Here is a 72,089-nt window from a genome sequence, read left to right on the forward strand (position 1 = left end):
TGAGCTAGTATTAATTTCCATTACAAATTTTTCGAAATGTGGTTAAGAAGAATATAGTTACAAACTTGGAAATAAAAAAGTACACTGAATAAATAACCAAAGAAAAAGTCCTCATTTATCCTCAAAATCTCCCTGACTCATACAACTCATAGATAATTGTTATCAATTTGATGTATAGCATTTTCTTTTTAGAAAGTGAATAACATAAATATAAACTCTTATCTAAATACACATGCAAAAAAAAAATAAATAAAATAAAAAAATAAATACACATGCACCCATCACACACACACGCTACCTTATGTCATGCCAGAGAATTAGCCTACCATTGGGGATTTTGGGTCACGTACATCATCTTGCCATCAAGAAGGTCTGCAGACTGAGGTTAGCCACTTTGGTGTTCAGTCATCTGCATGTGACTAAGGATCAGTAAAATCTCTAGACAACAAAGGCACAACTGAGCTTCTCTGATGGACAATACTGCAAATGTTTTGACATACATCACTGTTAGGGGTTAATACTCTTCACAGTTTCACTGGAAATGGACAACTGGAAGCTCTGCATAAGAAAATTTCTAAATTCTGCTCCATATATCAATCTCCTTGGCAACTTTTAATCTGTATCTGTTTGCTATAATAAACTGTAACTCTGAACATAACATCTTACGTTTTCTGTATTTCTAATAAATTACAAAAATTGAGGGTGGTCTTGAGGACCCCAAAACTTGGAGTAGTGTCAGAAGTGAGGGTAATCTTGTGGACTAAATTCCCTGACTCTGCAACTATATACATATATATTCTGATACATATCAGAGTGTACATGATATACTCTTAAATATAACATACAATCTCTTAAATATAGCATACGCTATTAAAGTGCCTCACTAATCTTAATGGAAATAAGATTAGGAAATCTTATTTCCTAATTTTCTTATTAGGAAATCTCATAGGAAATCTCTCTATAGATATTCTGAAATATATTTAACCATTCTCTTATAATAGATGTGTCATCCGAAATAAAAAGACACAACATAAGAGCTTCAAGTTTCAGTTTTATTTGAGGTCTTACTGAGGTCTATAGCCCAGGAAACAGCCTCTCAGCTCTGAGAAAATGCTCCAAAGAGGTAGGGAGGAGAGACCAGTATATATGTAATTTTGGCCAGGGAATACATGCAGTTAAGGTAAAGAATCTCCCTGCAGTGCAGGAGACACGGGTTCGATCCCTGGGTTGGGAAGATACCCTGGAGAAGGAAATGGCAACCCACTCCAGTATCCTTGCCTGGAAAATCTCATGGACAGAGGAGCCTGGTGGGCTGCAGTCCATGGGGTCGCAAAGAGTTGGGCACGACTGAGTGACTAACACTTACTTACTTAACTTACGCATATATCTCAGTTAAAGCTTACTGTGAGTCATGAGGATCAGATATCTCAGTTAATGATATTACTGATTTTCTAATTGCAAGAAGATACAAGACTCCAGGTTCATAAAAAAATTTCTCCTGAAATATTTCTAACTATCTAAGGGCTTATTTTGCCTCCTGCCTCATGCTGCTCTTTACCATGAATTCCTTTCAGGATGTATTGTAGGAGAGAGACTGCAGTGGCTAATGACTCAATCCTTTGAGATCCAGATGGCAAGTGGCGTTCTTTAGTTTACAGATGTTACCAGTGTTTTATTATCAAGAAAATAAGGTGACACAATGGCAATAACAAAAAATTTGTTACTCTCACATCTCAGTTATTCCCATGTTATAGTTTTCATATATATATATATATACATATATATAATTGTGTATAATCCAAGATTCATGGCTTCAACCATTTGGAGGGATTTGCTCTACATTCAGAGGAAAGTGAGAGAGTTATTCTCATATACATTAGAATAATGAAGTCACATAATTCAAAATGAAAAGAAGATAATTACTTTGAATGCCTCTCTTCTCTCTTGGCAATTATATCGGCAATCTGTGATCCTGAAGGTGTTTCAAGTGAGTTCATTAGGATGTTTCTCTCTGCCAATCTGTCTCTGCCTCTGCCTCTATCTGTCTCTATCTGTGTGAGATGATGTTTTAACTTTGTCTTATATGTTACTTTTTGATATAGGTCATAAACTATGATGAGAATGGAAAGTGGAGGATATGATTTTCTCTTATTTGCCAACCAGCTCTATCCTAGCTATATAGTGTTGGTTTTCATTTCTATTAGGGAACATTTATGCTCATGCTCATCTCATTTGTGTTTATTAAATAAGTTTTTTCTTGTTCTCAGACAATTATTCTTCTATATTATATTTAGAATAGACTATCACGATTTCTTAAATACACTTTGAGTGTTTGAATGGGATCTTTTGAACATATAGTCTACTCACAGAAAAGAGTTTGACGATTTGAGTCATGATGTCTCAGAACATGACGGAGATATAAATTTATTTAGGTATCTTATAAAGACCTTTGAAAAGTTCATTAGGTTCTGTATATGATTTCTATTCACTTCTTGGTAGAATTTTTCAGAATTTCTTTAGAATTTCTATTTTTATTATTAGTGATCCATTTTGTTTATTATACACTTGTAATTATTACTGTTATTTAGGAGCATATAGTTTATTAAAGCTAATCTTGTATGGGACTCTCATATTTTACTGTTATTAGTATTTTTTGTGTGCTTGAATGTCTTTTTATACATGTTTTTGACAGCAAAAGTTGTCTTTCAAGAAAAAAAGTTAGTTCAAGGTTCATGTCTGATAAAGAATTAGGATCTTATGAGTACAAGTGTGCATCCATGTTCAGTTTCTCAATCGTGTCCAGATCTTTGCAACCCCATGGTCTATAGCTTGCCAGGGTCCTCTGTCCATGGGATTTTCCAGGCAAGAATACTGGAGCAGGTTGTCATTTCCCATGATGGGATTTTCCCAATCTGGTGATTGAACCCATGTCTCATGAATTGGCAGACAAGATTATTTAGCACTGAGCCACCTAGGAAGCCCCATTGATACAAATACCAATCACAACTGCAGAGACCCACAGAGGTATATGCCACCCTTATGGCAGAAAGTGAAGAACTAAAGAGCCTCTTGGTGAAAGTGAAAGAGGAGAGTGAAAAAGTTGGCTTAAAGCTCAACATTGAGAAAACTAAGATCATGGCATCCGGTCCCATCACTTCAAGGCAAATAGATGGGGAAAGGGAAACAGTAGCTGACTATTTTTTTGGGCTCCAAAATCACTGCAGATGGTGACTGCAGCCATGAAATTAAAAGACACTTACTCCTTGGAAAGACAGTTATGACCAACCTAGACAGTATATTAAAAAGCAGAGACATTAGTTTGCCAACAAAGGTCCATCTAGTCAAAGCTATGGTTTTTCCAGTGGTGATGTATGGATGCGAGAGTTTGACTGTAAAGAGGGCTGAGTGCAGAAGAATTGATGCTTTTGAACTGTGGTATTGGAGAAGACTCTTGGGAGTCCCTTGGACTGCAAGGAGATCCAACCAGTTCATCCTAAGGGAAATCGGTCCTGAGTGTTCATTGGAAGGACTGATGTTAAAGTTGAAATTCCAGTATTCTGGCCACCTGATGCGAACAGCTGACTCATTTGAAAAGACCCCGATGTTGAGAAAGATTGAAGGCAGGAGGAGAAGGGGACGACAGAGGATGAGATGGTTAGATGGCATCACTGACTCAATGGACATGAGTTTGGGTAAACTCTGGGAGTTGGTGATATACAGAGAGGCCTGGTGTGCTGCAGTTCATGGGGTTGCAAAGAGTTGGACACGACTGAGCGACTGAACTGGACTAAACAGAGGTATATGATTTAGAGAGCCCATGTTCTTGATCCAGTCGGTCTGCTATAAACAAAACTGACAAAAATGACTAAATATAATAAACTGAAATGCTCTTAAGGTTGCTACCATACAGCAAGAAAGTTGGTATTATTTTTTGGAATACGCAAAACATAGGCTGTGAACCTCCATTCACATTGTGGACATTACTGATATTTAAGATCAGGGAGAATAAAAGAAGAATCAACCTAATTTGTTAGCTAAGAATGCTATTTATTATAAATCAATGCTATATTATGAAGTTCCAATCAAAGTTCACTGTATATTGATACCAATGGCTGACATTCTATGATTATAATCTTATAGAATATGCATACAGACTTCAATCATATCCATGATGCAGAGTTCAAGAGTAACTAAATTTGTTATCAATTAAACACCCTTAAAATGGAAATGCAATATTTTATGTAAACTAAGCCAAAAAAATTCTGCAACATATTTAACTGAATGCTATTCCAAGATTCCTGTGGTCTCATCAATCTTTGATTCTGCCTAGAATTTACATCTATAATATCCACAGTAAGTTGCTTTCCTATATTTATTTAAAATATTCAATTTATGAGTAAATGGTTGTTTTCATAGGCAGTTGCAAATTTACTACTAGCTAATTTCATTGATAAAAATCTTGTTCTGAAAGAAACAAGGTCTGATGCTATGACATAACTATAAAATTATCCTAAAATTTAGTTGCCTGTAGCCACACACTGTACTTTTCAGGTGGCTCAGTGGTAAAGAATCCACCTGCTAATGCAGGAGATAGTGGTTTGATCCAGGGATCAGGAAAACCCCTTGAAGAGGGAAATGGCAACTTACTCCAATATTCTTGCCTGGAAAATCCCACAGACAGAGGATCCTGGTGGGCTACAGCCAATGGAGTTGCAAAAGAGTCTGAAACGATTTAGTAACTAAATAGCAAATCAACAAGCCACATGATATACTTCTATGTGGCAGCAGGCCATTATATATAAGAAAATATTATTTGAAGATCTGTGCTTTAGTCAGTTTGAGCTGCAGTAACAAAATCCACACATCGCATGGCTTATGCAATGAATTAGAGAGAGACACATTTAATTCATAATAATATGACATGACTTTAATTCATACATTTTGTTTAAACTTATCGTTTAAAATGTCACTATCATTGTATTTAGAAACCTGGAAAAACACGGCTGATTTGTCCATGTACCTCTAAAAGTGTCATGCTTACAATTTGAATAGGTTTTCAGTGTTCAAAGCTTTTTTGAAATCAATTAAATTATTTCTTCTGAAAATCTGAGCATTGTGTTGCATAGCTTTTTGATGTTTACATATTTCCTTTAGTTTACTTTAAATTGTGGCCAAAATGAATTCCCCCAACTGTTGTTCAACTGCTGCCAAACTAGCTTAGTTTTCTTTAAGCAATTTATTGAGAAAAAAATAGAAAGAGCAGAAGAGCTACTTCTTTCTACTTATTCTTTAAATGATCCTGACTTGCCCTATAAATTTGCATTGAGAATTCAATTATAACCATGGCAGATGTCTGCCCTATGCATCTGAATTTATCTCTGCCACCTCCTGCCTACCTTCCTGTCCCTTTTTTAAAATTCATTTGCTCCTAACTTAAGTAAAATAGTTTCCCCCCCAAACCTATCTTAAAGTCTTAATGACTTCATGACTTTAGTTTTGTGACAAATCCATGTAAGTTTGATCTTCAGTCTTCTTAGCTGATTACTTTATTAAATAACACAGATTTTTCCCCCACAATCAAAATAATCAGATAATTTCAATCCATTTGATAATTTCAAAACTCTTGAATGAAAGAAGATATTATGGATAATCACCAGAGGGCAATAGCATAAACTGGAACTGTCTTTCATAAACCAGCTGGTATGGTCACACTTCAAAAGCCTAACCTCTCTTGATGATATAAAAAATGAAAGGTTATTCTAGATTTTCCACTATAAAGATACATATTTGTAATAAAAAATAAGAAGATTCATTTCTGTGATGAGAGTAAACATTCTTGTTCCTAATATGTTGATTCTAATGTGAAACATTATTTGATCATCACTAATGTTTACTTTTATATTTTATGTACTTTTATATTTATGTATGTTTTATTTATCTTCTAAAAATGTTAGCTTAATTTTGCCTATAATTTTACTACATCAAGATAATCGTTGTTTAGAAACACATTTAAAACTTAATAAAACTTACACTTAATCCTGAAAGACTAATTAGAGGACACTCATTTTATTCATACAAACTGTAATTTGATAGTTTAGGTGTTTGATATAAGCTTTGACACATCAAAATATTTTTACTTCTCAGTTCTATTATTATAAGATGTTCCTCTTCCCTGTTTTTTGTTTTTTTTCTAATGATTTATATACGCACTCTTCTGCAGTCAAGCAGCAGAGAAACACAGTATTTTAGTACAAGTGTAATAACACTCCTATGATTCTTCAGGAGGAAATATAATCAACAAAACTACATGATAGATAAGATATGAAGTTTATTATCTAGATGGCTGCAACTAATTACTACCCTTGTTATTGACAACTATTTTTCACCCAGTTTAGAGTGAACTCTTCTGTAACAATTGAAAATGGTACATAATCCCTTTAATATAGGTAAAGAATTCAAAAAATTATGTGAAGTGAAGTAGCCATAATCTTACATGGGCAGAAGGGCCAACTTCTCTGCTGTTAGACCCTAGGAGAGCATCTGGTTCTCAGTGAAAACACCTAAAAACTTCTGTTGAGAGTAATATTGTGCCCACTCTTCACATCTTCATGTTTGAAGTATAAAGTATAGAAACAACAAAATTATGTTTAACACATTTTAAGAGATGCTTGTTAGCATTAAACTGGAATCAAATCACTACAGACATAACTATATGGCTTTATTCTGAATAATGAAATATTAGGTAACTTTGGGTTTAGAGAGAAGTTCTAACAATTATATAATTTGATATACATTTTTATTATCTAAGTAGCTTATTTACATCATTTTTATTTAACTTAGAAGTGAGAAGATATAGCTTTTTTCCCTATTTTTAAGATTTTATATATATATTTCAATTCCTATGTAAACTCTTCCATTTCAAATAATCCCAAAACAAAAAACAAACAAAAAACAAAGTAAAATAAAACACATGAAAAGACAAAACTTCGATTAAATTCTTATTATACCTGTCAAAAATAAAAGGCACAATTTAGAAGAATTCAAGAAAGGAAAATATAAAATAAACTCCAAGTATAACCATTAATTACCTTCCTTGTAGTCCATGGATAAAAGAGCCTGGCAAGCTACAGCCCATGGGGTTGCAAAGAGTCGAACACAATTGATGGCTAAGCATAGCACAGCACAGCATAGTCTAGACATTTATTTTATTTATTTTATTGTTTTAATTAATTTGTTTATTTTAATTGGTGGCTAATTACTTTACAATATTGTAGTGGTTTTTGCCATACATTGACATGAGTCAGCCATGGGTGTACATGTGTTCCCCATCCTGAGCCCCCCTCCCACCTCCTCCCCCCATCCCATCCCTCAGGGTCATCCCAGTGCACCAGCCCTGAGCACCCTGTCTCATTCATTGAATCTGGACTAACGATGAGTTTCACATATGATAATATACATGTTTCAATGCTATTCTTTCAAATCATCCCACCCTCGCCTTTTACCACAGAGTCCAAAAGATTGTTCTTTATATCTGTGTCTCTTTTGCTGTCTCGCATATAAGGTCATCATTACCATCTTTCTAAATTCCATATATATGTGTTAATATGCTGTATTGGTGTTTTACTTTCTGACTTACTTCACTCTGTATGATAGGTTTCAGTTTCATCCACCTCATTAGAACCGATTCAAATGTATTCTTTTTAATGGCTGAGTAATATTCCATTGTGTATATGTACCACTGCTTTCTTATCCATTCGTCTGCCGGTGGACATCTAGGTTGCTTCCATGTCCTGGCTATTGTAAATAGTGCTGCAATGAACATTGGAGTACACGTGTCTCTTTCAATTCTGGTTTCCTGGGTGTGTATGCCCAGCAGTGGGATTTCTGGGTCATATGGCAGTTCTATTTCCAGTTTTTTAAGGAATCTCCACACTGTTCTCCATAGTGGCTGTACTAGTTTGCATTCACACCAACAGTGGCATGCTGCAGTTCATGGGGTCGCAAAGAGTCGGCCACGACTGAGCGACTGAACTGAACTGAAGGTCCCATTCGTTTACTTTTGCTTTTATTTCCGTTACTCTAGGAGGTGTGTCATAGAGGATCCTGCTGTGATTTATGTCATAGAGTTGACACTTATTTTAAAATAACATTTCTCTTAATTCACTTAGAATTTGGAATCAACTGAGCCCATGGACGGAGGAGCCTGGTAGGCTGTAGCCCATGGGGTCGCGAAGAGTCAGACACGACTGAGCGACTTCACTTTCACTTTTCACTCTCATGCACTGGAGAAGGAAATGGCAACCCACTCCAATATGCTTGCCTGGAGAATCCCAGAGACGAAGGAGCCTGGTGGGCTGCCGTCTATGGGGTCGCACAGAGTCGGACACGACTGAAGCGACTTAGCAGCAGCAGAGCCATTTGGTGATAACTAAAGGTACTTGACAAAGTGGGTAAATGCTAAAGATATACAGTGCTGTCTAGTCTACTGCCCCTAACATCAATGTTTTGATGTCATAATCACAGACTTGGCCATGACTTAGCAACTGAACAACAACAACAACAACAATCACTGAGGAACCAATGAATACTCATTATAAACCATAACAAGGCAGAGGAGATAAATTTGATTTGGTCATATAGAACATTCTTTTTTTTTTTTTCCCTAAGCTAAGAGAATAAAGGTCCAATGAAGCCCAATGCCAACAGGAATATATTCATAGAGGCAGTATATTTGACTAGACACCTTCCATGCACTCTCTAGAACAGTGCTGTACAAGTAAAATAAAAAATGAGCCCCATTTGGTAAAAAATAAAATGACACAGTGTTAATTTTGATAATTTATTTGTCTAACCCACTATATTCCAAATAATATAGTTTCAATAAAAGTTGTTTATTAATGTACTATTTTGCATCTTTTCCATGTTGTCTTTAAAATTCTACATGTATTTCAAACAACACATATCAATAGACTCATTTCAAGTGTCAGTGGCCACAAAGGACTAATGACTAAATTACTGAATGACTCAAGTTTAAAACTAGCTTCATTTGGCCTAGAGTGTGTGACAGTATACCTAAGCTCAGCTACTGCTATATGAGAGAAGAGAGGGTAATTAATGAGCTAAAGAGCTGTTTTTCATCTTACATTGGCGCATAGTCCTTGGTGGTGGTTTAGTCGCTCAGTCGTGTTCAACTCTTGTGATCCCATGGACTTTTGCAAGCCAGGCTCCTCTGTCCATGGAATTTTTGAGGCAAGAATACTGCAGTTGATTGTCATTTCCTTTCCAAGGGATCTTCCCAACCCAGGGATCGAACCTGGGTCTCATGTCTCCTGCATTGCAGGCGAATTCTTTACCGACTGAGCCACGAGGGAAGTCCAAAAATGCCACAGCTAGAAGAGCATAGTCCTTAGTACTTTAGTAATATGGAAGGGTGACAGTGGAAAATAATTATAAAAACAATAATTGGTCAATTTATCACTAATTCTGACAGATTTGAAAGGGCTAAAGGGGGTGGTGGTTGTGGAGAGACATGGCAGGGTTTTTACTCATGCAAAGATGGAGTCTGACTATTTCACTTCTGCAATAAGAAAGGTGAAAAAAAGTCATAAACGTGAATGACTTTTTAGTTGGCATGTTCTTGTTGTTTAGTTGCTAAGTTATGTCTAGCTCTTTTGGGCTTCCCAGGTGGCACTTGTGGTAAAGAACCTACCTGCCAATGCAGCAGACTAAGAGACACAGGTTCAGTCCCTGGGTTGGGAAGATCCCCTGGAGGTGGGCATGGCAACCTACTCCAGTATTCTTGCCTGAAGAATCCCATGGACAGAGGAGCCTAGCAGACTATGGTCCATAGGGTCGCAGAATCAGAAACAACTGAAGCAACTTAGCACACACGTCCAACTCTTTTGCCACCCCATGGAGTGTAGCCCATCAGGTTCTTCTGTCCATGTGATTTCCCAAGCAAGAATACTGGAGTAGGTTGTCATTTCCTTTTCTAGGGGATCTTCCTGAACCTATATTGAATTTGGCTCCCTTTCTCTTTTGGGTCAGTCTTATTTAGAAGACTGTCATATTTTTGCATATCAGACAGGAAGGACGATGACTTGCTTCTTGTAAGTCTCTATTTTTAAGAATGTTTGTACAGCAAACTGCCTTATATGATAGCAAAATATGTCCTGAAACAGAAGGCAGGATGTCTTGCACCCTTGGATGACAAAATTGGCAATTTTTCCTGGAGTTAGGCCAGACAAGATTATTGCCCATTATATTAATAAAAGTTTTAGATACCTTAAATTCAAGATTCTTCTCCTGTAATACAAGCTTTGTATGTGCAAGCATCACCTAGACTTCTTTGTGTATTTTTGTGTGATTTGGGGAAAGGTGAATGAATAAAATCATGATGCTACTCCTTCTGGTCGTTCTATATTAAAGCCTTGTGTTTTCTGCCAGCATTCATGAATGGTGTCAAGTTTTAACTTGCTAGCAGACCAGTACAGCAAAATTCCATATCCTTTATATTTCTTGACATCATTGACTATTTTCTCCATAAAAGTTTCTCATTATGAAAAAAGCAGAAAAGTTGAGCAATGAGTTTTATATGTGTAGAATATTTAAGTGCTTAATTAGATTATAGACAATGAGTCAATAAAATATTTATCTAGATTCTACTATATTCTTAGCAGTTTTAAAGCATTATTGTTGTTGTTTAGACACTAAGTCATTTCTAGTTCATTGCAACCCCATGGACTGTAGCCTGCCAGGCTCCTCTGTCCATGGGATTTTCCAAGCAAGAATACTGGAGTGGATTCCCATTAAATGAAAAAATATGTCTATGCAAAATACGGTACAATGTGGCATGATATTGGAGAAGGCAATGGCACCTCACTCCAGTACTCTTGCCTGGAAAATCCCATGGACAGAGAAGCCTGGTGGGCTGCAGTCCATGGGGTCGCGAAGATTCGGACACGACTGAGCGACTTCACTTTCACTTTTCACTTTCATGCATTGGAGAAGGAAATGGCAACCCACTCCAGTGTTCTTGCCTGGAGAATCCCAGGGACGGGGGTGCCTGGTGGGCTGTCGTCTATGGGGTCGCACAGAGTTGGACACGACTGAAGTGACTCAGCAGCAGCAGCAGCAGTGGCATGATATACAAAAAATATAGCAGTCATGGCCTCTTGATGAGAATCTAATTGCTAAATTAATATGTATATTTCTTAAGAAAACTTAGTAAATGAATAATAAATACATATGAATGGGAGAGCAAATTAGAAGGCAAATTATCACTTCAAATTCTGTAAATGTAGAAATAAAGCTTCTGTTCAAACTTAAAACTTGACTAGATTCTTAAGGGAAAATGATAGGAAAGTGTAAGAAGAGGATAGAGCTACATATCCAAGAGAAAGCATGGGAACAATCTTAAAGTAAGAATTGTTATGTGGATGGAAAACAATCCATATTGAGGGGCAGGGGCAGACAGAGATGAAATAAATGACACAGATTACAAACCACCTTTAATCTTAGTCTAAAGAGTTTTCTCTTCATTTTGTAGTTAATAGGATGTCATTGAAACTTTTAAAAATTATGAGTAAATGTAGTTTTAAAGAACTGAATACCAAATATTACATAATAAAACAGTGTGATTTTTAATCCTAAAATATACCTGTAAACTTGAGGTTAACATATATGGTATTTTTATAATATTAATTTTAATAATCTCCCCTCCGCCCCCCCCCCCCACATGGCTCAAATGGTAAAGAATCTGCCTGCAATGTGGGAAATCTGGGTTCCATCCCTAGATTGGGAAGATCCCCTGGAGAAGGGAACAGCTAGACAGTCCAGTATTCCTGCCTTGATAATTCCATGGACAGAGGAGCCTGGAGGACTACCGTTCATGAGGTCGCAAAGAATCAGACATGACTGAGCGACTTTCACTTATACTGATAGATTTTTGAATTATGCTCACACTATAAAAGCCACCACTTTGCCCTATTGATTTATCATTGACAGTATATTTTTAAAACTCATTGACAAAATAATAAAAAATGAAAGCAAAGTTATAAAAGGAGTGCTTTTAGCTCAATGAAGAATGTGGTAAATCCTTGGCTAGTAAATCAAAGCATGGATGGTGAGGAGATTTTTTTTTTTTTATTGGAGTATAGTTGCTTTACAATGTTGTGTCAGTTTCTGCTGTACAACAAAGTGGATTGGCTATATGTATACATATATCCCTTCCCTCTTGAGGCTCCTTTCTGTCCACCTATCTCACCCCTCTAGGTCATCACAGAGGATGAGCTGAGTTCCTTGTACAGCAACTTCTCACTAGTATTTTAAAAAACTATGTATTTTACAAATGTTAGTGTGTTTAGTTCGTCGTACAGAGTGAAGTCAGAAAGAGAAAAACAAATATCATATTTAATGTTTAAATATAGAATCTAGAAAGATGGTACTGATGAAGCTAGTTGCAGGACAGGAATAGAATTGCAGACATAAAGAACACACTTGTGGACACAGTGGGGAAGGGAGAGAATGGCAAGAAATGAAACAGGAGCATTCAAGTTTTTATTTTCTCATAATATTCAATGTATCAGTGCAGAAGATGAAGGAATAAGGAGTAAAAATAGTTTGAAAAAGGAAAGGAAAATTTAAAAAATGTGGTAAATTAAAAAAACAACTGTATTTGATTTTGTAAAATTTAATGGTATGTTCTAGAAAAATATTCTTTCTTTGCTTTAATTCTCAAAATGGAGTTTAAAGATTATCACTAAATTTCAGTTATGAGAAGAGGCAGAGGGTTTTCAGGCCATTGTTACTTCATAAGCAAAATGTTTGATGATACTTAAAGTGTGGACCTGTAGGTAATGATCTTTTACATACGTCCATTTCACTGAGTCTTAGCATCTAAGGATTATAGTTATAAAACTTTGTAGGCTTAAGTAAAGGAATATTTTGTCTCATGTTATCAATGTGAATAACAATTTCACTTAAAACATATAGAGTATATCATTTTTGATTGACTTTAGTATAAATGTATTTGATAGCATAAATACATAAAAAGATGAAAAATATAAGTATAAATTCAAATTAAGAATAAATTGTATTTGTAAATGATTCAACCAGGAGAAAAAATTAAGCTGTGTGGTGTTTTGATCTCTGTAACACAGTAGCTAATTATTATTGGACTAAAAACAATAATTAGAATATTTTGCATTTTCTGCATAACCACCTATCTCTGTGATAATTGCCATTGATGGAATAAATGGTTCACTAAGTACTGAATTCAGCATCTCAATACCACAGAGAACTATTCTTTCTAATTGAAATGTGATGCATTAACTGCTTGGTAAAAGAAAGACATTATTTTTCTATAATAAATGATGAATATGCTTAAATGTTATGCTGATTTTCCTTTAGGATCATGGAAGAATTGACATTGGAAGAATTAACATTAGGTCAATAAAATATATAATTACAGGTGTATGTGTGTGTTTGATATGAAATATTTTATATATAATGTAATTATATATATTGCATATATCTATAACTCAGTTCAGTTCAGTTCAGTCTCTCAGTTGTGTCCGACTCTTTGTGAACCCATGAACGGCAGCATGCCAGGCCTCCCTGTCCATAACCAACTCCTGGAGTCCACCCAAACTCATGTCCATCAAGTCGGTGATGTCATCCAACCATGTCATCCTCTGTCGTCCCCTTCTCCTCTTGCTCTCAATCTTTCCCAGCATCAGGGTCTTTTCCAATGAGTCAGCTCTTCACATCAGGTGGCCAAAGTATTGCAGTTTCAGCTTCAACATCAGTCCTTCCAATGAACACCCAGGACTGATCTCCTTTAGGATGGACTGATTGGATCTCCTTGCAGTCCAAGGGAGTCTCAAGAGTCTTCTCCAACACCACAGTTCAAAAGCATCAATTCTTTGGAGCTCACCTTTCTTTATAGTCCAGCTCTCACATCCATACATGACCACTGGAAAAACCATAGCCTTGACTAGACAGACATTTGTTGGCAAAGTAATGTCTCTGCTTTTTAATATGCTGTCTAGGTTGGTCATAACCTTCCTTCCAAGGAGTAAGTGTCTTTTAATTTCATGGCTGCAATCACCATCAGCAGAGATTTTGGAGCCCAGAAAAATAAAATCAGCCACTGTTTCCCATCTATTTGCCTTGAAGTGATGGGACCGGATGCCATGATCTTAGTTTTCTGAATGTTGAGCTTTAAGCCAACTTTTTCACTCTCCTCTTTCACTTTCATCAAGAGGCTCTTTAGTTCTTCTTCACTTTCTGCCATAAAGGTGGTGTCATCTGCATATCCGAGGTTATTTATATTACTCCCGGCAATCTTGATTCCAGCTTATGTTTCCTCCAGCCCAGCATTTCTCATGATGTACTCTGCATATAAGTTAAATAAGCAGGGTGACAATATACAGCCTTGATGTACTCCTTTCCCTATTTGGAACCAGTCTGTTGTTCCATGTCCAATTCTAACTGTTGCTTCCTGACCTGAATACACATTTCTCAAGAGACAGGTCAGATGGTCTGGTATGCCCATCTCTTTCAGAATTTTCCACAGCTGATTGTGATCCACACAGTCAAAGGCTTTGGTATAGTTAAGAAAGCAGAAATAGATGTTTTCCTGGAGCTCTCTTGCTTTTTCGATGGTCCAGCGGATATTGGCAATTTGATCTCTGGTTCCTCTGCCTTTTCTAAAACCAGCTTGAACATCTGGAAGTTCATGGTTCACGTATTGCTGAAGCCTGGCTTGGAGAATTTTGAGCATTACTTTACTAGTGCGTGAGATGAGTGCAATTGTGCGGTAGTTTGAGCATTCTTTGGTATTGCCTTTCTTTGGGATTGGAATGAAAACTAACCTTTTCTAGTCCTGTGGCCACTGCTGAGTTTTCCATATTTGCTGGCATATTGAGTGCAGCACTTTCACAGCATCATCTTTCAGAATTTGAAATAGCTCAACTGGAATTCCATCACCTCCACTCACTTTGTTCATAGTGATGCTTCCTAAGTCCCTACTTGTAGCTACATATAAATATTTGTATAGAATATTTACATAAATGTATACATATATTTTCTCATATGTGTGTGTGTGTGTGTGTGTGTGTGTATGTGCTTAGTGGTGTCTGACTCTGCCACCCCATGGACTATAGCCAGCCAGGCTCTTCTGTCCGTGGAATACTCCAGGCAAGAATACTGGAGAAGGTAGTCATTCTCTGCTCCAGGGAATCTTTCGGACCCAGTGATAGAATCCAGGTCTCTTGTGTTGGTGTTGGATTCTTTACTATCTGAGCCACCAGGAAAGCCCACATTTATTCATATAGATATTTATTTATGGACACGGATAAGGATGTAATCAAATAAGCAAGAACACATAGGAAATAAAACAGATGATCTCATTTCCATTGTAGTGGCAATGACACTGTCCAGAGACCTCAACAAGCTGACTCATGCTCTGGGTCCTACACCTAAGGGGACCTCCCCTGTGCAGTGTCTTTTATAAAGTGTTCTAGCTAACACTCTGACACCTGGACTTATCTGATTAGTAGAGATAACCCATGCATAACAAGGTGTAGATTTGGTCTCCAGAAGCTCCTTCACTGGCTCAATGGTAAAGAATCCGCCTGTCAATACAGGAAATTTGGGAGCTGTGGATTCAATCTCTGGGTCAGGAAGATCCCCTAGAGTAGGAAATGGCAACCCACTCCAGTATTCTTGCCTGGAAACTTCCATGGAGTGAGGAGCCTAGAGGGCTAACAGTCAGACATGACTGAGCATGCACACAGTATCTTTTCCAAAATTGCCTATCATCCTTCTCAAGTGGCTGGGAGCGAACAATGGTGCATTTATGTAGGATAATCTGAGTAGAAATGGACCCACATGATGCTACAGCTCTGTTTCTCTATTCAGAGTGCTCTACAAACCTCAACTTCCATGTCTGTGGTAAACTAGATGACTCAAGGAGTACAGACTTAATGTCTATGTGGTCTTCTAGGAGTGTGGCTGGGTGAACTAGTCACACCTACTGGCCAGCCTGGTATTTCTTTCCCAGGTTTAGAGGACAGGTAGCACTAGTGGTTAAAAAAAAAAAAAAAAAATCCTGCCTGCCAAAACAGGAGAAGTAAGAGACTTGGGTTTGATCTCTGGGTCAAAGGGCATGGCAACCCACTCCAGTATACTTTCCTGGAGAACCCCATGGACAGAAGAATCTGGTGGGCTACAGTCCACAGGGTTGCAAAGATTTGGACACAACTGAGCAACCAACACACAAACAGAATGGTGCAAGGATGCTGATTTTGATTGACTCTCTGGTTGGAAGCTGGGCAGGGATTAAGTACAACCATGTGTCCACAGATTATGCTGCTAAGTCGCTTCAGTCGTGTCCGATTCTGTGCGACCCCTTAGATGGCAGCCCACCAGGCTCTGCCGTCCCTGGGATTCTCCAGGCAAGAATACTGGACTGGGTTGCCATTTCCTTCTCCAGTGTATGAAAGGGAAAAGTGAAAGTGAAGTTGCTCAGTCACAGATTATACTTGGTCACCAATTCTGGTCACCTATATTCTCTCTGAGGTGAAAGCTAGGTTTCTTCAGTGATCAACTGTACATAGCACAGTAGTAATTCCACAGCAGCAATATTTATCAGAGACAACAATGTGACAGCAAGATAAATTCTTTAGGACTTTCTCAGAATTATATGGTGACATTGGTTTAGGACCAGCGAGGGGAAAAAGAGGCTGATTTCTGGAAAGAACACAATCTATAAGGACCATAGAAATTAAATACTAGTGTCAACTTTGTTTGTGGTTCTAGGTTAATATGGTCAAAATATAGTTATAAATGTATGTTAGGGCAAAGGGCAAGAAAAAGGTCTAAGAAATAAAGGAAGGGTGGCTGTAATGGGTGCCCTTGTTTAATATATAACCATGAACAAGACGGTGAAGCTAAAAAAGACAAAGCTATAACATTTAAAGAACTTAGTTTGCATCCTATTTCTGACTGATTTCTTATTAAAATCTTCTAATCCCTCAAAGATTTAGTGAACATCTATATCCCCTTATATATGTTTTTAGGAGTGCTGCTTGAAAAGACAACCAGAAAAATGTACCATTCCATTTGTATCAAAATCAAATTTTATTAGGAAAACCCAGATAAAACATTTCCTTCCCATCTTTGTAAACTTCTTCTAAAGCTTTATCAGTGGATTTTGGTGAAATAAAGGAGAGGAATACTCTTCCAATTACTTTAATACTCTTTAGTTAGGTCATTTTTTTTTTAACCAATATACAAAATGTTTATTTGAAAGCTATGTATGAATCCTAAAGGAAACCAACCCTGAATATTCATTGGAAGGATTGATGATGAAGCTGAAGTTGCAATACTTTGGCTAACTGATGTGAAGAGCTGACTCATTGGAAAAGACCCTGATGCTGGGAAAGACTGAAGGCAAAAGCATAAGGAGGTGATAGAGGATAAGATGGTTAGATAGCATCACCAACACAATGGACGAGAATTTTAGCAAACTCCAGGAGATAGTGAAGGACAGTGAATCCTAGCATGCTGCAGTCCATGGGGTTGCAAAAATCTTGGACATGACTTAGTAACTGAACAATGATGTATAAATCATTAAAATCTTGGAATGATAAGACAGGTAATATACAAACAGAACACTTTCTTTCTGCAGACTCTTCCCAAGTCTTCCAAAGAGCAGTCATCTGATTTCACTCCGTAGGGTGTCTTCTGTGGGGCTAATTCTCCCACCAATCCAAATGTGATTTACAAATATTTTCTGCCCACTCCTCCCCTCAGATCCTTATTTTCAGGCTGGCACCTGGGGAACAGGAAGCAAAGGGAACACACACATGAATTCCTGATATTTGCAGTTACCATGCTGGGTGATTGAACTTAATCTCATTAAGCTTAATCCACTGGTATTTGAGGGAACAGGTATAGAACTGCAATTGTGAATAGAGATGGATAATAGTGACTTCAATGACCTAATTCATTTTCCAATGAGGAGCTTAAGCAAATACCCAACATTTCTATTCTGGTTTACAGCCCTATGTGTGGTTGATATAATAGGGTCATTGCCTTGTTTAGATTTCTTTTCTGGAATGTATTTACTTGCTAAAAATTCAACAGGCTGCAATCTGTCTCCTCTGATTCTACTCAGCCAGAGAGAAGAGAATGAAGAAAGTGTTTTTTAAACAGATGGCAAAATAAAAGATACTGATCTTGGAGACTGAATATAGATTCTGTGACCTCACAGAGGAGCTCAGTAGCAAACTTGATATAATTTAAAACAGGACTTTTTTTTTTTCAAGAAAGTATTATTTCCCACAAATGTGCAAATCTATGTACACACACACACACACACACACACACACACACATATTATATATACATATATATTTATAAGGAAATGTATTCTATAATCCTCATTTTATTAAACATCCCATTGGCAAAGAAGGTCACTACATTTTCTCTCTTACACTGTCTCTCTCTCTCTCTTACACACACATACATTCAACAAAAGGGTATTTTAGTTCTTACTGAAGTAGGAGATAGATGGGTCCCAGGGTGAGCAGTCAGAGTTTGTCCCCTGTGGATAGATAATCTCAAGATGAAGATAGAGGAGGCTGAGCCCTGCCCAGATAAAAGACAGAGACCACGTGTTTTCATTCCCAATGTCAAGGAGACCTTGCCAACTATAAATGCACAGGAAGCCTCCTTGAAGTTTGAAAAGGGAGTGATGTCAACCTACCCATAGGTCTCTTCACTGAAATCCATCTTGGGTAAGAGATGCACACACATACATGGGAACATCCTGAGATATACCATATAGGGACTCACATTCAGGCAAAGCAACTTGATTGGCCAAAGGAAACCTGGAAGAAATGTCCTATGTAAGTGATTTAAACTACCACAATGCTGCAAGTCTCTCTCTGAAACCATAAGTGTGTCTATCCATGTGTATGCTTTTCCTCCTAATAAACACATTACTTATTTCACTACTTTCCATCTCTCTGTGGAAATTTATTTCTATACAGCTATGGGTCAGGGCCTTGTCACTGGCTACTAGTGTCTAGGATTCAGTGCTTTCACTGCCAAGGTCTGACTTCAATCTCTGGTTGGGAACCAAAATCCTGCATCAAGCCTTGAGTCCACCTGAGATCACTATTGCTACTCTTAAATCCTGAAACATGGGAAGATACATGTGTAAAACAAACAAAAAGTTAAGATATGAGAGATAAATGAATACAAAAGAAGATCAAATGTAATCTCTTTTAATTCAGTCTATCCTATGTTGCACATAAATACAGCATTTCACATTGATACTTAGGAATGAAAACAGGGTGAACCCCACACTGTGCTTGCTATTATGTAAGAGAATATATGAAAAGGCTTAATACAACATAGCCAGGAGATCTGAGGACAATTTTCAGTAAAAATGCAGATTTCTTAAACTTTACATTGTAATCTACAATGATTTTAGTTATCTGGCCAAAATTTTTAGGGTAAATTTTCATACATTTTATAGATGCATTGATTTTAGAGGGTAGGAAAGAAACTCCAAATATGGAAATTGCCTACCATTATGACTTCCCTGGTGGCTCAGAAGGTAAAGAATCTGCCCACACTGAGGGAGACCCGAGTTCAGTCCCTGGGTCAGAAAGATTCCCTGGGGAAGGAAATGGTGATCTACTCCAATATTCTTGTCTAGAGGATTTCATGAGCAGAGGAGACTGGTGGGATATGGTTCATAGGGTCACAAAGTGTCATATACATCTGAGCAACTAACAGTGCTAAGGGAGGACACATCAATCTTTGCAACTTTTCTAAACTTAAATTTTATTTTTAATTATGATGTAGGAAAAATGGAGAGCAAGAGGATTGGCATGTCCCAGGTCTCCTGTGAGTCCCTGAGACTGGCTGGCAAGTGAGGGTCCTTGACAATTATCACATAGGTAGTGATGGTGGTTTAGTCACTAAGTCATGTCCAATCACAGAGGTAGGGAGGTATGCAAACAATACGAGAATTGAGCCATAGTAAAGTGAAAACAGTTGATTTAGAGATATGCATATTCCATAGACAGAGTGTGGGCTGTCTTAGAGAGCAAGAGTTGGGGTCCTCCATGTCTTGGAGTCCTCTGGAAAAGAGAGGCAAGGGCTGAGAGGTGCCAGAGTCCAGCTCCAGCTGGTCCAGGGGTTCCCTCAGGAAGGACGGCATCGGCGATGCGAAATGAGAAGATACAGCGAATCTTGGTGTTTCCAAGTGTCTCTCAACTTTATTGTTTTTAAGACAGCTTTTATAATTTTAGTGGTACATAGAAACAAATGTAAAGTATAGAGTCATGCCAAATCAGTTTAATGGGTCAACAATTTTGACCTTTATCGAAACCAGGATACTATTTGCATATCTTAATTACCAAAGTTTCAAGTTATCTACATCATCTTCCAGCCTGGAGGCCTGCTAACATCTTGTGACTCTATTGATAAGGATTGATCAGCCAGAACACTTTTGTATCAGGCACAGTAGATTATGACAAAGAAAGAATTCATTAACAGAAAGTTTCAAAGTACAAAGTAAAACCTGTCTTCGGTAATCTATCCTACACCTTGAGCTTAACAGAAAAGAATGTGGTCCCATAAAGTCATAGAACAGCAAGCTGAAGGTCAGCTCTAAGTAAGAATCATCAGTTAAATCAACAATTGTCTTATTATTTGTATTAAAGCTAAACTTCTATTTATAAATCTCTAACTATTATGCTTTTATTATATAGGCTAAATACGTTAAGAGCAAAAACATAGTGAGTAAATATAAACTAAGTCACAGTTTCATGAAGCAATATTTCTTATATTTCCTAATAAGCCTTTTTTCCTACGAAGGATTCTGTGCCCATTGGGGCTTTCTGTGCGGAGGCTCTCAATACTGTTTTATTGTTAAGGAGCAGTCATGTACATTAGATCCAAAGACACAGGTATATTTATTAAACAAACCAATATGCCAGCAAGAGGAATTTGAATTAGTATACTCTATATCCTAGATAATTTTATTAGGGTGTTACTGTTCAGGAGCCTTGTCAATTGAGGTTTCAGATTGATCTATTTTAGAAGAGAATCAGGAAAAGCCTTTTGTCTAAGTCACAGAAAATAAGAAGAGGTTTATTGTAGCAAACATCAGAAAGACAGATATCATCTTTAAGGTGAGCGCTGAGGCAGCCTTCCGAGAATCCCTGAGGCCTGAGAAGCCGTGCTTGATCAGTCCTCCTTCTCATGACTCTGTCATGGGTGGGATCTCGTGAGCTGGCTCCTGGCAGAGAGGGTAGTTAGTTTTACTGGGAATTTTAATAGGCTAATGAAAGAGGGAAGAATATTCTATCTTGGAGAAGGAGTGGGGATTTCCAGGAATGGGGACACTGCCCACTCTTTGTAGCCACCTACAGGTGGACAGGGTTTAATATTGAACAGAAGCATTTTGGTTTAATATTCAGGCAGAGGGACAGGGTTCCCTGAGGGAGGCAATTATGTAAAACTGAGTCCTTTTAGTTAACAAAAGTAATGGGAAGAAAAGGTTAAAGAAACAGATTTAACTTGGAATCATAATTGGCTCTTCCCAGTAACAAATTCAGAAACTAAGTATGTTTTATTGTACCATTCATTCTGCAATGCTGTCAAATAGAGTTTAACTTTTCTTAACTGTCAGCAAGACCTTGGAGACATATTCAAGGAAGAAATGAAAATTAACAAAAATCTCTCCTCCATAGAGGAGGGCATTCACTAATTTCCTGTGTGAATTGGAGAAATACAATTGAACAAATACATATATTTACGCAGCATTCTAAAAATTAATATGAGTTCAGAAAAGTTTTTTTGACAGATTAAACATCTTTCCACTAAATAATGAAAAACCAATTGAGGCAGATATCCCCTACAGATTTTTCAAAGAACAAAGAAAGTGACTCTTACGTTTTTGACAGTGTGAAAAAGAATCAAAGTTTAGAGGGACAAGGTGGTAATTTCCATTGAATCTTATTCTTGACCTACCTCTCTTTCTCTCCCCCTCTCTTTTTGTTAACTCAGTATTTCTTTAAGATTTTAATAGGGAAGAGAATCTGACTCCACACTGAATCTGTTTCTTTAATTTAACCTTGTATTCTATTGCTTTTGCTGCAAGTTAATCACTAAAGGGATATTGCCAATAGCTTGGTGGTGGTTGGTCGTGTCCTGACTCGTGCAACCCCATGGACCTTAGCCCACTGGGTTCCTCTGTCCATGGGATTCTTTAGGCAAGAATACTGGAATGGGTTCCCATTTCTTTCTCAAGGAGATCTTTCCCACCCAGGAATGGAACCCCGGTCTCCTTCAATGCAGGCAGCTTCTTTCCTTCTGAGCTACGAGGGAATCCCAAACGCTTAAAGTATACATAATGACCCATCTCCCAGCCCCTCACACCTTAAGGTAAAACTTAAATATCTATGTTCACCCCTCAGGAAATATCCTGACCTAGCCCACCTGTGAATGACTGCAGGAAAGAAATTAATACATCCCCTCCTGAAGTCTGACCTAAAGGAGATATTTGCCACAGTTTATGATCATTTTGTTTGTTTGTTTGTTTTTTAATTTTACCTCCCCATCTTCCGGCCCTAAAAATGACTCTCTAGAGAAACACATTATTTATCTGGGTAATGAGAAGACTGAAAAACTTTCCATTCATAGAGAAAGGTTAGTGGTGAAAAGTCTGAAAGGCATTAAAGGTAAACGTGATCACCCATATCGATCATGTGAGTCCTGATTTGACAAGGTAATCAAATGTAATTCATTTAAGGAAAAATACAATGCTATTTTATCAATATACACTAATAGAGGCACTTTTCTCACTTTGATCATTGATAATAATGGTTTATTAAAAAATATCAAGCAGACTGGATTGGTTTGCTTCTCAAACTGTTAGGGGAAATACACTGACTGAAACCGCCCACCCTGGCCAGACACCATAATAACTATTTGTGTGAGTTATTTTACCATAAGAGGTCCTGGTAAGGAGCACAGAACTAACAAGCCACTACCAACTGGAAGAGTTCAGGAAAGGTCAAAAAGAGACACCGCATGGTGATGTCCCACCACTTCCCAGAATCCTCCTCACTGGCATCCATCCTGGCTCAGCAATGGGTGCACCACCCAGAAGGACCCTTAGTCAGAATAATTGGCCAAAGATAATCTCAAAACTAATCCAATCACTAATTCCCTGAAACTGTGAGACTGAGTCACATGGCAGAGCAGTTCTCATGGGTTTCCTTACCCTCCTGTTTCCCACCCTATAAAGTCTCTTGCTTTGTTAGCATCTGTGTCTCCTCACAAAATTTGTTCCTGAATGTTAGACAAGATCCCTCTTTCAGGCCCTGAAAGGGGTTATCCTGGCAACCAAGTTGTTTAATCAGCCATCTCATAATGACATGTCCACTAATTTTAGTTGAGAAAATCACATTCATTAAATATTGAATATATCCAATGTTATGATACACTGAAAGATACACACAGATAAATAAGTTACTATGAAGAACTGAAAAATATGTACAGAAAATAGAATAAAAACTAAGATTTACATGGAAAAGTATATTATCCTAAAATTGTCAGTGACTACTCAGTGAAGGTTGTCACTGACATAGGTATTTAAAGGTGAAAGCTGAAGAAGATGAGATGGGAAGTTTATGCTGCTATAGAGGATAGATGAAGTAAAGGATGGTTCTAATAAATGAACAACTATGGAGTAGTAAGAGGCAGTAAAGATAAAAAGATCTTGGGCTTATAATTTTCTTGTGGTAAATGTCTTCTTTTAATATTCTTAACATTTCACAGACTGCTAAATTGTCAAATATATAATTAATGAATAAGTGGATTGTTGTTCAGTTGCTAAGTCATGTCTGACTCTTTGAGACTTCATAGACTGCAGCACATCTGGCTTCCCTGTCCTTCACTATCTTCTGAAGTTTGCTGAAACTCATGTCCATTGAGTTTGGTGATGCCACCCAACCATCTCATCCTCTGACGCCTTTGCCTCCTGCTTTCAATCTTTCCCAGCATCAGGGCCTTTTCCAGTGACTTGGCTCTTTTCATCAGGTGGTCAAAATATTGGAGCTTCAGCATCAGGATAAGTGGATAGTGAATTATTAATACTTGCAAGAGGGAACAACATATAATGAAAAGTATATTTATGAAAAATACAAAGTGGACCAAAGTAAACTATAGTGAGAATAAACAGTTTGGAAGCACTAAAACGAGAATGCTGTGATCTTCATAATTAAATAAAAATGAAATGATAAGTTTAAGAGGCATTATGAAATAAGCTAACCAGATTTGAATATTAATTGGATGTATTGGATGAAGAGAGAGGAGGAAACTTAATTAACTGCAAAGCTCAAAGCCAAAATTAATGAGACAATGGTTTTACTATTCAAACACATCCATATTAAAAAGAGCTAACTTATTTAGATGAAAATGAAGAGTGGAGATTTATACATGCTGAAAAGATAACAGAACATGGAAGCTAGGTTACCATTTTTTTCATTCTGGAAATCTAAACAAGATAAAGGAATTTTCCCCATACCTATATGTTTAGTTTTTGAATGTCCAGAACTCAGAAGAAGAAGAGTTCATCTAAAAATTTACCAATGAAAATACAGATGGCTTAATTACCAAATTAATTTCAAATGTGTCTGTCATTCCAAAAAAAAAAAAAAAAAAGATGGATAGAGTACAACAAAAAGAAAATCATTAAAATTAGCTTCTATCTCAATGAGGGGCAAAGATTCCTATTAAAGAATTCAAAAGAACAACAGTGATGTTTTCTTCAGACACGCCTGAGAACTTCTTAAATACAAATTATAATGTACATTCCTGTCTTAGACATTTAATTTCTTGACTATAATACTATAAGCTGGATCTTCCATATTTTAGAAAGTACCATGTAAGAAGACATGATTACTTTTCAATTCTTAAAGTCAGACGAGATATTTGGGTGCATCTTTCTCTGCAAAGGTCTATGATTCAAAGAATCACTTAGCAATTTGAGTGTTTGTTGGTCATTTACCAAATCCGAATAAATCTACCCATGCCGAAAATTTATCAAAAAGGATTTTTAATGTTAAAGTAGTTATCAAGTATGTTATCAAATTTAATTTATATTAATGATATGTATATGTATGTATATACATATATATATATATATACTCGATGGACATGGGTTTGGGTAAACTCCGGGAGTTGGTGATGGACAGGGAGGCCTGGTGTGCTACGATTCATGGGGTCACAAAGAGTCAGACATGACTGAGCGACTGAACTGAACTGAACTGCAGCATGTCAGGCCTCCCTGTCTATCACCAACCCCCAGATTTCACCCGAACTCATGTCCATTGAGTCAGTGATGCCATCCAACCATCTCATCCTCTGTCGTCCCCTTCTCCTCCTGCCCTCAATCTTTCCCAGCATCAGGGTCTTTTCCAATGAGTCAGCTCTTCACATCAGGTGGCCAGAGTATTGGAGTTTCAGCTTCAACATCAGTCCTTCCAATGAACACCCAGGACTGATCTCCTTTAGGATGGACTGGTTGGATCTCTTTGCAGTCCAAGGGGCTCTCAAGAGTCTTCTCCAACACCACAATTCAAAAGCATCAATTCTCGGTGCTCAGCTTTCTTTATAGTGCAAGTCTCACATCCATACATGACCACTGGAAAAACCATAGTCTTGACTAGACGGAACTTTGTTGGCAAAGTAATGTCTCTGCTTTTTAATATGCTGTCTAGGTTGGTCATAACTTTCCTTCTAAGGAGTAAGCATCTTTTAATTTCATGGCTGCAATCACCATCTGCAGTGATCTTGGAGCCCCCCAAAATAAAGCCAGCCACTGTTTGCACTGTTTCTCCATCTATTTGCCATGAAGTGATAGAACCGGATGCCATGATCTTAGTTTTCTGAATGTTGAACTTAAAGCCAACTTTTTCACCCTCCTCTTTCACTTTCATCAAGAGGCTCTTTAGTTCTTCTTCCCTTTCTGCCATAAGGGTGGTGTCATCTGCATATCTGAGGCTATTGATAATTCTCCCGGCAATCTTGATTCCAGCTTGTGCTTCTTCCAGCCCAGCATTTCACATGATGTACTCTGCATATAAGTTAAATAAGCAGGATGACAATATACAGCCTTGATGTACTCCTTTTCTTATTTGGAACTGTGGGTTGTTCCATGTCCAGTTCTAACTGTTGCTTCCTGACCTGCATACAGGTTTCTCAAGAGGCAGATCAGGTGGTCTAGTATTCCCTTCTCTTTCACAGTTTTCACAGTTAATTGTGATCCACACAATCAAAGCTTTGGCATAGTCAATAAAACAGAAATAGATGTTTTTCTGGAGCTCTCTCACTTTTTTGATGATCCAGCAGATGGATGAGAGACTCTTAACATATCCTAATCATAATGAAAGAGACAAATGTAAAAAATGAGAAGAATAAAGCATGCATTTCTGGATATCTAGATTTTTTTTTTAATTTACCTCTGAATAAATTAAAAATTTTATTTGAGCACAGCGGCTGTGGTGGCACACTGAAACCAGCTGAGAGGAGCTACCCTGGGCCGGAGGTCAGGGGCAGCGGCTGAACTTTGTTGCAGCAGCCATGAAGAGAGACCCTGTGTCCAAGGTAAGAGAAACCCAGGTAAGATGGTGGGCACTGAGAGAAGGGATCAGGGGGCACACAGGCTAAAACTACAGTCAGGGACAACTAGCCAATCTGATCACATGGACCACAGCCTTGTCTAACACAATGAAACTAAGTCATGCTATGTGGGGCCACCCAGGACGGACAGGTTATGTTGGAGAGGTCTGACAGAATGTGGTCCACTGGAGAAGGGAATGGCAAACCACTTCAGTATTCTTGCCTTGAGAACCCCATGAACAGTATGAAAAGGCAAAAGCTGGAACACTGAAAGATGAACTCCCCAGGTCAGTAGGTGCCCAATATGCTACTGGAGATCAGTGGAGAAATAACTCCAGAAAGAATTATGGGATGGAGCCAAAGCAAAAACAATACTCAGCTGTGGATGTGACTGGTGATAGAAGCAAAGTCTGATGCTGTAAAGAGCAATATTGCATAGGAACCTGGAATGTTAGGTCCGTGAATCAAGGCAAATTGGAAGTGGTCAAACAGGAGATGGCAAGAGTGAATGCCAACATTCTAGAAATCAGCGAACTAAGATGGACTGGAATGGGTGAATTTAACTCAGATGACCATTATATCTACTACTGTGGGCAGGAATCCCTTAGAAGAAATGGAGTAGCCATCATAGTCAACAAAAGAGTCCAAAATGCAGTACTTGGATACAATCTCAAAAACGGCAGAATAATCTCTGTTCGTTTCCAAGGCAAACCATTCAATATCACGGTGATCCAAGTCTATGCCTTGACCAGTAATGCTGAAGAAGGTGAGGTTGAATGATTCTATGAAGACCTACAAGACATTCTAGAACTAATACCCCCAAAAAGATGTCCTTTTCTTTATATGGGACTGTAATGCAAAAGTAGAAAGTCAAGAAACACCTGGAATAATAGGCAAATTTGGCCTTGGAGTACAGAATGAAGCAGGGCAAAAGCTAATAGAGTTCTGCCAAGAGATGCATTGGTCATAGCAAACACCCACCTCCAACAACACAAGAAAAGACTCTACACATGGACATCACCAGATGTTCAACACCGAAATCAGATTGATTATATTCTTTGGAGTGAAAGATGGAGAAGCTCTATAAAGTCACCAAAAACAAGATTGGGAGATGACTGTGGATCAGATCGTGAACTCCTTATTGCCAAATTCAGACTGAAATAGAAGAAAGTGGACAAAACCACTGGACCATTCAGGTATGACCTTAATCAAATCCCTTATGATTATACAGTAGAAGTGAGAAATAGATTTAATGGACTAGATCTGATAGACAGAATGCCTGATGAACTATGGATGGAAGTTTGTGACATTGTACAGGAGAGAAGAATCAAGACCATCGCCAAGAAAAAGAAATGCAAAAAAGCAAAATGGCTGTCTGAGGAGGCCTTACAAATAGCTGGGAAAAGACGGGAAGCAAAAAGCAAAGGAGAAAAAGAAAGATATACCGGTTAGCATGCAGAGTTCCAAAGAATAGCAAGGAGAGATAAGAAAGCCTTCCTAAGGAATCACTGCAAAGAAATAGAGGAAAACAACAGAATGGGAAAGACTAGAGATCTTTTAAAGAAAATTAGAGATACCAAGGGAACATTTCATGCAAAGATGGGCTCGATAAAGGACAGAAATGGTATGGACCTAACAGAAGCAGAAGATATTAAGAAAAGGTGGCAACAATATATAGAAGGACTGTTCAAAAAATTTCTTCACAACCCAGACAATCACAATGGTGTGATCACTCACACTCACCTAGAGCCAGACATCCTGGGATGTGAAGTCAAGTGGGCCTTAGGAAACATTACTACGAACAAAGCTAGTGGAGGTGATGGAATTCCAGTTGAGCTATTTCAAATACTGAAAGATGAAGCTGTGAAAGTGCTGCACTCGATATGCCAGCAAGTGTGGAAAACTCAGCAGTGGCCACAGGACTGGAAAAGGTCAGTTTTCATTCCAATCCCAAAGAAAGGCAATTCCAAAGTATGCTCAAACTACCACACAATTGCACTCACCTCACACGTTAGTAAAGTAATGCTCAAAATTCTCCAAGCGAGGCTTCAACAATACGTGAACCGTGAACTTCCAGATGTTCAAGCTGGCTTTAGAAAAGGCAGAGGAACCAGAGATCAAATTGCCAATATCCACTGGATCATCGAAAAAGCAAGAGAGCTTTAGGAAAACATCTATTTCTGCTTTATTGACTATGCCAAAGCCTTTGACTGTGTGGATCACAATAAACTGTGGAAAATTCTGAAAGAGATGGGCATACCAGACCACCTGACCTGCCTCTTGAGAAACGTGTATGCAGGTCAGGAAGCAACAGTTAGAACTGGACATGGAACAACAGACTGGTTCCAAATAGGGAAAGGAGTACATCAAGGCTGTATATTGTCACCCTGCTTATTTAACTTATATGCAGAGTACATCATGAGAAACACTGGGCTGGATGAAGCACATGCTGAAATCACAATTGGCAGGAGAAATATCAATAACCGCAGATATGCAGATGACACCACCTTTATGGCAGAAAGTGAAGAAGAGCTTAAGAGCCTTTTAATGAAAGTGAAAGAGGAGAGTGAAAAAGTTGGCTTAAAGCTCAACATTCAGAAAACTTAGATCATGGCATCCGGTCCCATCACTTCATGGCAGATAGATGGGGAAACAGCGCAAATAGTGGCTGACTTTATTTTTCTGGGCTCCCAAATCACTGCAGATGGTGACTGCAAGCATGAAATTAAAAGACACCTACTCCTTAGAAGGAAAGTTATGACCAACCTAGACAGCATATTAAAAAGCGGAGACATTACTTTGCCAACAAAGTTCCGTCTAGTCAAGGCTATGGTTTTTCCAGTGGTCATGTATGGATGTATGACTTGGACTATAAAGAAAGCTGAGTGCTGAAGAATTGATGCTTTTGAACTGTGGTGTTGGAGAAGACTCTTGAGAGTCACTTGGACTGCAAGGAGATCCAACCAGTCCATCCTAATGGAGATCAGTCCTGGGTGTTCATTGGAAGGAGTGATGTTGAAGCTGAAACTGCAATACTTTGGCCACCTGATGTGAAGAGCTGACTCATTGGAAAAGACCCTGATGCTGGGAAAGATTGAGGGCAAGAGGAGAAGGGAACGACAGAGGATGAGATGGCTGGATGGCATCTCTGACTCAATGGACATGGGCTTGGGTGGACTCAGCGTATGGTGATGGAAAGGGAGGACTGGCGTGCTGAGGTTCATGGGGTCGCAAAGAGTTGGACACGACTGAGCAACTGAACTGAACTGAAAATAAAAATAATGACTATCTGGTCTTCTCAGGTGCCTCATGGTAAAGAATCCATCTGCCAATGCAGGAGATGAAGATTCAATCCCTGGGTCAGGACGATTCCCTTGGAGAAGGAAATGACAACCCACTTCGTTACTCTTGCCTGATAAATTCCATGGGCAGAGGAGGCTGATGACCTAAAGTCCATGGGGTCTCAAAGAGTTGGACACAACTGAGTGACTAAACAACAACAAACTGAGAAAAATTTAACTTTGAATGAACACAAACCTCTACTACTCTTTTATTTCCTCTTTTTATGTTTTTGATGTCATAACTTATATATTACATTTTGTATCTATTAACAATTTAATGTGGTTGTAGTTGTTTTTAATTTTTTTTTAATATTCATGCTAATTTGACCATATATTTATATTTACCAAAAATTTTGGTGAGAAGTGTTAAACTTTTATATGATTTTTTTCTGTTACTTATTAACATAATTACATTTTCTCTTGAAGAAGTCACAGTAACATTTCTTGTAAGACTAATCTCTTGGTGATGAACTACTTCAATTTTAGTTGCTGGGAAATTTCTTGATCTATCCTTCGATTCTGAAGGTCAAGTTTGCTTTGTGGATTGTTCTTGTTTGGCAGTTTCTTTTCTTTGAGTGCTACGAATATATCACATTGCTTCCTTCTGGACTGCGAGTGTTTGTCCCTCAGTCATGTCTGACTCTTCATGACCCCATGGACTGTAACCCATCAGGCTTCTCCTTCCATGGGATTTTCCAGACAATAATACTGAAGTGTGTTGGCATTTCCTTCTCCACGGGATCTTCCCGGTTCAGCGATCAAACCCCAGCCTTCAGCATTGCAGGCAGGTTCTTTTCCATCTGACCCACCAGGGAAAGTTTCTGCTAATAAATATGTTTACTGTCTTATGGTGGTTTCCTTGTAAGTAACAAGTTGTTCTCTTCCTGTTTTTAAGATTCTCTCCTTGTCTTTAACACTTAACAGTTATAATATGTCTTGGAGTGGATCTCTATATTTATCTTAGAACTTTGCTGTATTCTGTATCCAGATGTATGTTGCACTCCTGAAATTAAGGAAGTTTTCAGCCATCATTTTTTTGAGCAAAATTTTTGACCTTTATGTCTTGCCCTTCTGGGACATCTACAATACCCACGTTGATCTTCTTGATAACATCTCTTAAGTTACCTTCACTCTTGTTCACTCTATTTTTCATTTTGTTCCTCATTGAATAGACACCACTGGCCTGTCTTTGAGGTTCTGATCCTTTCTTCTGTGTGATCTTATCTATTGTTGAATCCTTATATTTAACACTTCAGTTCCATTATTATAGTCTTCAATTCTGTGATTTCTGTTGCTTTTTAATATTTTCTCTCTGTTGGAGTTCTCACTTCCTTCATGCGTTGCTCTCCTGCCCTTGGTAAACATCTGTAGGAATGTTATTTTCAACTCTGTATTAGATAAATCACTTATCATCAGTATAATGGTATTATCAACTTTATGTAATTAATATGTAAGAAACACTCTAGCTAAAAGCCAAGCTTTTCAAGTGCATATGAAGCATTTCACCAAGATAGATAACATTTGGTTATAAACTTATCTTAAAAAACCTTGAAGTATATTCTATAAACATAAGGAAATTAAATTAGATGTCAATAACTGAAAGATCTCTAGAAAAGACCCAAATATTGGATAGTTTGTAAATAAGACAATTAAAGTTATACATTAAATGAGAATTTGATACAGATATTAAAAGCCATTTAGTAACAAATAAAAATTCAAACATAATTAATTAAAATATGTGGACTACTACCGAAGATATACTTACAAGAAAATTTATAGTACTAGTTGGCTATATGAGGAATACGAATCGCAAATTTGTGTTCTTTCATAGTCTTGCAACAAGAAATTATTTGTCAAGTCAATAAACAAAGGGAAAAAATAAAAATCAGATCAGAAATCAATAAAGTAAAAAACATGATAAATATATTAATGAAATAAAAATCTAGTTCTTTATGAAGAACAATGAAGTTGATAAACATAAAGCTGATTGATCAAGAGAAATAGAGAGGTATGTGTGTGCCAGTGTCAGGAGTATATGTAGTGATATTTTGTAGATATAACCTTATAGATATTTTTATATTTTGCAAATAATCTATTGTTTTATATTTTATACTATATATATTTTATATAGATTTATGTTACCTATTTTATAGATTTTAAGTGAAAAAAGGTATTAAAATTATAAAATTATAAAATGAATTTGACAATTTAAAATGGATATATTTCTTGAGAAACAAACTACAAAAACTGGCTTTCAAAGAAATATTTATATAAATATGACCTGTATAGCATATATAAATGGAATTAATAGCTAAAATTTTTCCCATAAAGAAAATTTCTATTTCAGATTGTTGCATTGGAGCAGTTTTCTGGGTCTTTGTCTTCCCTCAGGCCAATCTCGTGCTTTGTCCCCAACTGATTAATTTGTCTCAGTACCCTCCCCTTGGGTGTGCACACACCAGTTAGCTAAGATGGATCTCTAAGTGAAGACCTTTGGAAGAGCAAGACTCATCCTGACCTGGAATTGTCCTCTGACTTTTGACCCCCAGGAGCCTGTCTGCACAGTCTCCCTCATCCTAAAAGGAATGTGTGGGGTGTGGGGTGGAAAATTCCTTAATTCTTTACTCAGACAGAGTTTTGCCTCTCTTTGTCCTTGCCATGATATTTCCTTGAGATGTTTGTAAGAGACAAAGACTGGCTATTTATTCTGTTTCTGTTGTTACTTCCAATTTAGAGGGCAAGCAGGAGGCTGACTGTAAATCCCTCAACTGGAGCCCATCTATCTCTCGTCTTAGGAAAAGCAAACAGGAGGCTGGCTGGTTGTAAATGTCCAACCTGGAGCCCTTCTGTCTCCTACCTCAGTAAGTTTAATAATCTGTTTATTTTTCCAAAATTTCTTCACCCAGGAAATCCTAAAGAAATAAGATATCTTTCATATTTAGGAGATGCAGGGGCACTGTATATAGATATTAGAGAATAATATTGCGTGGTTTGAAATGTGGAGATCATTTTTCAAAAATTTATAAACAAACGCTCAAACAAGAGGTTTTAATCTAAGACTATCCGTGTCATATTTATGTGTCTATTAAAGACATATCAATGTTGGTATCCTCATTGCCCATATATATAATTTCGATGCTATAGAGTTAAAGATGTTTTCATACAAATATATATAAATTCAGGTGTGAAATTATCTCAAAGTATATTTATACACCTATGTATATACTATTTGCAGTATATATTAAAATAGTGAAAAGTGGTTAAAAAATTCAAGGTAGACCTGATTATGGGTAATTAGAAAATAAGTCAGGTTTTTCCACATGTATATACTTTTATTTGTAGCACCCAGGTCTTCTATAAACTAGGTTCCAAAATGTACCCACTGTTAAGATATACTGTCTCCACTTACACGCTGTAACAAACCAACCCCTCCTTCTTTTGTTCAGTCTAATCAGTGCCTTTCTGGAAAGGTTTTTGTTTTTGTTTGGGTTTCCCAGATATCTCAGCAGGTAAAGAATCTATCTACAATGCAGAAGACACAGTAGACATTGGTTCTATCTGTGGGTCAGGAAGATCCCTGGGAGAAGGAAGTGGCAGACCATTCCAATATTCTTATCTGGACAGACTCATGGGCCGTAGTCCTCCAGGCTCTTCTTCTGTCCATACTTTACCTTACAAAATAAGTTTTTGCTTTCATAGTCTAAACAGTTCTCTAGTTTGGTTTTGCTTCTTTCTTTATTTCCTTGTATTTTTTTATAGTCATTGCATTTGATTTATTATACCCAAATGTAAAGGCACAACAAATAAGACCTGATCATGATAATGCTTCCTATGAAAATTTCACGCTTTCATCACTTGTTCCTCTAATACTTCTCTTTTCTTTTTTCATTGAAGGACTTTTTTTTTTTTTTAATAAACTGAAATGTAGTTGACTTGCCATGTTATATTAATTTCAGGTGTATATCAATAGTATTCAGTAGTTTTACAGATTATATTGTATTAAAATTATTATAAAATAATGGCTATAATTCCTTGTGCTATACAATATATCCTTGTAGCTTATCTATTTTATATATAGTAGTTGATATCTTTTAATCTCTAATCAAAATTTTCCACCTTCCCCTCCTTAATAATCATTATTTGTTTTCTATATCTGTGATTGTGCTGTTTTGCACATACACTCATTTGTATTATTTTTTATATTCCATGTATAAGTGATATCATACAGTATTTACTGGCTTATTTTAGTAGGCATAATATTATCTAGGTCTATCCACACTGCTGCAAAGGGCAGAGTTACATTCTTTTTTTTTTTTTTTTTTAATGGAATAGAAATGTTCCTTTGCATGGTCTTCTCTGTCCATGTGATATCCCAGGCAAGGATATTGAGGTGGGCTGCCATTTCCATTCCTAGGGGATTTTTCCAACCCATGGACAGAGGAGCCTGGCAGGCAACAGTTCATGGGGTTGCAAAGAATGGTACACGACCTAGTGACTAAACAGCAGCAACAACCTATCAGCTAGATTATGAAATGCCTTCTTCTCTCGGTCTCTCTCCATTTCTATTGTGTCTGTTTTTGTGCCAGTAACTCTACTGTTTTGATTACTGTAGTTTTTAGTATAGTTTGAAGTACAGAAGGGTGATACCTCAGCTATATTTTTTACCCAAGATCGTTTTGCAATTCAAGGTCTTTTTTGATTCCATATGAATTTTAGGATTATTTGTTCTAGGTCTGTGAAAACTATCATTTGTTTCTTGACAAAGTGAAAGTGAAGTCGGTCAGTCGTGTCCGACTCTTTGCGACCCCGTGGACTGTAACCTACAAGTCTCCTCCATCCATAGGATTTTCCAGGCAAGAATACTGGAGTGGGTTGCCATTTCCTTCTCCAGGAGATCTTCCCCACCCAGGGATCGAACCCCAGTATCCTGCATTGTAGACAGACGCTTTACTGTCTGAGCCACCAGGGAAGTCTCTGTTTATTGACAAGGGTTGAATAAAATCTATAGATTTCTTTTGATAGTATGGGCATTTTAACAGTTAGTTCTTCCAAACCAAGAGCATGGGATATCTGCTTATTTGTATCATCTTCATTATTTTTTTTTTATCAGTGTTATCATTGGGTTCATACATGTTGATCCTAAATTATATCTACTTGTTTTAAACTGGTAATCCTTTAAGTTCAAATATATTCTAAATGATTTGTATTTTTTACTCCCTATCCCACAGTTTATTTTTTTGATGTCATATTTTACATCTTCATGCTTATCTCTTAACTGTATATTACAGTAATAATTCTTTTCATACTTTTTAACCTTTTATTCTACATGCTGGCTTATTTAATTTATCTTTACTCTTTTGTTTTTGGTCTCCTTTGCCTACAAGTACATGAATGGGACATACGGTCCATGACTTGACTTGCTTACTTCCCAGGATGAGTGTCCACATCTGCAAATGCCTGTTTCTTCTGAGCTCCCTCACAGAGGCATAGGTTCTGACCCAAACACTGTTCTTCCCTCCCTATCTAATTATGTGTGTGTTTTTCTTAAAGCCAAGGTTGTACAGTTATGCTTCTGCTAGAATCCAGTTAGTTTTCAGTGAGAATTGTTCCACATATAGATGTATTTTTGCTCTGTTCATGTGGGAAGTGAGCTCCATATCCTTTTACTCTGCCAACCTGATCTCTTCTCTCTCTGAATACTTATCATAATTAGTGTCAATTGTTAAGCAGGTATATAGATTGCACTATCCCGTTATTGTTCAATTAGGGTTTTGTTTTCTTTACTGACATTTATCAATAACCTCAGATGTGCAGATGACACCACCCTTACGACAGAAAGCGAAGAGGAACTAAAGAGCCTCTTGATGAAAGTAAAAGAGGAGGGTGAAAAAGCTGGCTTAAAATTCAACATTCAAAAACTAAGATCATGGCATCCTGCGGGGAATGGCAAATAGATAGGGAAACAATGGAAACAGTGAGAGATTTTATTTTCTTGGGCTCCAAAATCACAGCAGATGGTGACTGCACCCATTAAATTAAAAGACACTTTCTTCTTAGGAAGAAAGCTATGGCAAACCTAGAAAGAATATTAAAAAGCAGAAACATTACTTTGCCAAAAAAGGTCTGTATAGTCAAAGCTATGTTTTTTCCAGTATTCATGTATGGATGTGAGAGTTGGACTATAAAGGAGGCTGAACGCTTAATGATTGATGCTTTTGACTATGGTGTTGGGGAAGACTCTTAAGAGTCCCTTGGACTGCAGGGAGATCAAACCAGTCAATCCTAAAGGAAACCATTTGAGGAACTGAAAGTGAAAGTGGCTTAGTCATGTCCGACTCTTTTGACCCCATGGACTATACAGTCCACGGAATTCTCCAGGCCAGAATACTGGCATAGGTAGCCTTCCCTTCTCTAGAGAACCTTTCCAACCCAGGGATAGAACCCAGGTCACCCACATTGCAGGAGGATTTTTTACCAGCTGAGCCACAAGGGAAGCCCAAAGGAAAACAACCCTGAACATTCATTGGAAGGACTGATGCTAAAGCTGAGGCTCCAATACTTTGGCCTCTTGATGCAAAGAACTGACTCATTAGAAAAGATTCTGATGCTGGGAAAGACTGAAGGCAGGAGGAGAAAGGGACGACAGAGGATGAGATGTTTGGATGGTATCACTGACTTGATGGACATGAGTTTGAGCAAGCTTCAGGAGTTGATAATGGACAGGGAAGCCTGGCCAGCTGCAGTCCATGGGATTGCAAAGAGTCAGACACAAGTGAGCTACTAAGCAGCAGGAACAACTGACATTTATGTGGTCTTGAATTTTATTAGTTTTACCACTCCATGTATATTACATATATTTTGAATAAAGAGCATTTCTGAAATATCTTTTTTACCAGTTAGTATATTCTTAAGTATATAGTTGATTCAAAGTAACTTTATTCTCATTTTGCATCTAAATATTATTCTAATAAACATTAATTCTTTATATGGTCTCAGGAAAATGAGTGTTACATGGAGTATCCTTAATGCAAAATAAGGCACGTTTTAAAGAAGTATGAGGGTATGCTGAACAATTTGGGAAGTTGTTTCTAATGAGAAATATAATGCAATCATTTTATCTAGGGTTAAACCAGTAGAAATCTTCCAAGGTCCATACTTTTAAAAGCATGTATTTACATAAACTTTTTATTACAGACTAGTTTTAGGTTTATACAAAATTTTAAAAAATAGCACAAAGAATCCCTGTATACCTCACACTTATATCGCTCTATTATTAACATCTTGCATTTATATGGTACATTTGTCATAATTGATAAACCTTATTGATACACTATTATTAATGTTTATAATTTATATTTCCCTTAGATTTCACATTTTTTTTTCTTTTCCAGTGTCAGATTACAAAATAGTGCATTACATTTAGTTGTTCATGTTCCTTAGGCTCATTTGGACTGTTATAGATCCTTAAGTTTACTTTGTTTGTGGTGACATTGGCAGTTTAAAAAAAAATATATTGGTAAAGTATTTTGTAGGTGCAATTTGCCTAATATTTTTCTCAGGGTATATGGGTTTTTGAAAGGAAGACCACAGAGATGAAGTGCATTTTTGATTAGATCACTTCAAGGGTACATGTTATCAATAAAACTTAACACTATCGATGTTGATTTTGGTCACCTGCCTGAAGTAGTATTTTTAAGTTTGTATCATCAAATTACTTTTCTTTACTCACTTTCCATACAGTACACTTTGGAAAGAAGTCACAATGTGCAGCTGATATGCACAGAGTGAGTTGAAAGCAGAACTGTTGTTCAGTAGCCAAGTCATGTCTCACTCTTCACAACACCATAGACTGCAGTATACTAGGCTTCCCTGTCCCTCACAATTTCCTGGAGTTTGTCCAAATTCATGTCCATTGAATCTGTGATGCCATCCAAACATCTCATCCTCTGTTGCCCCCTTCTTCTTTTGCCTTCAATTTTTCCCAGAATCAGGGTCTTTTTCAATGAGTCAGCTATTCACATCAGGTGGCCAAAGTATCAGAGCGTCAGCTTCAACATCAATCCTTTCAATGAGTATTCAGGGTTGATTTCCTTTGAGATTGACTGATTTGTTCTCTTTGCTGACCAAGGGACTCTCAAGCATCTTCTCTAGCACCATAATTCAAAAGCAGAGTGTCTACATAAATTATTTGGAATTCTTATGCACAAAATACTTTGGGCATTCTATTTTCTCCTGAATCCTTGGGCATGCCTTTTTTTAAGAATAATTCCTTAATTTTCAGCCCTTCAGACTCATCTTGTATATATTTTCTCCCCCATCCCTAGAATTAGCCATCTCTTTAAGGAGAAGTGTCCAATTTTACAATGACTGAGTGAATGCACCACCAATTTATACCACTCTGATAAAATTAATTATGCTTTCCAAAGTCTAGAAACTAAATTACACAATCTTCTATCAACTTATACTCTTGCTATACTTTAGGGAAAAGGAAAAAAAAAAACTATGGATTTACATGTATTGAGTTTATTTCCTGCCTTTTCATCCTTAACAATATCATTTCCTCATCTTCAATTATTTTTTTTTCCTTTGATTCAAAGTGTCTCTTTTTTTCCCTATGAAGCAAAAATGTACAGAAAGGGCTTTAAAGTCTGTGTAAATGGCATTATGAGCTCTGCTCTGCTCAAGTGTTCTGTCAAACATATTTGGCACAGTGCTGTAATTTTCATACTCTGGAAATGCAGATACTTTGGTTTCAGGCATATTACATTTGCTTTTCAAATCAATGTCTTCTATTTAAGCAGAATTGAGCTAGAGTGTATTAGAAATCTAAGAATTGCAGACAACCTTCTTTCTACCGTTGTAATATTTAACACAATTATGGCAAATAGTGTACTTAGAATGTTATCTAAACGTTCCTGTCAACATGAAAAAATATTTTTACCAGTACCTTGTAATTTTCTTAAATGTTCTGTGTCAACAGCAAGCTAGTTTTATTTCCATGCTTACCAGGTTCTATTGAAATGAATCAACCTCATTTTATCTTATGATAGATGACAAGAAGAACTTTAAACATATTTGTTTAAAATTCAAAGATAATTTTAAAGTCACAAATTACACAAATTTACAAATCTCCATCATAACAACCATTTCTTTTTTATCAAAATATTTATCAGAGCTGTCACATACTAAGAGAACTTTGATAACAGTTAATGACTCCTTCCTCCCAGTCAATAAAAAGTGAAAAGAAAAGAAAAGCAAGTCTCGAGAAGTCGAAAGGTGAATGAGCATCCCTGAAGACTTGACAATCTTCCTCTCTCTAAGGAAATATTATAAGAAAGAAGTAGTCATCCTAACCCTATTACATCTTTCAGAAATTGAAACCTAGTTCTCAAAGTAATTTAATTGAATGACAATACAGTCATGCCTTCATGATAGTGATTGCAAATGGAGTGTTTTCCCCATTATTTCTCTGAAATTTGGCAAAAATGAGATCAAAGGAAAGAGAACTTTATTCCTGAATAGAAATAAATTATAGGTAAGACCACAAAGACTACAAAACCAAGGCACATAAGGAGTCAACTCACATGCAACTAAATACTATGTCTTCTCTGCTCTGTATTGATAATAAATTTTTCATTTCTAAAAAATTGTGTCTCCTGAACTAGACTATAAAGTTCTCAACTAGATTTAAGAACTTATGTAAACAGAGTAAAACTACTATGCTTAGTATTTGATATTTTTCATGAATAAATATATTATTTTGAGACTTTTAAAATTTATAATCCATTTAGATTTGTATAGTGCCTTACAAAAATGTCTTGTAGAAATTACCTACATCAGAGATATATCCTTTCATGACCCTTAATAATAGTCTTTTGTTATGGAAATAATCCAAGGGGAAAAGCTCTGTTCTTTCTTTGTTTTTCTTTATAACATCTATTTTGAACTTAGTACATGAATTTTTGTTTTAGTGTACCCAAGCCTCAAATATCATGTTGCCCTACTTATTTCCTTTATCGAGCCTATTATTCCCTGAAATAATCTTATTTGTTTACTTACATGTCTATTATCAGCCACAATTCATTGAAACTTTAATTACATATAAGAATTAAATTGTTCTGTTTGTCATAAATATTGTCTCAGTATCTAGAACAATGCATTGCATAGTAGGTATCCACTAAATAATGCTGAATGAAATTGTACATTAAAAAAAAAAAGAACCTAGAGAGAATGCAATGCTACCAGAGATGTGCTTTTGAGAATTAGATCAGAAAAATTAATATTACCATTGAATTGAATACAATACCATTGTACTAAAAAAGAGCTATTGATTCCAAGATGGAGTCAATTCATTCAAAAAGTAAATAATGACTAAATGCTTTTTCATGACCTAAATTTGGCCAAGAATTTAAGAAATAGAAACCAGTGTCTTACCTTTACTCAACTGAAAATCTAATCAGAAGAAAGAAAAGTCAAGAGATAATTATAAAAATTTGCAGTAAGCATTGTGTTAATAATAAGTATTCTCATTGGAAAAGACCCTGAGGCTGGGAAAGATGGAAGGCAAAAGGAGATGTCGGTGGGAGAGGATGAGATGGTTAGATAGCATCACTGACTCTATGGATATGAAATTGAGCAAACTCTGGGTGATAGTGGAGAACAGAGGAGCCTTGTGTGCTGCAATCCATAGGGTGGCAAAGAGTTGGACATGACTTAGTGACTGAACAACAGCAAAATGGTAAGCATAGGATGCTGTAGGAATACAAATTTCTGAAAATGGAATGAAGGTTGGATTAAATAGCATTATCAGAAAGAATATTTTAAGTATTAATTCCAGCTAGATATAGTTTACTAATATGTACATGTCCTCAGTTGTTATCTCCTCAAAATTAGTCTTTTCCATATATCCTTTTCCTATTTTTACTTAGAGAACTCATTTCAAAAATATACTGGATCCTCCTTCTATAGTTCCTGTCTTTCATTTTCTTTTTGTTATTGTCAGTCTTTTTTTTCTTTTTCTCACTCTTTGCTGTATTCTGAGTAATTTAAATATAATCTTCTAGCCAATTGGTTCTTTCTATTCTGAGTTCAATATGCTACATTAATACACTTCCAAATATGAACTTTAAGGTTTTTAATTTTGTCATTAAATGCTTAAATTCTATAAGATATCTTTTGTTTTCCTTCAAATCAGTTGACCACTTTATATATATATATTTTTTTTCTATAATAAATTCTATGTTTTGTTATTTGGTGCTTTAAACATGGTAAGCATATTTGCTTTAAAATCGCTCTTAATTCTGACATATGAAATTTTTATCAGTCTGTTTATACAGATTCTCAATCGTAAGTTTTCATCATTTACCATAATCCTGGTAAACGCTGATACTTGGTGGTCACTGGGGCTTTCCTGATAGCTCAGTTGGTAAAGAATCCACCTGCAATGCAGGAGACCCCTGTTTGATTCCTGGGTTGGGAAGATCCCCTGGAGAAGGGCTAGGCTACTCACTCCATTATTCTTGGACTTCCCTTGTGGCTCAGCTGGTGAAGAATCTGCCTGTAATGTGGGAGACCTGGGTTCAATCCCTGGGTTGATATGATCCCCTGGAGAAGGGAAAGGCTACCCACTCCAGTATTCTGGCCTGGAGAATTCCATGGACTGTTGCAAAGAGTTGGACACGACTGAGCAACTTTCACTTTCACTGGTGGTCATTGACCTAGGTAGGAAATTGCTAACTAAATCATTTTATCTCAAAAAAAATATTTTTAGGGTTGCACATTAACTGCTGACACAGACTTTGTGTACACTGGGTCACATTTGTGGCAGGGCATCATTTGAGACTGCAATTTCTTGGTGATAACTTCCTACCCCTTTTAATATCTCCTTTAAAGCACTTTGAGTTTAAGTTAAAGGCTACATTTATTGATGTTTCGCTCTTTTTATGAGGATTTGGTTTCTTTTCCAGATGCCCCATGTGGCACTAGTGGTAAAAAAAAAAAAAAAAAAAAACCACCTGCCAGTGCAGAAAACATAACAGATGTGTGTGTGTCTGAACCCTGGGTTGAGAAGATCCCCTGGAGAAGGACATAACAACCCACTCCAGTATTTTTGCCTGGAGAATCCCATGAACAGAGGAGTCTGGTGGGCTACAGTCCCTAGTGTCCCAGAGTCAGAAATGAGTGAAGCAACAGCATGCACACACAATTTCTTTTCCAGAAAAGAAAAGAGAAAATAGATCCTCAGCTATGAATGTATGATCCTATCAGTCAGTTCAGTCACTCAGTTGTATCCGACTCTTTGCGACCCCATGAACCACAGCATGCCAGGCCTCCCTGTCCATCACCAACTCCCAGAGTTTACCCAAACTCATGTCCATTGAGTCGGTGATGCCATCCAACCATCTCATCCTGTGTTGTCCCCTTCTCCTCCTGCCCTCAATCTTTCCCAGCATCAGGGTATTTTCAAATGAGTCAGCTCTTCGCATCAGGTGGCCAAAATATTGGAGTTTCAGCTTCAACATCAGTCCTTCCAATGAACACCCAGGACTGATCTCCTTTAGGATGGACTGGTTGGATCTCTTTGCAGTCCAAGGGACTCTCAAGAGTCTTCTCCAACACCACAGTTCAAAAGCATCAATTCTTTGGTGATCAGCTTTCTTAATAGTCCAATTATCACATCCATACATGACTACTGGAAAAACTATAGCCTTGACTAGATGGACCTTTTTTGACAAAGTAATGTTTCTTCTTTTTAATATGCTGTCTAGGTTGGTCATAACTTTCCTTCCAAGGAGCAAACATCTTTTAATTTCATGGCTGCGATCCCATAGAGGAGTAGCAAAAAAACGTGGTTTACTCTAGTTTGAGTAGACTATTTGAGAAACAAACTAAGAAAAAATAACAAATATAAAATATTTGAATTATAAACAAGAACTTCACATTCAATCTATCTTTATCTACCATCAGTTTATAAATATTGTATTTAGTTCTAAGACATTGCAAAAAAGACAATCTTCATTACATGCTCAGGCTTATCCTCTAAATAAATGATAAGTAATGATATTATGAAAATAAATGCATCCCTTTTGTTTTGTTTCAATTAATTCCAAGAATATCCTTCTTCTGATTTTCTGGGATGTTTTCCAATATAAAACCAATAATGAATGTAGAGCATATGAAGATAAATTTTTTATGTGCCATCTATATTGAAGTATTAAAGAGGGATTAAAATAGATATTGTCAAAATAGAAAATTCTTTAGAGAAAAAATTAGTCCCACCTTTTATTTTTATCTATTCACTTCTAAGAAATCAAATCTACTCTTGTACCAAGAATATTATGCTATGTTTCAACAATGAGTTTGCTTCACTTTGTTAACAAATTTTAAAAGGCTTTATATAGATGTTGCTGATTCTGTAGATCTGAAAAAGAAGGAAGGTTAAAATACTGAGGAGAAAAATAAATGCCCTAATGTAAAACCAAAGTGGAATTGCAAATAGTTGTATTCTTCCTTTAAAAACTGTTTAGCTGTGACTTTCTTCTGAAAGTTGTACCGAAGACTGTGAATCTGTATCAGAGGTTACATCAAATGGGATCAAGAGGTCACTTTGCAAGGTAGACAATGAGAACTCACTGGAGTGGCAGTATGAGTGAAATCTTTGACATTGTGAACTAGGAACTACTTAAAGCTAGACTTGTGCCTTATTAATATTTTATGCCTCATTTCTAGCACTGTGCCAGACACATGGTAAAAACACTCAGTGGGTATTTTGGATGTTTGCAGATTCTCTGGATGATTGAGGGGAGGAATCAATACATTTAATGTACACATTGTAGACTGCAATAGTCAATCAACATAACTTTTCTCTTTCATATCTTACCACAATACTAGTGCACATAGATTTTATCTCTTTTGTTGTTGTTTATTTTTTTTCACCAAGTTTTTTTTTTTTTAATGTTTTATTTTCTACTGGGGTATAGCTGATTAACAATACTGATAGTTTTAAGTGAACAGTGAAGTAACTGAGCCATACATGTATATATGTATCCATTCGACATTTTAGGATGTTCACAAAACGAAGCATATTTCAAAACAATTTTTTTTATTATTATTTTGTTGGAAAAAGCTGTACATTTTGCATTTGGGATTTCATACGCTCCTTCTAAGGAGGAATGAAATGCCATGACACATACTTCCAAGGCTGTGATACTTGAGAAAAGTGACAATCAGTTCATTTCAGTCACTCAGTCGTGTCCGACTCTTTGTGACCCCATGAATTGCAGCACTCCAGGCCTCTCCGTCCATCACCAACTCCCAGAGTCTACCCAAACCCATGTCCATCGAGTCAGAGATGCCATCCAACCATCTCATCCTCTGTAGTCCCCTTCTCCTCCTGCCTCCAATCCTTCCCAGCATTAGGGTCTTTTCCAATGAGTCAACTCTTTGCATGAGGTGGCCAAAGTATCGGAGTTTCAGCTTCAACATCAGTCCTTCCAATGAACACCCAGGATTGATCTCCTTTAGGATGGATTGATTGGATCTCCTTGCAGTCCAAGTGACTCCCAAGAGTCTTCTCCAACACCACAGTTCAACAGCATCAATTCTTCGGTGCTCAGCTTTCTTCACCGTCCAACTCTCACATCCATACATGACCACTGGAAAAACCATAGCCTTGACTAGATAGACTTTTGTTGGCAAAGTAATGTCTCTGCTTTTAAATATGCTATCTAGGTTGGGCATAAGGGGATATAACATACAGTAAAAATTGTACTTCAGATTTTGAATTTTGATCTTTTCCCAAAATAGTGATGTGGGGTACCATACTCTACCCAGATGCTGGATAGAAGCTGTGACCTCCCAGTAATCCACAAGATTCCCCTTTTAAACAATCAACATCGTTGATTGTTGATCAACATTGTAATATACAGTTACAACCATTCTGCTTTTCACTTTCAATACAGTATTTAATAAATTGCATGAGATTTTTCAACATTTTGTTACAAAGCAGGCTTTTTGTTAGACGATTTTGCCCAGCTCTAGGTTAATGTAAAGTGTTCTGAGAACATTTAAGGAGTCTAGACTAAGATATAATGTTGGTGTTTGTGTGCTTCATCGCTCAGTTGTATCCAGCTCTCTGTGACCCCATGGACTGTAGCCCATCAGGCTCCTCGGTCCACGGGATTCTCCAGGCAAGAATACTGGAGTGGGTTACCATTCCCTTCTCCAGGGGATCTTCCCAGCCCAGAGATCAAACTCTGGTGTCCTGCACTTAAAGTGGATTTTTACCCTCTGAACCACCAGGGAAGCCTATGATGTTAGTAGGAAAGGTGTATTAAATGGATTTTCAACTTACAACATTTACAACTTATTATGCATTGTTAGGATGTAGGCTTATTGTAAGTTGAGGAAGATCAATATATAGGCTACGGTTGCAGAACATGGGACATATTTTTGCCTAACTTCCTAGATCTATTTAAATTCTATCTGATATTTTTATTAATTTGATCATTTCAGTAAGATCTGGTTATTAATTAAGCTCATATGCACCAATCTTCTGCAGAAGTCTTCTATATTAAGCATTAATATATATCTTTTTAGAAACATCTGCTCGGCTTTAAGGCCCCAGAACCTGTATAAACATCACATTTAATAATATCAGTGCATAGAATTCTCAACTGAACTTTCATGCTGCTCTTAGAGATTCAGAAATTTGCTGCAGGCATTAACATTGTGTGTCCAGAATAACTTAAGTAATATTTTCTTCATATGTAAAATTGGTAGTGTTATTCATCAAATACTGTATATATGTGCATGTGTATGTATGTGTGTGTGTATAATGTTTCATAAATACATTGGTATTTATTAAAAGAATTCAAATGTCAATTATTGTTTGTATAATGGAACTTTGTTTTTAGTTTACTCTAAAATGTACCTTTAATATAGCAATGTAGCAGTCACATTTTCCCAATCACTCTAGCTTTATATCCAGTCACCTACCTATACCATATCAACATCTATAAGGACCCTATGTGACTCAGTAAGAACCTCAAGGCATTCTCTGGCATCTTAAGAAAAGATAAATGGGACCTCCTCCGCGTCCTCCTCTCTGGCGGCGGCCACGGCGGTAGTGGATGTGGCCCCGCCGGGGGTTGGGGGTGTCCCGGCGGGGAGGCGGCCGCGGCGGCGGGGGTGAAGCTGAAGTATTGTCGCTACTACGCCAAGGATAAGACGTGCTTCTACGGGGAGGAGTGTCGGTTTCTGCATGAGGACCCGGCCGCCGGGGCCGCGCCGGGCCTCGGCCTCCATAGCGACATCGTCCCCTTGGCTCTGGCGGGCGCGCCCAGGGCCGGCTTCACGCCTGGAGCGGTCCCGGCCGGGGGAGCCGGGCCGCCCGCGGGGCCCAAGAAGACGGACCTGGGGGGGCCCTGGGCCCGGAGCCGGCGGAGGCAGAGGCGGCAGCAGCGGGGTCCTCGACGGGCCGCGGCTGGCAATTCCTGGAACGGATGGAGGTGCTTTAACTGATACGAGTCTCACAGATTACTATTTCAGCACCAGCTTTATTGGAGTCAATAGATTTGGAAGCCCTGTGGTGACGAAGTATCCTGTGATACAGAGAATGACTAATAGTAGCAGCTCCCCAAGCCTTCTAAATGTCAGTGCCAAGCCATACCCAGGCCACTATCCTCTAACTTCACCTGCTTCATCCTTGTTTAATGACTTTGGTGCCCTCAACATCTCTCAGAGAAGAAAGCCAAGGAAGTATCGCCTGCGGATGCTGGAGGAGAGGTTAGTTCCGTTGGGATCAAAGGCACGAAAAGCAAAGAACCCTATTGGCTGCCTTGCTGAAAGGTGTAAATCAGGAGTACCCATCAATATGGTTTGGTGGAACAGAGTCACAGAAAACAATTTACAGACACCAAATCCTACTGCAAGTGAGTTTATTCCCAAAGGAGGATCAACCTCTAGGCTGAGTAACACGTCCCACTCACATGCGTCTGCCTTCTCTCAAGTGTTCTCTCACCCATCCCTGGGGACTCCTGCTACTGCTGGATTAGCACCAGGAATGTCACTGTCTGCTGCATCCTCCCCTCTTCACTCCCCCAAGATCACTCCACATACTTCTCCCGCCCCCAGAAGAAGCAGCCACACTCCAAATCCAGCAAATTACATGGTGCCTTCTAGTGCCTCTACGCCCGGGAACAATCCTGTTTCTCAGACACCATCTTCTGGTCAAGTGATCCAAAAGGAAACCGTCGGTGGGACGACGTACTTCTATACAGACACGACTCCAGCACCTTTGAATGGAATGAGATCTTTCAAAAATTATCACAGAACAGCTTGCCGAGAAGAAGGTCAAATAGTTGAGGTACTTCCCAATTACCACATCTATCCTCCAACTGCACCTCACATTGCTTATATGCCGTCAAAAGCGAACGCACCTTCCTTCTTCATGGCTGATGAACTGCGACAGGAGCTGATAAACAGACATTTAATAACAATGGCTCAAATTGATCAAGCAGATATGCCAGTTGAGAATTCCAAGATGCCATTGGTCATCTGCTGCTGCTGCTGCTAAGTCGCTTCAGTCGTGTCCGACTCGGTGCGACACCATAGACGGCAGCCCGTAAGGCTCCCCCGTGCCTGGGATTCTCCGGGCAAGAATACTGGAGTGGGTTGCCATTTCCTTCTCCAATGCGTGAAAGTGAAGTCGCTCAGCTGTGTCTGACTCTTAGCGACCCCATGGACTGCAGCCTACCAGGCTCCTCTGTCCATGGGATTTTCTAAGCAAGAGTAGTGGAGTGGGGTGCCATCATCTAGTGTTTTTAAAATAACTCGACATGTAACAAGATTCTAGTTTATCCAAAAAATAGACAGTTTTAGAATTTCCACTGTGATTTATCTCACTGTGCACTAGAATGTTATTATCTTTTGAAACCTGACAAAGTATAGGTACTTAAGTAGGAGTGGGAGGTGATTGTTGTTGTTATTATTAATATTGAGACTGGGGCATGCCCATGTACCAAGGCTTTCTGTGTGTAAGTTTTTTCTTTGCAAAGCTCCTGTGGTGTACTTGCTAATATTATCACCTCTGTTTCGCTTGTGAGGAAACTGAAGGTGACAGGCAGGTTAAGTAACTTGCCTCTAAGACCATTGGCTAGTAATTGTCTGACCAAATCAGGGTTTAAACCTATATTTTTTTTTGGCTGAATTTTAGTGTTTCTCAGAGAGCATTAAAATCTCTTTCCTTAGCTTATTCTGTAAAGGCAAGATTAAATGTGGTTTAATTTAGCAAAACTTTATAAATAATACAGCAGGAATACATTTACTGTAGCAGTAATCTCAAAATACCTGGTTGTAATCAAGGACTCAGCACAATCAACTGTGTGTCTTCTTGACTGCTAAAGAATTCAGAGGAGTGTGTCTGGCTATTATGTTTCAAGACTGATCTTTTCCACTTTAGATGGGCAGGAAACTTTTCTGTCATGGCCTTTGAAATGTTCATGTTAGAATTTTCCTTATTATCAAGCATTGTCTTTGAGGCCCTAACCAGGGTAAAAAATAAAAAATAAATAAAATGAAGATGCTATTTATAGTAAAAAAAAAAAAAAAAAAAGATAAATGGTGTAGGATGATCACTTTTGGACTTTGAGAAATGATGCTTATATGAGAAGTGCAAATCTGTGTAGTACTAGACTGACACACACCCTTGTCTGTATCACAAACTGTAGACTTTCCCTCCATGATATAATGGAGATCATCAACCCAATGGTTTTTGAGCTCAGACCTCTCCTTCTTTCCCTCCTCTTTGAACTGAAGACTTTAAAGTTTCCATCGAAGATGTGAATTCTTAATAACAAACAAAAATAGGATTTGTTACATACATTTGAGCACAGGTTTCCAGTAGCACTATGTTTAACATCAGTATTTCATTCACTAAGGAATATATAAACTGGACAATTTATTAATCTTTTGCCACAAAAATATGCTGGAGGTTAAGAAATGATTGCTCATAAAAGAGAAATGATATTATTTTTAATCATTAAATATGGTGCTTGTCTGCCAAAGTTGAGAGAATCACTTTCCCTGATACATATTTTTTTTTTTTATTCTCCATGTGTGTCCATGTGTGATTGTGCATGTTGTGTGTTCATGTGTGATTGTGTGTGTATAAGTATTTTAATGTCAACTCTTTTGTTAATCATATTATTGCTATTCAATAGGAATAGAATAGGTCAGCTCCTCTTAACCCCTCACATCATGGCTTGCTTTTGTTATCTCCCTATAGTGGTCAGTGTTCCATATGTACAAGGGGAACATAACTTCATACTCAAAGGAGGCATTTTATTTTTGTATCTGAGAATAGATACACCCAAACATATATGCCCATATTTGATAATTTAAAGTAGAAATAGGAAATTAGGCTACCTTTAAGTTTGAAAGTTTATTCCCCCTTTATTTCCTCTTTGAAATATGAACTTCATTCTGACCCTGTGCTGACTCTTTCCTATTGGTAATGTTGCCTCAATTTATTTTACTTAGTTCTCTACAGTCAGCTTCTCTGTATATTTTACAATTTGTATTTTTCCTTTGCAGCAGTGATAGTTCTATAAAGTATTGGATTTAAAATCATTGTAATTAGCTATGATTCTCTATATTGTGACAAACTGCTCTTGTCTTTGTATAAAGAAATGCACTGCATAAATTCTCTTAAGCCTTTATCCTTTGGGGGGCATGCACTTTCTATGTCTGCTGGAACATTGCAACTAACATTTTCAGTTCTTATCAAATGTCTTTTGTTTGCATAAAATCCATGACTCACCACCATGCTTTTTGGCCACAGAAAGCAAAGGATCTGCTCTGTAATGAAAACACAACCTTTCAGAAAGGGTTCAAGGAAAAGCTTTTTATGGCCAATGAATAAATAACCTGTGAACATCTTCACAATTGAGCATTATTAAGTTAAGCGGGCTTATTAAGATTCATAAAACAATTATAAGCATTTGACTGAATTCTCTTGTAGTTTTCTCGTGTCTGTCCACATATTAAAGTTACCAGGGAAGATGGAGGAGGAATAGGATGGGGAGACCACTTTCTCCCCCACAAATTCATCAAAAGAACATTTGAACGCTGAGCAAATTCCACAAAACAACTTCTTAATGCTGGCAGAGGCCATCAGGCACCCAGAAAGTCAGCCCATTGTCTTCGAAAGGAGGTAGGACAAAATATAAAAGATAAAAAGAGAGACAAAAGAGGTAGGCACAAAGATCTGTCCCAGGAAGGGAGTCTTAAACAAGAAAGAAGTTTCCAAACACCAGGAAACACTCTCACCGGTGGGTCTGTGGCAAGTCTTGGAATCTCAGAGGGCAACATAACTGGGAGGAAAAATAAATAAATAAATAAAACCCACAGATTACGTGCCTAATGGCAACTCCTAGCAGAGAAGCAGCCCAGACGCTCCCATCAGCCACTAGCAAGTGGGGGCTGGACAGGGAGGCATGGGCTGCGTTGCTTAGGGTAAGGACCGGGCCTAATGATCGGAGGGCAATCTGAGGGAACTAACGTGAGACAGCAACCCAGACTGTGGGATAGCCAGAGAGAGAGAGAAAAAAAAAGAGAGAGAGAGAACTATCCTGTGAAAAGCCCTAACCTAAGACACCGCCAGGCCTGCTCAAAAAACAAAGGACTGAGCAGAGCTAGCCGGCTGCAGACTGGCCCATCCCCTGCTGGAGGCAGGCAGGGAGGGGTAGCCAGAGCCGGAAGGGGGCAATCATGGCCTGAGAGAGGCATCCTCTACCAAACTGCAAGCAGGCTTCATTGCTAACCAAGACTACTTGGGATTCTGGACTGTTGACATCTGCCAGGAGGATCACAGCTAGAGATTAGCTCCCCAAGAGACACACGGCACACCTGAGAAGGCGCACCCTTTATACACCCAGAAAACCAAGCGGCTGGGACAGGGGAGGCGATAAGATGCACACCCCACCTGGGGGTGACTGTGCTCACCAAGCACCTGGTCACCTGAGCTGCTTGGACCTGGGAAGGGCACAAAATGTGGGCCCAACCAAGTCTGTGCCTTTGTGGAGTACCCGAGAACCTGAACCTGAGCAACATAGACCTGGGAAGTGAAGCAACCCAGGGCCTGCCTCAGAGAGTTCCCGGCAGAGCAACCTAGGGCCTGAGAAGTATAGACCATGAAAGCACACACGCCGTGAGAGGAGGCAAACCAAGAGTGGATGAAACATCACAAGCACTCCCAACACACACCAGTGATATTTGTTTGCAGTGTTCCTCCCTCCCCACAGCACAACTGAACAAGTGAGCCTAAAAAAGTGACCACCATCGCCTCATTGTGTCAAGGTGGAAACTAGACACTGAAGAGACCAGCAAACAGAAGAAGCTAAAATAAACAGAGGGAACTGCTTTGGATGTGACAGGTGCAACAGATTAAAACCCTGTAGTTAGCACCAACTACATAGGAAGGGGCTTATAGATCTTGAGAAGTATAAGCCAGATCAAGGAACTGTCTGAAACTGAACTGACCCCACACTGTCTACAACAGCTCCAGAGAAATTCCTATATATATTTTTACTATTATCATTTTTAATTTTTTTTAATTTTTAAGTCCTCTATTACTCCTTTAATTTTCATTTTTATGACCTACTATTACCTTGCCAAAAAAAAGACCCCATTTTTAAAGCAAACTTCATATATATATATATTATAATTTTTGTGACTTTGTGTTAACAATAACACAGTAATAGTGGGAGACTTTAATACCCCACTCATATTTATGGATAGATCAACTAAACAGAAAATCAACAAGGAAACACAAACTTTAAATGACACAATAGACCAGTTAAGCCTAATTGATATCTATAGGACTTTTCACCCCAAAACAATGAATAAATCTAATCTTGGTAAATTAAAAAAAAAAAAAGGAAATCATTTCAAGCTTTTCTGACCACAATGCAGTAAGATTAGATGTCAATTACAGGAGAAAAACTATTAAAAATTCCAACATATGGGGACTGAACAACACGCTGCTGAATAACCAACAAATCACAGAAGAAATCAAAAAGGAAATGAAAATATGCATAGAAATGAATGAAAATGAAAACACAACAACCCCATACCTATGGGACATGGTAAAAGCAGTGCTAAGGGGAAGATTCATAGCAATACAGGCTTACCTCAAGAAACAAGAAAAAGTCAAATACATAACCTAACTCTACACCTAAAGCAACTAGAAAGGGAAGAAATGAAGAACCCCAGGGTTAGTAGAAGGAAAGAAATCTTATAAATTAGGGCAGAAATAAATGTGAAAGAGACCATAACAAAAATCAACAAGGGTAAGAGCTGGTTCTTTGAGAAGATAAATAAAATTGACAAACCATTACCCAGACTCATCAAGTAACAAAGGGAGAAGAATCAAATCAACAAAATTAGAAATGAAAATGGAGAAATCACAACAGACAACACAGAAATACAAAGGATCGTAAGATACTACTATCAGCAATTATATGCCAATAAAATGGACAACTTGGAAGAAATGGACAAATGCTTAGAAAAGTACAACTTTCCAAAACTGAACCAGAAAGAAATACAAAATCTTAACAAACCCATCACAAGCACGGAAATTGAAACTGTAATCAGAAATCTTCCAGCAAACAAAAGCCCAGGACCAGACGGATTCACAGCTGAATTCTACCAAAAATACAGAGAAGAGCTAACACCTATCCTACTCACACTCTTCCAGAAAATTGCAGAGGAAGGTAAACTTCCAAACTCATTCTATGAGGCCACCATCACCCTAATTCCAAAACCAGACAAAGATGCCACAAAAAAGAAAACTACAGGCCAATATCACTGGTGAACATAGATGCAAAAATCCTTAACAAAATTCTAGCAAACAGAATCCAACAACATATTAAAAAGATCATACATCATGACCAAGTGGGCTTTATCCCAGGGACGCAAGGATTCTTCAATATCTGCAAATCAATCAATGTGATACACCACATTAACAAATTGAAAGATAAAAACCATATGATTATCTTAATAGATTCAGAGAAAGCCTTTGACAAAATTCAGTATCCATTTATGATAAAAACCCTCCAGAATGCAGGAATAGAAGGAACATATGACAACATAATAAAAGCTATATATAACAAATCCACAGTAAACATTATACTCAGTGGTGAAAAATTGAAAGCATTTCCCCTACAGTCAGGAACAAGATGGAGAAGGCAATAGCACCCTACTCCACTACTCTTGCCTGGAAAATCTCATGGACAGAGGAGTCTGGTAGGCTGCAGTCCATAGGGTCGCTAAGAGTCGGACACGACTGAGCGACTTCACTTTCACTTTCACTTTCATGCATTGGAGAATTGAATGGCAACCCAATCCAGTGTTATTGCCTGGAGAATCCCAGGGATGGCGGAGCCTGGTGGGCTGCAGTTTATGAGGTCGCACAGAGTTGGACACGACTGAAATGACTTAGCAGCAGCAGCGGCGGCAACAGGAACAAAACAAGGGTGCCCACTCTCACCACTACTATTCAACATAGTTTTGGAAGTTTTGGCCACAGCAATCAGAGCAGAAAAATAAATGAAAGGGATCCAGATTGGAGAAGAAGAAGTAAAACTCTCATTGTTTGCAGATGGCATGATCCTCTATGTAGAAAACCCTGAAGACTCCACCAGAAAATAACTAGAGCTAATCAATTAATATAGCAAAGTTGCAGGATATAAAATTAACACACAGAAATCCCTTGCATTGCTATATACTAACAATGAGAAAACAGAAAGATAACTTAAGGAAACAATTCCTTAAATTGCAATGAAAAGAATAAAATACTTAGGAATACATCTACCTAAAGAAACAAAAGACCTATATATAGAAAACTATAAAACACTGATGAAAGAAATCAAAGAGGACACAAATAGATTGAGAAATATACCATGTTCATGGATTCGAAGAATCAGTATAGTGAAAATGACTATACTATCCAAAGCAATCTATAGATTCAATACAATCCTTATCAAGCTACCAACAGTATTTTTCACAGAATTAGAACAAATAATTTCACAATTTGTATGGAAATACAAAAAACCTCAAATGGCCAAAGCAATCTTGAGAAAGAAGAATGGAACTGGAGGAATCAACCTGCCTGACTTCAGGCTCTACTACAAAGCCACAGTCATCAAGACAGTATGGCATTGGCACAAAGACAGAAATAGAGATCAATGGAATTAAATAGAAAGCCCAGAGATAAATCCACACACCTATGGACACCTTATCTTCAACAAAGGAGGCAAGAATATACAATGGAGAAAAGACAATCTCTTTAACAATTGGTGCTGGGAAAACTGGTCAACCACTTGTAAAAGAATGAAATGAGCCACTTTCTAACACCATACAGAAAAATAAACTCAAAATGGATTAAAGATCTAAGTGTAAGACCAGAAACTATAAAAATCCAGAGGAAAACATAGGCAAAACACTGTCTGACATAAATAACAGCAGGATCCTCTATGACCCACCTCCCAGAATATTGGAAATAAAGACAAAAATAAACAAATGGGACCTAATTAAACTGAAAAGCTTTTGCACAACAAAGGAAATTATAAGCAAGGTGAAAAGACAGCCTTCAGAATGGAAGAAAATAATAGCAAGCTAAGTAACCAACAAAGAATTAATCTCAAAAATATACAAGCAACTCCTGCAGCTCAATTCCAGAAAAATAAATGACCCAATCAATAAAAGGGCCAAAGAACTAAACAGACCTTTCTCCAAAGAAGACATACAGATGGCTAACAAACTCATGAAAAGATGCTCAACATCACTCATTATCAAAGAAATGTAAGTCAAAAACACAATGAGGTACCATTTCATGCCAGTCAGAATGGCTGCTTTCCAAAAGTCTACAAACAATAAATGCTGGAGAGGGTGTGGAGAAAAGGGAACCCTCTCACACTGTTGGTGGAAATGCAAGCTAGTACAGCCACTATGGAGAACAGTGTGAAGATTCCTCAAAAAACTGGAAATAGAACTGCCATATGACCCAGCAATCCCACTGCTGGGCATACACACTGAGGAAACCAGAATTGAAGGAGACATGTGTACCCCAGTGTTCACCATAGCACTGTTTATAATAGCCAGGACATGCAAGCAGCCTAGATGCCCATCTGCAGACGAATGGATAAGGAAGCTGTGGTACATATATACAATGGAATATTACTCAGCCATTAAAAAGAATACATTTGAATCAGTTCTAATGAGGTGGATGAAACTGGATCCTATTATACAGAGTGAAGTAAGTCAGAAAGAAGAACACCAATACCCATACTAACGCATATATATGGAATTTAGAAAGATGGTAGCAATAACCCTATATACGAGACAGCAAAAGAGACACAGATGTATAGAACAGTCTTTTGGTCTCTGTGGGAGAGGGTGAGGGTGGGATGATTTGGGAGAATGGCATTGAAACATGTATATTATCATATGTGAAACGGATCACCAGTCCAGGTTCAATGCATCAGACCGAGTGCTCGGGGCTGGTGCACTGGGATGACCCAGAAGGATGAGATGGGGAGGTAGGTGTTGGGGGGTTCAGGATGGGGAACACATGTACACCCATGGTAGATCCATGTCAATGTATGGCAAAATCACTACAATACTGTCAAGTTATTAGCCTCCAGTTAAAATAAATAAATTTATATTTTAAAAAATAATAAACTGAAAAAAAAATGTCAGTGGGAACTGTATGCTTTCAGCCATGAGCAACATGTGGCCCATTTTGAATAAGAATAGCATTGCAATTATATTAGCTAAGATAAAAACTAAAATGTCCATCAGTTCTCATGCTTCAGAGGATAAGATTATAACCAGATGGTGCCAGAAAGTTTCTTCTGAGCATGAGGACTCACTAGTGGACAGGTGCACTATGACAATTTTCTTTTGCTCCCCTCCTCATAATGTCTCACACACAGAAATATGCCCCAAAAAGATAAGACATCAAAGTGAATGGGGCACTTGCATTTTATCAGGATGAAGTCCTCCCAAGGTCTAACATATTGAGACATAGAGTTCTTAACAGGTGTGGAAAATTTCAATGAAATCATTTTAGAATTTCATTCAGCTCAATGGCAAAGAAACTTACCTTCTACTTCTAAACTGACTGTTTTTGTCTTTACATGTGCTCTGGTAATTCACCTTAAACTATGTTTGCTCTGGGTACAACAATGTGTGTTTTCAGTTGCTCAGTCGTGTCCAAGTCTTTGTGACCCCACAGACTGTAGCCCAGCAGTTTCCTATGTCCATGGGATTCTCTAGGCAAGAATACTGGAGTGGGTTGCCGTTTCCTTCTCTAGGGCACAGCAATATGAGAAGACAATTTCTAGGGAAAAATAGAAATCTTTACACTTAGATGTGAAGAATCAATTAATTGTTACATAACCATTAAACAGCCACTATTTTCTGCACACTGTTTGAGACTGTGAAAACCATAGAAGAAAAATAAGATATCACATATTCCTTCAGAGAGCTGAAAATTCTCCTTTTGAGTTATGTAAGATAGATGGTTTATAAATTTAATAGGCATACAGAAAACAAATGCGGACTGAAGTAATTGAGGAAGCTCATGATTTTATATGAAGAAGAAGAAGAAGAAGAAGGCAATGGTACCTCACTCCAGTACTCTTGCCTCGAAAATCCCATGGAAGGAGGAGCCTGGTGGGCTGCAGTCCATGGGGTTGCTAAGAGTCGGACACGACTGAATGACTTCACTTTCACTTTTTCCTTTCACGCACTGGAGAAGGAAACCGCAACCCACTCCAGTATTCTTGCCTGGAGAATCCCAGGTATGGCGGAGCCTGGTGGGCTGCCGTCTGTGGGGTCGCACAGAGTCGGACACGACTGAAGCGACTTAGCAGCAGCAGCGTGATTTTATATATTGAATTGTTAAGAACTATGAAAATACCAGAGACTGATTATTTCCTCTTTCAATTTACTAAGATTCTAAAGTTATTTATTTGTAAAAGTTGTATGAGCATTCCTAATATAATGTTTGTTAATATAAGTAGTATCAGTATATATTTGCGTATTTTATACCATAAAATTAATTCAAAAGGCTGTTCATGTTAATTTTCTTAATATTCCAAATACCCTAGGGAATAGTATATTACATTTATATTTAGGATTTTAATTTAAACTCTTCATAGTGAAGACCTTGCTTATGTGCTTGCTCAGCCGTGCAATCGTGTCCAACTCTTTGTGACTACATGAACTTTAGCTTGCCAGGCTCTTCCATCCATGGAATTTTCTAGGCAAGAATACTGGAGTGGGTTGTCACTTCTTGATCCAGGGGATCTTTTCAATTTAAGAGATTAAGATAGTGTTAATCTTACTTATTTTGAAGAGATTAAGATAGTTTTACTAAACAAATTGTTTTCTAGGAATTCTGGTCATATATTCTTTCCTTTTACCCTCATAAAACCTTGCTTTAGAGCATATATTCTCTGCACTCATTGCAAAGGTTTATAATTTATTTCTTAATATGATGACAAATTTTGCCATACTAGTAAAAAATGAATCTGTTCTTACATGTTGATTTTTCTGGAAACATCATAGAAACAAGGCACGCGTTGACTGTATAATAACAATAATTCAATAATGAGAAAGTAGTCCTCACATTGATAGATCATTAACAGGCCCTGCCTTTCCTGGAATATACATGATAAAAATGTCATGCATATTGGTCTTGGCTGTAAGTGTGACAAAGAGTCATCACTCATATAAGGGATGTTCATATGATTTGATAATCTAAAAATAAAATTGAAACAGCAACAACATTATTTATATTTTGGTTTCCTGGTTTTAAAATAACTGAAAAACAGCAGTGATGTAAAAGTGTTCTTCTTGAAGTAACTCATTTTTATCTAGGACAGCTATAACTACTTGGAAAAAAAAAAAACTCCCTCAAAAATGAATCTGATTGCCAGCGGATTTCAACTTTCCAGTCCCACTGTACCTCTTGTAGAAATTCTAGAAAGAATAGTCTTCTTAGCCACAATAACAGTTCTTCAAATATGAAAAAAACATATTTGAATATTTCAGATTCCTTTAAATATTTCTATAGCTCTTTACCATGATGGTCAACATTATCTGGGAAAACATCTCTTTTCCCATCATAAATAAGGATCAATTAATTTAAAAACAAAGCCTTCAGTTATTCTTGACAACTATTAAACAAAATAATTAAAACAAAAATAATTATAAAATTAAATTATTTTCTATCACAAAAGCAACACCATTTTTATTAATGCAGCTTTGGTTTGGGTTTGCATATTAAGAAATCATTTCATGCCTTGTCACATTTCAATGTCACAGCATCCACAGATGTTTATCACCTGAGCCATCCTAGTCTCTTTCTCCCAATGCTACCATAATTAAAGTTGATTTTCAATTCAAATATTTACACATATTTTTTGTAAAATCCATCTTGTTGATTTCATTTTGGTATGAAATTGTCAAGCCTATTTTAAATCTTCATTTAGTCATCTATCATGCAAGCTGTCCCTCTCAGCTTTGTTTAACTTCAGGCCTGGAAAGCCTCAATTCAGTGTATTATTTTGTGATATATTTTTTAAGAAATCTCAAACCAATGCTCTGTGACAACCTACAGGGGTAGGATTGGGTGGAAGGTGAGAGGAAGTTTCAAGAGGGAGGGGGCATATGTATATCTATGGTTGATTCATGTTGATGTATGGCAGAAACCAACACAATATCGCAAAACAATTATCTTTCAATTAAAAATAAATTTCAAAAAACAGAGTGTGGTGTTTTTGCATTGCATATCTCTTAACTAGATTCTCATAGTTGCTCAATACATTTTAATAATAATTTTCAGTTGAAGATTCAATTATATTTCCTTCAAGTCATACTGCTTCATCATTTAAAAAAATATATTGAAAGTTCAATCTTAACTTCTCCACCTATATTTTATGAAAACCAAGCTTTCATTTTCTAGTCTGATTAAAGAGGTCAAATAAAATCATTGTGAAATTAAAAAGTAAACTTTAAGAAAGGAGATTCCAACATAGATCAAAAAAATAAATGAAATTTAAGTTACAATAAAACCAAGTTTGTTGATATTTATTGATTATTTCCCTACCTTTTCACTTTTGCCAAATCATTGAACCAAAATGCAATGTTTAGTACTTGTATCTTACCAGAGAAGTACAGAGATTTTATTTGATAACTGGACCTAAGGTGTATATATTATGTATATAGCAACAATAATGTGACTGAAATAATAACAAGGAGTGGGGAATAATTAAGTTAGAATCTCAGTCTATCTATCATCTATGTCTTTATGTCTATCAAATTAATCTATTCATCAGTAAAAGTATTAATCTATTTTATCTGTCTAGATTTGTAGTAATATGCTCAATTAATTCTAATTCAATTAAAAAATCCCAGTTTAGATTTCAAAATTTCTTTTCTTCATTTTTAAGAATTTCATGCAATTTAGTTTTAGATCACTCTTTAATACTTTCTATGTTACAAATTAATATATGGTTGGTTACTCATAGGCTTCCTCTGTCTAGGAGGAGTGTTTTTATGGATTGTTAAATAAATATTGAAGTTATTTTGAATATTAGGGTTGTTCACATTTCAAAATTGAAATTTCAACATTTTTGAAAAAATAAAAATCTTAGCATATGAAAATAAGCCCAATATTCCTCATAAAATTATTTTTTGGCAATTAGTGTGTATGCTTTTTAAACTGGGTATGAGTCCTCCAGTTACTTCACTTGTAAGTTTCTTACACTTGCTGTACACTGAGTCTACTTTTCTCTTTGAAAACGTTTGTTTAATTTGTTAAAGAATTTGAAGAAATCTGGTGTAATATTAATACCATTTCTCAGTTAATCAAAATAACTTCTGCCTTAAAATTGACTGATTGACTGATGCATGTGTCCGTTCAGTGAAAAAATATTTGAATAGATAACTTCTTGCCAAGCACTCTGTGGAGATGCTGAAAGAGAAGGTTTTATCCTAGTGATCTTGATATTTAGTGAGTGTCGGAGCCAGCCGACGAGTCAACGTAGGCACGGACGCGGGATTCTTCGGCTAAGAAAAGAAACAGACACAGACACACAGAGAGACACAGACACAGCGGGGAGTTGAGAGGATCACTGCAACCTGCAATGCCAGTGATGCCCGTTTATTTTTACACACAGGATTTTATACCCTTATACCATCATCAAAAATCACCTAAGTAACATGCATCAGAAATCACCTTAGTAACATAAATCCATCAATCAAGATCCCATGATTATCTTATGATTTTGTATCTCAAAACTCAGGTAACACCTAGGCAACACAAAGCTATCAATTAAGATCTTATGACTCCGTATCTTAGGACTCAGGTCGTATCTCTGGACTCAGGTCATAAAAGCCATCTGTCCTGCGTCAGATGCGCTCTAGAAGGCTGCAAGAAGTTTCCCTAATAAACAACAAGAGGTGGCGGGACAGAGAACTATGTCTGGACTTGACCCTTGAGTTAACAAAGGCAGCCCCAGCTCTCAGAGCAGAGCCTGCTTGCCAGGTTGCCCTGGACTTAACCCTTGAATTAACAAGGCAATTTCCCAAAGCACGTCCTGCTCGCAGGTTGCCCCCCGCAGTGAGAAGCTACGGCAAAAATTTGACTATGCCAAAGCCTTTGACTGTGTGGATCACAATAAACTGTGGAAAATTCTGAAAGAGATGGGCATACCAGACCACCTGACCTGCCTCTTGAGAAACGTGTATGCAGGTCAGGAAGCAACAGTTAGAACTGGACATGGAACAACAGACTGGTTCCAAATAGGAAAAGGAGTACTTCAAGGCTGTATATTGTTACCCTGCTTATTTAACTTATTTGCAGAGCACGTCATGAGAAACACTGGGCTGGATGAAGCACAAGCTGGAATCAAGATTGCCGGGAGAAATATCAATAACCTCAGATATGCAGATGACACCACCCTTACGGCAGAACGTGAAGAAAAACTAAAGAACCTCTTGATGAAAGTGAAAGAGGAGAGTGAAAAAGTTGGCTTAAAGCTCAACATTCGGAAAACTTAGATCATGCCTGATGCAAAGAGCTGACTCGTTGGAAAAGACCCTGATGCTGGGAAGGACTGGGGGCAGGAGAAGGGGACAACAGAGGAAGAGATGGCTGGATGGCATCACTGACTCGATGGACATGGGTTTGGGTAAACTCTGGGAGTTGGATGGACAGGGTGGCCTGAGGTGCTGCGATTCATGGGGTCGCAAAGAGTCGGACACGACTGAACGACTGAACTGAACTGAACTGATGAGGGTAAAGGAGGAGAGTGAAAAGTCGACTTAAGACTAAATGTTTAAAAAAAACTAAGATCATAGCATCTGGCCTCATTAGTGCATGGCAAATGGAAGGGGGAAAGGTGGAAGTAAAGACAGATTTCCTCTTTTGGGGCTCCAAAGTCACTGTGGTCGGTGACTGAAGCCATGAAATCAGAAGTTTGCTTCTTGGCAGGAAAGTGATGACAGGGTCCTTACTATGTGCCAAACATTTTCTAAATACTTTATATCACTTTCACTCACTTGAAGTAGGTATTACTAACATTAATTCCTTACTTTATAGGTAGGAAATCAAGGCATATGGAGGAAGATAATTTGCTCAAAATACAAAGATTTATAACCAGAAAATCTGGCTTTAAAGTTGATGATTTTAATTGCTATCTTTTTTTTCTTTCTCTCCAACTCTCTCTCTGTCACTGTCTTAGGGACCAACAACTAGTTGAGATGTAAAAAATGCTGAAGTTTTTAATGCTCGAAACTGTATATTTACATACATAATTGATTTTTTTAAATACAACAATCAGGAGCTGATTACTGCATTATGTAGGGTGGATGGCTTGTATGATTCTGAATTGGTGTGTTGTTGGTATGTATGGTTCCCTGATGGCTCAGACACTAAAGAATCTATCTGCAATGAGGGAGAGCCAGGTTTGATCCCTGGATCAGGAAGATTCTCTGGAGAAGGAAATGGAGACCCATTTCAGTATTCTTGCCTAGAGAATTCCATGGATAAAATGTCTGGTGGAATACAGTCCATGGGGTTGCAAAAGTTGGACATTTGTTGATATGTTCAGAATGGAAGTTGAAATAAAACTGGAAATGCATACCTTCAGTTATAGTGTTAGTGAAATGATTGTATATCTTGTTGTGGTCCACTGTTAACAACATATTGTATTACTTGCAGCCAAGTATCCTAACTGATGCAATGATTTATATGAAAAAGAATATTTAAACTACATTGAGAGCACACTTGATAATTGAAAAACATTTTTTTTATCAATTTTATGTGATGTAGACTTAAATGCAAGCTACAAATGTAGCCTATATGAACTACAACTCATAATTTCATCATGATCTACACTTGTATTAATGATACCCATAATTCAATACTTAATAAATTGCTTTTAAAGCAGTCATCATGTAATGTTGGCATGACAGTAAGATTGTTCAACAGAATAAAATCTTCTACAAAAAAATCTTTATTAAGATTAAAAGAATTAAAGAGAAAGGGAAGTAGAAGAGTGGCTACATTTCCACGCATTTAGAAAGACACATTTTTCAATCAAATAGTAAGATTTTTTGTCAAAAAATGAGATAGACAAGTAGATAGATATGAAGTGTTTTGTTTTTTTTTTCACTAGAAAAAGAGGACAGGAGGAAATTTTGGAGGCAAAAAGATAAAAATAAATCTACCTTTTAAAATTACTTCAAAGTGCTTTTTCTCCTCATTGAAAAAATAACATAATCTTATTCTTCTAAAGTAAGAGCTATGAATTTTCATATACTGTTCATTTGTAAGTGAAGATAAGAGAAATGCATTATTGTTATTATTTAATATATGATTATATATATGTATATTATATATGATTGTACTATTTGCATTGAAGATTAAATCCTTTTCTTTTAAAACATTTCACCCTACATTTTAAACAGAAACTTAAGAAGCAATTAACAGTGATATCATTTACTCCCTAGCTTTGAAGTGGAAAATGAGAATATGGTTTGAGGCTCTGTGCGACATAACAACCATTTTTAATGCTCCAGTTTGAATTATAGATCCTTAAGCAAGCAGAGTAAATGTGCTATTTGGGGCTTCCAGCCCACTTCTAGGAAGATATGGGCTAATCATTTCACTGAAAATGTCAGAACATTTTCTCAGCAGATGTCAGTAACAACACAGTGCAACTACAAATATAAATGTGTCATTCTTCTAGCTATTAGTTCAGTCCTGAAAGTAAATTCTACTTCCTTTTCCAAAAGTCCCTTGAGATCTAGGGTTTGAGACATAAAGATTAGACCATATATCTATTAAATGGGTAGATTAATATCTAATCTAGTCAATGAAAGTGAGCATATTAACCTCACTAAACATTACACTCTTGTCAGCAATGAAAGATAGTGATATTAAAGTTGTTGATTGTGGCAACTAAAATGCCCCTTCTAGAATAACTCATATCAGAGTCTAGTAAAATTAGATACATTCTCTCATGGGAACTTTGGAAGACTTTGTTGTTATTTAGTCGCTAAGTTGTGTCTGACTCTGTGACCGCATGCACACCAGGCTGCACTGTTCTTCATTATTTCCCAGAGATTGCTCAAATTCATATCCATTGAGTTCTTGATGCCATACAACCATCTCATCCTCTGTTACCCCATTCTCCTCCTTCCCTCAATCTTTCCCAGCATCAGGGACTTTCCCAATGAGTCAGTGCTTCACATCAGCTGGCCAAAGTATTGGAGATTCAGCATCAGTCCTTCCACTGAATATTCAGAGTTGAAATTCTTTAGGATTGACTGATTTGATCTCCTTGCAGCCCAAACCACTCTCAAGAGTCCTATCCAGCACCACAGTTCAAAAGCATCAATTCTTCAGCACTCAGCTTTCTTTATGGTCTGACTCTCACATCAGTACATGATTGGAAAAACCATAGCGTTGACTATATGGATATTTGTTGGCAAAAATATGTCTCAGTTTTTAAATTTGCTGTCTACATTTGTCATAGTTTTTCTTCCAAGGAGCAAATGTCTTTTAATTCCATGGCTGCAGTCACTGTACACAGTGATTTTGGAACCCAAGAAAATAAATCTGTTACTGTTTCCACTTTGTCTCCCATCCATTTGTCATGAAGCAATGGGACGAGATGTCATGATCTTAGTTTTTAGAATGTTGAGATTTAAGCTAGATTTTTGACTCTTCCCTTTGGTGGCTCAGATGGTAGAGCGTCTGCTTACAATGTGAGAGACCCATGTTCAATCCCTGGGTCAGGAAGATCTCCTGGAGAAGGAAACGGCAACCCACTCCAATATTCTTGTCTGGAAAATCCCATGGACAGAGGAACCTGGTAGGTTACAGTCCATGGGGTCACTAAGAGTCAGACATGACTGAGCAACTTCACTTTCACCCTCAAAAGGCTCTTCAGTTCCTTTTTACTTTCTGCAATTAGAGTGGTATCATCTGCATATCTAAGTTGGTTAATATTTCTATCAGTAAACTTGATTACAGGTTTGTGATTCATCCAGCCTTGCATTTCACATGATGTATTCTGCAAAAAGTTAAATAAGCAGGGTGACAATATACAGCCTTGTCATGCTCCTTTTCCAATTTTGAACCAATTAGTTGTTCTATGTCTGGTTCTAACTGTTGCTTCCAGACTTTCATATAGGTTTCTCAGGAGGCAGGTAAGGTGGTCTGGTATTCCCATCCCTTTGAGAATTTTCAGCAGCTTGTGATCTACACAGGCAAAGGCTTTAGTGTAAGCAATGAAACAGACGTAGATGTTTTTCTGGAATTTCCTTGCTTTATTTTTGATCCAATGGATGTTCGCAGTTTGATCTTTGGTTCTTCTGCCTTATCTAAGTACAGCTTGAACACCTGGAAGTTCTCAATTTACATACTGCTGAAGCCTAGCTTGAAGAATTTTTAGCAACCAGGAGACTATTTTTTTTTTTTTTGATAGCTCTGCTAGAATTCCATAACCTCTACTAACTTTGTTCCTCGTAATACTTTCCAAGGTCCTCTTGACTTCACACTCCAGAATGTCTGGTTCTAGGTGAGTTACCACACCACCATGGTTATCTGGATGATTAAGACCGCCAATTCCACCCATCTAGGTTATTCCAGAGCTCCAGGCGGGACTCCCTATGTTATACATCAGCTTCTCTGTAGTTATCTATTTTACACAGGACAGCATATATATGTCAATGTTACTTTCTCAATTTGTCACACCCTCTTCTTCTCCCCTTGAGTCTACCAGACCATTTTCTACATTTGTGTCTTCCAAGATAATATTTAAATGGAGAGAAAAGTAAAAATCTCTTTGTACATGAAATGATTTAAAAGTTGTACCATCCAAAGATCACTCAGAATTAACTGAATAGTTACTACAGCTAAGTGTGAAATGTTTTCAAGGAATAAGATGACATAGGAAAACTTAGAGTGGTGAAAAAAAAATGATGAAAGTGGAGCCTTTCAGGGCTCCAAAAAGTTATTGTGGTCAGTGACTGCAGCCATGAAATCAGAAGATGATTGCTTCTTGGCAGGAAAGTGATGATGGTGTCCTTACTATGTGCCAAACATTTTCTAAATACTTTATATTACTTTCACTCACTTGAAGTAGGTATCATTTATATTAGTTCCTTACTTTATAGGTAAGAAAATCAAGACATAAGAAGGTAAATAATTTGCTCAAAATGCAAAGATTTATAACCAGAAAACCTGGCTCTAAAGTTGATGATTTTAATCGCTTTCTTTATTTTCTTTCTCTCCATCTCTCTCTCTGTCACTGTCTTAGGGACAAACAACTAGTTGAGATGTAAAAAATGCTGGACTTTTTTAATGATTGAAAATGCATATTTACATACATAATGGATTTTTTTTTTTTAATACAACAATGTTCAGGAGCTGATTACTGCATTATGTAGGGTGGATGGCTTCTATGATTCAGGAATTGGTGTGCTATTTGGCATTATGTATGGTTCCCTGGTGGGTTATTAAGACCTTTTTTGTATAATTCTTCTGTTTGTTCCTGCCACCTCTTAATCTTTCCTGCCTCTGTTTGGTTGTTATGGTTTCTGTCCAATGTTGTGCCCATCTTTGCATGAAATGTTCCCTTTATATCTCGGATTTTCTTGAAGAGATCCCTAGACTTTCCCATTCTGTTTTCTTCTATTTCTTTGCATTGTTCACTTAAGAAGGCTTTCTTGTCTCTCCTTGCTTTTCTCTGTGCCTCTGCATTCAGTTTGGTATATCTTTCCCTTTCTCCTTTGCCTTTCCCTTCTCTTGTTTTCCTAGATATTTTTAAGGCTTACTCAGACAGCTGCTTTGCCTTCTTGCGTTTCTTTTTCTTAGGGATGATTTTGGTCATCGTTTCCTGTACTATGTTCTGAACCTCTGTCCATAGTTCTTCAGGCACTCTATCTACCATATCTAATTGTTTGAATCTATTCCTCACCTCCAGTGTATGACAATAAGGGATTTGATTTAGGTCATACCTGAATGGCCTAGTGGTTTTTCCTCGCTTCTTTAATTTAAGCCTGAATTTTGCAATAAGGAGCTCATGATCTGAGCCACAGTCAGCTCCAGGTCGTTTTTTTTTTTTCCTTTTTTTTTTCTAACTGTATAGAGCTTTTCCATCTTTAGTTGCATAGACTATAATAAATCTATTTTGAGTATTGACCATCTGGTGATGTTCTGTGTAGAGTGATCTCTTTTGTTGTTGGAAGAGGTTGTTTGGTATGACCAGTGTGTTCTCTTGGCAAAACTCTGTTAGTCAGTTTGTTAACCATTCTGGAAGTCTGTTTCCCATATTTATATAAACTCCTCTAAGTGTTTTTTTCCCCCCCAAGCCGAGGAAAATCTTGAACTCAAAAATTAAATTGCTTATCTAACCTCAGTGCTTGAAAATCTTTCATGTAATTTATTTCAGGTTAAGAAATGACTCTTAATATTTCTTTTTTCCATGAGTTATACACATATAGTAATTTCTTTTCATGTATGTGAGTTGATTGTGTTTGCATTGGAGAAAAGCTTGAGGTCATTGTTTTATTTTAGAATTAAATATTTTAATGCTGAATGTAACTGTATTTAAGAATGAATACTGAAGAATTTTATTAAGGAAATCTTGGTTGACTCATATTGACTAATAATCAGTAATATCTTAGGAAGAATTTTTTTCTGTACCCTTCCACGTGTCCTACCTTTCTATCCAGAGATGATTCCTACTGAAATTAGCCCTTGTTTCTTTTCTTTTCTTTTTTTTTTAACATGCATTTATTTGGCCACATCAAGTTTTAGTTGTGGCATGTAAGATTTTCATTGTGTCATGCGGACTCTTTTGTTGTGGCATGTGAACTCTCTAATTGTGGCCCATAGGTTCCAAATTGCACAGGCTCAGTAGTCGCAGTGCACAGACTTAGCTGTTCCTAGGCATGTAGGATCTTAGTTCTTCGGTCAGGGATTGAATTTATGTCCACTGCATTGCAAGATGAATTCCCAGTCGCTGGACCACTAAGGAAGTTCTTGCCCTTGTTTCTTTTTATGCTAATATAAGAATTTAAAATTACATACTGACAGCTAGATAGAATAAATGAGTTAAAAGACATGTGAGCTAGAGAGATTGTTCTTTCAAACCATCAAATGGAGATCATGTAAAATCCTCTCTGGTTACCCATAAAAAACATCATTTATACTCAAGTTTTACTTAAGATATATTTTATTTACTTCTCTTTCTAGTTGTTTTAAATCCAATCTTATTTATATTATTTTGCATAGTAATTAATATGGCAATGAGAACGTAAAAAAGTGTTAAATATATTTTTGTTGAATTGAATTAAAAATCTCATAAAGTGGAACAGAGAACTAATCCAAGAGGGAAAGAATTGACTTCTATTTCTGGCTTTTCCTATAATTGTATATTGTTTAATTTTATTTAATTTATTGTTATTATAACTTTTTAGCTGACTTTGCCTTTTAAAAATTCTGATGAATATAGGGGTGCCATGCTCTTCTCCAGGGGATTTTCCCAACCCAGGGATTGAACTTGGGTCTGCCCACATTACAGGCAGGGTCTTTACCATATGAGCCATCAGGTAAGCTCAAATTTTGTAGAGGATGATGGACAACCTTACTCCCCTTTCACCATATAAGTATATACAAGTGTTAGTTCCTCAGTCATTTCTGATTCTGTACAACCCTACAGACTATAACCCACCAGTCTCCTCTGTCCATGGAATTCTTCAGGCAAGAATGCTAGAGTTGACAGCCATTCTCATCTCCAGGGGATCTTTCTGACCCAGGGATAGAAGCAGGGTATGCTGCATTGCAAGTGGACTTTTTATCAGCTGAGCGACTAGCGAAGCCCAGTATGATAATGAGCATATCAAATTGTTAAATATATTTTTGTTGAATTGAGAATCTAGTAAAGTGGAACAGAGAATAATCCAAGAGGCAAAGAACTGACTTCTATTTCTGGCTCTGCCTCTAATAATATATTATTTAATTTTGTTTAACTTATTGTTATTATAACTCTTTTTAACTGATTTTGCCTTTTAAAAATTCTGATGAATATACGCTGGGTCTCTAATTTGAGGACATATGTTGGCTACTATTTTATTAAATAATGTCTCTATTCTATATTTTCTAATAGAAGCTAGTAGAACTCTTCAGGGACAAATTTTGAGACTCTTGATCTGTTCTTTATGTCATTTAATATATTTTTTATTTGATAATTGTGATTGAATTGGAAATTACATTCTCAGATAAATTTTAGTCACCATCTTCCAGCAGCTATTTTGTTTTTGTTTCACATGTGTTCTGTCCTGAATGGTTGAGATAATTATTTTCATAATTATCTTTTGTGTGTTTGTTGCCAAGGTTTCTTATTAACTCTTCATCTAAATGCATTATTCATGGTTCATTATTTGTGATTTCCAAACTTACCAAAATGAACATGTTTCACAGAAAATAATTTTTCTGAGCTACCTTTTAAGTGTATTTCCTTTATTGTGTGTGTGTGTATGTATGTGTTTAATATTTGCTGATTTAATTGCTTTTTCATGGTACTGATATTCTTCATTATGTTTGCTTTTGATTTTGCTTATATTTCGAAACCTTAGATTCCTGTTACATTCTTGGCTGCTTCTGGTTTTGCAGAAAGATCTTCAGAAGCTGGAATGCTGCAACATTTTAATGCAGTGACAGTCTTGTCACTATTTCGTGAAGTCCTATTGCTATTCTCAGGCACATTGCTTGTGTATTTCCCCTCACACTGTCAGCCTCTGAGTTACAGTACTTTCTCTAGTCCAAGGTCTCACACTTGCTGCATCTCTTTAGAGACTGCAATTAATCACATTCTATGAGGCCCTGCCATGAGGTTGTACCGAGGGGGTCATCTCACATGATGTTTTCTGTTAAATTTTTCTTTCTTGTGTATGTGCATGCTCAGTTACTTCAGTTGTGTCCAACTCTTTGTGACCCCATGGACTGTAGCCCACCAGGCTCCTTTGTCCATGGGATTCTCCAGACAAGCGTACTAGAGTGGATTGCCATGCCCCTATCCAAGGGATCTTCTTGACCCAGAGATTGAACCCTCATCTCTTATATCATCCAATGATCTCATTTCTGGCATCCTCTTCTCCTCCTGACTTCAATCTTTCCCAGAATCAGGGTCTTTTCCATAGAGTCAGTTCTTCGCATCAGGTGGCCAAAGTATTGAAACTTCAGCTTCAGCATCAGTCCTTTCAATGAATATTCAGGATTGATTTCCTTTAGGATGGACTGGTTTGATCTCCTTGAAGTCCAAGGAACTCTCGAGTCTTTTCCAACACCACAGTTCAAAAGCATCAATTTTCCAGCATTCAGCTTTCTTTATGGTCCAACTCTCATATCTATATATGACTACTGGAAAAACCATAGTTTTGACTATACAGACCTTTGTCAGCAAAGTAATGTCTCTGCTTTTTGATATGCTGTTTAAGTTTGTCATATCTTTTCTTTCAAGGAGCAAGTGACTTTTAATTTCTGGGCTAATGGAAGGAGTGGGTAACAAAAAAATTGTTATATCTGAAAAAATAAAGAAAAATGTCATTATATGGGAAGAAATTCAGAATTGAGCAAAATGAAGGAAAAAATCATACTTGCATAATTAATGTTGCAGGAAGCAAACATAAAAATACACCAAAGAGAATGAGCAAAGTACTTACTAACTAGTAGTTATTAGCTAAAATAGTTTAAATATTATGGGGCACTTTCTTTAACTGCTTCAATTTTAACAGCTAAATAATGGCTGTTAAAGAGAAATTAGTTTGGAAGAATCTACAATCAAGGTTATTTTAGAAGCATACAGAAGAATCTATCCAGACTCAATAAAAAGAAATTAGACTCAAAACAAATTCCCAAATTTTAATACTGACTCCTGTAGGTGTGATATAATTGTCTTTAAAAAAAGTTTAAAGATCAAGTATATAACAAATTAGTATACTATGGACATTAGAAATATGAACCTATGGATGAATGAAAAATATTACATTTGAGTCTTGTGGTGAACTTCCAATGTGAATTTCAAATGTGGACAGAGACAGTTCTGTAGTTTAAACAACAGAGTATGAATAAATATGAAATGATCTAACTCAAAGAGAATCTCTTGTAAAGGTAAACAGTAACACTAAAGCTACCTTAGAAAAATGAAAATCCAAATGATTTAAGAAAACAAGAGTGTAAGAAAGCAGTATTTTAAACTAAAATATAATTTTTGTAATATGTTGTTTAAGATGTTTGTTACAAAATTGTGGACTTTAACATTAGAAGTACGCATTATTCTTTTGTGTTTCCATGAGTAAAACTGTATTTGAGTAGGCTAAAAACTTCAATTGTATTCCTGCTGAAGAGAAGGATTTGTTTTCTTAAATTTGATACTGCCATATATTTGTGCTTGATGATTTTCAACCTAAAAATAAATAGCCAACCAAGTTAATATTTATTCATTTATTTTTCTAGAATAAACTTTATATTTTGAGACAGCTATTGATTCACATGCATCTGTAAGAAGCAACATGGAGAGATGCCACATACTCTTCACCTAGTTTCCCCCAGTGGTAGCATCTTACAAAACATCTTGTTCAATATCACAGTCAGGATATTGACAGTAATACAGTCAAAAGAGCATTCCATCACAAGGACCCTTGTGTTCTTTCATACTCCCACTCAGTCTTTATCTTCTAAACTATCCCCTTAATCTCTAGCAACCACTAATGTGTTCTCCATTTCTATAATTTTGTCATTTCAAGAATTTTATGTACTGTTGACTATATCTGTGGGTTCTGAATTCATGGATTCAACCAACTGTGGATAGAAATTCTGTGACTGGTTGAATTCATGGATGGAGAACCACTGGATGAAGATAACTGACTGTCCTGTGTCATTTTGTATAAAGGACTTGAGTAGCCTTGGGTTGTGGTTTCTGAGAAGGGTCCTGGAGCCAACCCCCCCATAGATATTGAGGAAAGCTTGTACATGGGATCGTACAGCAGGTGACCTTTTAGATTGGCTTTTTGCACTCAGTATAATTCTAGGAAATTTCTCCAAGCATGTTGCATGTATCAATTGTCTGTTTCTTTTTATTGTGAAGCAATATTACAAAGTATGGATGTACCACAGTTCAATTACTCCCTAGTTGAAGGACATCTAGGTTATTTTTACTTTGGGACTACTACAAATAAAGCTGCTATAAATATCTATGTACAGGTTTTTGTGTGACCATAAGTTTCTTTTCTTGGAATAAGTGCCTAGGAGTACAACTGTTGGGTCATGTAAGTTGCACATTTTTGGGTTTTATATATATATATATACATATTACTGCCTTACTATTTTCCAGAGTAGCCATAGCATTTACATTTACCTCAGAAATGTAAGCGTTATCATGTTTCTCA

The 72,089-nt window shown here is 37.2% G+C and overlaps 1 pseudogene across 1 annotated transcript; it reads left to right on the forward strand.

The window, feature by feature from the left end:
• The first annotated feature begins 39,265 nt into the window (after nt 1–39,265).
• Nucleotides 39,266–47,631, forward strand: LOC145545602 (PAN2-PAN3 deadenylation complex subunit PAN3 pseudogene; annotated as a pseudogene). Its single transcript, XR_014082157.1, has 2 exons — nt 39,266–39,332; nt 46,127–47,631. The product of XR_014082157.1 is annotated as a PAN2-PAN3 deadenylation complex subunit PAN3 pseudogene (transcript).
• The last annotated feature ends 24,458 nt before the right edge of the window (nt 47,632–72,089 follow it).

Source organism: Giraffa tippelskirchi, chromosome 4, assembly GCF_054371585.1.
Source record: "Giraffa tippelskirchi isolate mGirTip1 chromosome 4, T2T-mGirTip1v1.2.pri, whole genome shotgun sequence".
NCBI classification, from domain to species: domain Eukaryota; kingdom Metazoa; phylum Chordata; class Mammalia; order Artiodactyla; family Giraffidae; genus Giraffa; species Giraffa tippelskirchi.